The following is a 72089-nucleotide window of genomic DNA, read 5'->3' as shown; positions in this document are numbered from 1 at the left end:
GGTGCGACATTCTGCATGATCTCTCTTGGTGAGCAAAAGTCACTTTCTTCTGATACAAAAGACAAAGGGGGAAGTAAACTTTGTGGATAAAAGAAAACGAAAATTACTCCCCCTAAAGCTGAGCATTTCAAATTTCAGAGTGCAATTCAGTCTTGCAAAGACATAAGCCTACATACTGATGTTCAGTTCAGTTTCCAGGTAAAAAAATCAAGGGTAGTTGAAATTTTCTGTTCTGTTTCCAGCTTAACTCTAGAATAAACAGGATTAGCTGTTGAACTGTGATCACTTGTTTGGGATTGCAATGACCTGCAGGCTGGGAGCTGGAAACAAGTCTTCCCTCACTGCAGATTCAGTAACCTTGAGAGCTTTATGCACTTTACTGCAAATGCACATCAGAATTACTTCTCTTGAGTAAACGAACTCTTCTTTTATAACCCTGCTCTTGAAAATGGATGATTTGGCTGCCAGCGCACTATCATTCATACCTGGTTGTGATTTTATAAAACTGTTACCTTCTTTTGGGAACATTTAGTCTGGCTTTTTAAGGAAACACAACTCGTGATGACATTGTCCATCTGTGAGTCACTTCCTAGCAGCTTTTGATGTTTTTTTAGCCAACTGCATCCAAATTTGCAAATATCCACTACTTTCATAGCATAGAGAGATCTGGAAGGTGCTAATCTCCTAAATATCCTGTTAAAATTGACAGCTAGCTACAAGGCAAAGAGCCTTTAGTGAGAGATAAACAGGGAGTACTCCCTTGCTCTCAGCTGAGTTTATAGCAGCCATATAGCCAACAGCCTTTCAGCCAGCTCCTCGCCTGCACAGCACAGGGCACAGCAATCAGCATGACAGGTTGGCTGCTCTGATGTAGAATGTGGCAGGGAAGGGGCCAGATGACCAGAGGGAGCTGCTGTGGGAGAGGAGAATAATAGCAGGGGGGCTGGGAACGTGCAGGGCAGAGCCACTGTGATAGAGCTGTGGGGAAATGGGAATTATCGAGGGAGTTGGGATGGGGGTGGTAATAGGACAGGAGTAATCTAGAAGCCAGACTTTACACTGTTCATGAGTCAATTTGTTCTACCACATCATTCAGCTGTGATTTGATCCTGATAGTCTGTAGTGCAAATGAAAGAAGCTGTTACAGATCAAAACTTCATTAATGGAATGACTCCAGCTGAGTTGAATGGCTGTTGGATTGGGATCATGTTTGGCAAAAACAAATAATAAGGGATCAAAAAAGAGAAGGAGTAATTGAGAGTAATTAAAAATCCATAACCTGAAGGGTAGATTTGTAGATTGCTGGTCATTTAAAAGTGCAGCCAGTGAGCAAAAGATTCTTGCAGATTGACATGAGATTTTTGATGTAAGGGTTGGGAAAGAGGCTGAATAATATAGTTCAAAAATGCTTCTTTTTTAGGTTGCTGAAAATCACATGGCTACTTAAAGCTATTCGCTCTAATAAAATTATCTCTTTTCATGAACATCATCAATACAGACTTTGATTTTCTCACTGATGTGAACTGGGAAAGTGAGAATGAATTCTATCTTCCCAGTTGATTGCCAATAAGTGTTAATCCTCTATGCTTTGTAATCAGATAGTATTGTTTCTGCATTTCAAATTCATTCTTTCTGAGGCAATTGCTCGAAATGCACACTTTTTGAGTGTGCAAAAAAGTCTGTTTTTTTCCATGTGTAACTGGGAAATTTGAATGTTCCTATTTCCACACTGATCTTTTCTTTGGCAAGTTTATATTTGCACAGAAAGAGACATTTTTCAGTGCAAGCTTTTTTCCAAATCCTTTTGACACATTTGTTAAGAATGGCAATAACTGAAACCTCTACTCCACACAGTTTGCCAGCATTTCAAGCCCACTCACTTTGTTACCCTCCATTTGGTCAGTAAGGGGTACCAGTTCTGGTTGTTTGATACTTCTTTACCCTTTTAAAACAGAATATATTATTTGAAATGAAGAAAGAAAAGAGGAATTGACATAATTCAATACAATTTCATCACCTAATAACTGCAATGGGAATGCATTTTGTTTTCTCATTTCAATTCCAGGTACCTAATCCTGTACATACCAAGGCAATTATTCTGGTTTAAATATTCATTTTTACCAAGAAATACAACACACCCACAGCACACAGACTCTGTATTGTATAAATGCAAGAACAGACATGGATCAATATTTTGGTTTTTAATTTTCCTCATCCTCTAGATTGCCAATGCACCAACACAAGAGACTATAGCCCCTCTATCTGTTTGGCTGAGTGCATTTTATGCAGGGTGACTTCACAGGAATGGACTCAGATAAAGAATGTTAAGTCACATGTTAGTGATGATTTATGTCCTCTAAGAAATGAACAAAGCAGCCCTGTCAGGGCTGTAGATCTGGTAAGTGCTAATCACACTGGGCAACAGATCGCATTGTTGTAAATATAAGATACTTGGACAAAAGCTTTCCAGTCCTTATAAATTTTTAAGCCACATTCAGGGAAGTTGTATTTTTCTTGTGCATTAAGTTCTCCTCAGGGAAGAAATTATAACTCATACTTTTTAACGGTAGCAATAGTGGAACTAGTTTATATGGCACCTTTTTCATAGGAATAATTTTAATAATTGCTTGACACAAAATCATATGCAGATGTGGAACTATTAAATGTGCTAGAGAATCGAACAGCTGGAGGTGGGAAGCTGTGCCTGGACTGGATCAGATGCTGAGGCTGTGTTATGATTTCATGGGAATGAGAGGTCTAATATCTTGCATTTAAGTAGTCACAGAAATTATCCAGTGTTTAGCCCTCAGCATAAACTTTTACACCCTCAGCTCTCCCCAGCTCACCCTAGTGTCCTAAGCAAAGTCAATGCCACCACTGCAGTCTGGCAACTCTACACAGGTTCAGCAGTAGCTCTGTGAAATCCTTGGTGTTGCTTGAATGGTAAACTCTTTATCAGAAAAATGCTGCACTATAACTTGAACATGGTTTACTGTTGTCACCAGCAAATCTAATTTTGCTTGTATGGTGTAACAACTCTGTGAGAAGGCAAAAGCTAAAGAATCAATGTGAGGGTAACAGAATACTGATTGTAGCCATCAAGAATTTTTCTGATTCTGACTTAAAAAAAAATAAGGCAACAACCAAAACCAAACAATGAGACATTTAAAGTGGAAGGGAGTAAATTCTATAATATGTTGCATTCTGGAAAACAAAACAAAACAAAACAAAACAGAACAAAAAAAAAAAAAAAAAAAAAAAAAAAAAAAAAAAAAAAAAAAAAAAACCAAAAACACAACACAAAACCAGAAAACACAAAATTAACTGAATTAACTGCTGCTTTGAACATGGTTGAATAGTTTTTCACTAGCTAAAAATACCCACAAAGAACTGATACCAATCCAGAATGTTTATCTGGATGTACCCTCATTATTTCCACTGTTATAGTCACATCCCTGCATTAAGAGCCTGTGTTACCTCAGAGCATGGAGAAATTGCTCAGGCTTTCTGGAAGGAACTGGGAAGACAGGCAGGAGGATGTACTTGTACTAGGCATGTACTTTGTACTTCCTTTTTTTTTTTTTTCCTGCTTGTTTGCCAATAGAGCTTTCTTACAAGCAAAACCAGTTTTTCATCTGGCATCAAATTTTTAAAAGAACTTGTGTCTCACCAGGGATCCAGAGAGCTCAGTATCAGTCTGTCCACTTTTCAAAGAGCTGTGTGGATCTGCACTGAGAATCCAATCCTCAAAGTGCTTTAAGTGCTTGCAGATATCAAGCAGCTATCTTTAAAGATAGTGGCAGCACACCTTTGAAAATAGGGCTGTGTTATCTAATTATTGTATTTATTATTAATCTACTCTGTTATAGCAATCTGAAGACACATGGGTATCAGTTTTCTCTTAAATGAGCAGGTCTGTATAGTGAGCCCTTGTAGATGGACAGTGCCCCTGTCATGGCAGCTGTAATGTCACCTATAATGTCACCTGTAATGTCACCGTGCAGTGCAGCCCAGCCCAGGAGCTCCATCCCTGGGAGCTGAGGGACACTTCTGCCACTGAGCTATTGCAAGGGTTTGGGATTGGGATCTGAGAGAGCAGTGGGCTGGGAGCTGAGCAAACAGCAAGGAAAGTCTCCTCTCTTAGTCCCTGACTAAATCACAGGCATGAGATGGGACTGGCTTTGCTGATACCAGACTCCTGTGCTGACCTGGGATTTCTGGGAGTGAATTACCTGCATGCTGCCAGACCCCCTGCTTTGGGATTTGCCTCTATGTGAAACACTAATTTGCTGACAAAAATGACAAAACTGACAAAAATAAAAACCAGTGCTAAAAGCCAGTGCCCAAAAATAAACCAAATGCTGACAGCTTCCCTACTGGTTGACATGGCATTTGGGAACCATAATACCTAGACTGATAACAATGCTGTACCACATAGAAGAGCAGAAAATGCTGCCTCAGGTTATAGGAAGGACAATTTCTGACTCATTGAAAGAAAAACAAAAAAAAAGTGGCTCTTAGTGGAGCAGATAAAGTCTCTCAGAAAGTCACAGTGAGTAGTCATTCAGCTGTATTGTGCTTGGGGCTTTTTCATAAAGGTAAAACTATTTCAAGCATGAAAGTTTAAGGTTCTAAAACTTGTAATGTATTTTTCCTCATTTATGTGTTAAACTCAATCCTAGCAGATCACACTTTGGACTCTGTGATAAACTGGAAATTCTAAGCATCTCCAAAAAGAGTAAATGATATATTGTTTCAGGATGATTGATATCAATAGCCCATCCCACCTTTGAATTAAGATTTCTGCACCTCTCTGCTGCTTCATTGCAGCCTCAACACACTATCTTTCCTTCAATGCATTGCATTTCTATTTTCATTGGGGGGAAAAATCTAATGACAAAAGAACCCCAAACCAAATCTGTTTAGATAGAACTTCAAGCTGTTTATTATAATTATAAAAAAGGTACTGCTCTGCAGTGCCCACAGGAAAGAATATTTTATGGCTTTGAATTAAGAAATCTTAAGTACTTTAATTTGTGATAGCAAAATGACTTGAGTGACTTTCTTTGCTTCTACTCCAAACACAGATCTGTATCACACATTCCATTTTCAATTTATTCAGCACTGTAAGTATTTTGATGCATGGATTAAATTGCTTTGAGGTTTGTATGTGTCTAACCAGTTCCTCTTATAATAAATTCACTAGATATTCACTTGCAGGGATAGTAATATGGTTTTTGCTGAGAGAAGAAGTAACTCTGGGAATCAGCCATGACTATGCGTCAGAAAGTGAAATATAAAGCAATGAATTCTATGATTTAGGTATAAATGTATTTGGTAGTGTGAGAGAAACAGGATTGCACTGTGTTAGTGGAAAGTCAGGGGATTCCTCTTATATTGCCATTCACATTGCTGCTGTGAATGGCAATATAAGAGAAAAATGCATATCTGCACACGTTTCTTAGATTGTTGGTGTCAGTGGAGTCACGTTCTCTTTCAGTAGCTATAAATCTTGCCTAATTTGTGTGATTATTTTTTTCCAGCTGCCACCCAGTTTTATTATTGCTTTTTCAGATGCCTGTTTTTATTCCTTTACCTCTCCCTTAGTAAAGCTCTTCAAAACTTACAAACAAATTGAAAAATAAAATTCTTGATAGATAAATTACATGGAGGGCAAAGTGATAAGTTTATAAAGGATGGATGATAGAAGTTGGTTTCATTTATGGTGCAGGGAAAGACAAGGTGGAAGAAAGGATAAAAGTTAATTTGGTCATCATTTGGTTTGATGTGGTCCATCTAATGGTCATTGCATGCTAAAAAGTTCAGCAAAATAGGGATCCTGTAGGCAATGATTGTAGGCAGCAGAAGTTTTAAGAGAAAGCAGGTTAATGCCCTCAGGCTGCAACTTGTCTCTATTTTAGTAGTGTTATCTCCAAATGTTGTTGTCTGTTCCTGTTTGTTGTGGTTTTGCACTTTCTTTTCCACAGAGGAAAGCACATTGCATATTTATTGCTTTACTGTCCCACCTCTCAAACAGAGAAATCAAGCAAGCCTTTTGTTATGGCTGCAGGCTACCATTTGCAAACTGCTGGTTATCACAGTCTATTGTAACCTCAAGATACCTAGAGGAGTTTCAATGGAATTGTTTTTTAAGCCTTTAAATGTAGGTGTTGCTGAGAAATTTCTTAATGGCTCTACTGTAAAGATACAAGTGTGAATACACAGGTAGTTTTTTAATGTAGCACTAGTTAGACCAGAGCACATAAACAGCAATGGAGATTAGAGAGCAGCTCTGGTTCTTTCTAGTTTTTCAGTAAAGGTCATCTATTTCCCAAAGAGCTTACAGTCAGAACAGGGAGTCAGAAAAAAGAGGTTTATTATCTGCATTTGCTAAGGCCCTATGATCTAGGCCACAAGAAAAGTCCCATATTGATCTCATTAACTAAAATATATATATGGAAAAAAAAAACAGTTTCTTTGGAAATACCTTTTGATGTAGTCACATGCTATTCTTACCCTGTCTTCCTTTAGCCTTCTTTTGATGAATATTTCTATTATAACAGACTTTAAGCTGGAAAAATTAATATGTGACCACAGAAAATAAACTAGGTGGATCTTTATGATCCACCTGCTCCTGGCACAGGGTATCAGCAGACAAGAACTGCTACCCATCCATCAGAACTGATAATGATCCCCCCTCCTGCTCATTAACCTGATGGTTTTTGTAATGGGCAGTGTATGTTGGTGTGGTGAGGAGACAAGGTTTATTGTATGGAGATTGATGCAAATATGTGATACAGCCTATAAAAACGTGACATGTTTCTGGCTGCTAGAGGCCTAAAGAAAGGAGGGGCTGAGGTCTGCATGCTTTTGATTGTCTCTAAAGAAATCTGCTTGCAAATGGCACTGGGTGTTTAATTTAAGAAGACAAGTGCACTTGCAGTCAGCTTTCCTGGAAAATACTTGTCAGGGCCTGAAAGTTGCTTCCAAAAGTAGAAGGAAACACTCTCTGGAATCTCGAAGAAATGGTGATGTACTACAGCAAACCTGGAATGAAGGGTTTATTTTAAAAAAAGAACAGCTCGTTGAGCAGTCAAAATATAACATAATGAGATATCTATCAAAAAATTCCCAGCTTCTTTTAGGGACTTCTCAGTTCTCCTTCATCAGTTAACAACCGCAGTTTCCATTCAATTCTTAGAGTAAAATTTATGAACTATGAGAGCAGAACAGAAAAATTATATTTCTGTTTTGGTTGTATGGTGCAGCTGATACAGAGCTTTAGGTAGGCAAAGCTTCTGGTTCCCTCATGCAATTAAAGAAAGTTGTTTCCCAGAGTTTCATTCCCGAATGGATTGGTTTGGAAGAGACCTTAAAGATCACCTTGTTCCACCCCCTCTGCCAAAGGCAGGGACACCTTCACTGGACCAGGGTGCTCCAAGCCCCATCCAGCCTGGCCTCAGACACTTTCAAGGGTATCCACAGCTTCTCTGGACAAGCTGTGCCAAGGCCTCACCATCCTCACAGTAAAGAACTTCTTCTAATCTAATATAGTCAAATCAAATGCAGGGAAATTAATCTCTGCGGCACTCTCATAGAAGTCAGAATCAGATCCACTTTGATTCATTTTCCATTTCCCTTACTGCCTCAGGGCAGCTGCAATACAGTTGGGCTAGATTAGATCTGCCCAGGGTAGGGAATGCTTTTGCTGTACCCAAGCTGCCTGCTGAAAGTTCCAGTCTGGGACTTGCCATGGCTGCTGCTAAAAGATGAATTATTCCAAAGGCTGAGCATCCTGAAGGAGTCATCACCTTCTCTGTCACTTGTTCTGGCTTTGTTAGTAAACACTTCTCACCTGTGACAGTCGCTGATAAATCTTAGACAGGAGTTTCTGATCTATTGTAAACAGCTTTCACTTGCTTCCCTGAGGGAGGTGTTTTTCAGAATTTGGCATGTTTTATTGCTCACATGGCAGCATTAGCAGTATAGTGCTTTTCCAGTGTCCTTACTGCACTTGTGAAGAATGTTAACAAGATGATAGTGGGATGGTTCCCTCCCTTTATTGCTCTTCTACCTGGTATCAAGGATACCAAGGGTACCAAAGCCTTCACATTCAGAATATTTCATTTGTAATATCCACAACTGCGGCATTGCCAACGGGCAAACTTCCATCCTAAGAGACTCCTTTAAAATACCCACTGTACTCAGTGCAATTTAATTTCCTTTCTGTCTAAAATCAGTTTCTGTAGTAAGTTGATTTATGGTGACCTTCTGGTAGGACATTGAGGACAGGTGCCACCACAAGCTCCTTTTATGTGGTTCCTAAACCTCCCACATCCCATAGAGTCCCATTCTGTTCTCTGCCTGGGTTCTTGCTAAGTCTCAGTGAAGGCAACAAGAATAGGCACAAATTTAAAGTTGGGCCTGAGCTTCAGTGCCTTTTTGGACTGACAAAAATGATGACATAAACAGAGAATGAAAATTTAATTATATGTTTAAACAAACTAGCAAAAAATTTGCTGGGTTCCAAAGTTCTCCCATCATATTTTCTCTCAAAAGACATGCAAATCCACAGTGGTGTTTATATTTAAAAAAGATTTATTGCCACTTATGGATGTACAAATGCAATGTAGTAATTTTCTTCATGTTTAAGACCCCAGGAAGTGGGGAAGATGAAAAGGAAATATGAATCGCTTAGCTCTAATCAATGTGTAAGAGGTTTTTTTGGTTTTTTTTTTTAGCTGGAGACAAGGTTTTAAAAATGCAAGATACATATTAATGAATGCTGTGCTCATGAAAGGTGCTAGATTAACCTTCCCAAGGAGGAGAATATTTAATTTATTCTTTGGAAAAGCTCTTTGTTAGCAGCAGTGTTGGTACTGCTGTGTCAGGAGCTCTCTGTCCCAGTTGGGTCCCTACTATGGCGAAACCTGGAGTGTCTGCCTGCCTTGACATATGAGAGACCCCCTGAAATCCATGGGCCTGGTTCTTTATTTAGCAGGTGTCTAACGAGGTTTGCTATACCCTGTTTGTAGAAACATTGGTTTGGAATGAAAGACTGCTAGAGCTGTGCTCTAGAACTGTCCAGTAGGTAATGCTTAGGAAGGTGCCGCCATAAAATGCATGGGACATGACCAGAGGTTACAGCATGCAGCCAGCACCTCTTTTCAGATGAAACAGCTTTTGGATGACCACGTCTTCTAAACCAGCTTAGGCCAGCTTCAAAATAAAACCTGGGAGGCAAGAAAGCCTGAGTCTGAAAATCTTCCCTTCAGCATTGCTGGTGGAGTCCATCAGCTGGGCAGGGACTTTTGGCACTTGTAACTACAATAGGACTGTCAGAGGTTTTCAGTGTTACATAAAAGTCATGGTTTTTGTCTGTTTCTGTGAGAAGAACTTACCCAGGGCTGTGCAAATAAAATAGATGTTGGTACAACACAATGTTCTCTGCAAAAGTGCTGTTGCTCATTAGCTGGTGGAAACTGTTGTACTTATAGATTTCAGTGAACCTGTGCTGATTTACTGCAGCTCACGTTGTGGCTCGCATGACCCAGTGGAGAAACAGACATTGCAAACTGAATATAAAGTTTAAAGTGATATTAGAAATTAGCTCTTAGGACTTGATATGGACTGTAATCCATAGACTGGGTGCAATTTAAATTGTATTTCCTTACTTTATGTCTACTTTTTTAATATCAATTATTTCCCAAAAGCAATCATTCCAAGACAAGCTTAATCTTCATTAAGAAAGGTTTTTCTGCAAAATGTTTTATTTTTTTGTATCATGTGATACCTTTTCTATTTCTATTAGTAGTCATGAAAGTGAGGAATCATAACATTACAAGGTTAAATTTAATACTAGTAAAATTAGAGATCTACAGTAGTAAAAGATAAAAAAAAATGAACAAGCTTCAGTTATACTCTTAAAGTGAAAAAAACCCAAACATGAAGCAAAATATGGAAATGCATCAGCAAAACAGAATTCACAACTCTAAATAAGATATATACGCTACTGCAGAAATGTTTTTAAAAATATTTTTGATAGATAAAATAACAGTTTAAGCACAGTTAATTATAATCCATAGTTCCAGTACATTTTTATTGTTGGGGAATTGCATGATATTCAAAGGTAGCAGAAAAAATTATAAATATTCTTGAATAATATATTTTAAGTGTAACCCTTTAATGTGAAGAAAAAGAAAATTAAACATAGTTTCTTCTAGATATATGTGCTTCATATTTATAAGAAGGAAACCAAAAAAACTACTGACAGACAAAATCAGGCAACTCCAAGCAGGTTATGCATAAATATTAGAACATATTTGGGTCCCTTTGGATAACACATTTATGTGATTGAAGGCAGGCATTCTCCTTTGGATGTAGCTATAAAAGCATTGTAAGTCACCTCCAGCTGCACCTTCTTTGGCCAGCAATTATGGTTCCACACTTGAAATGCCCGACAGGACTGTGAGTGCAGAGAAAGCTCATTGCTTTCTCTTCTAAGGCATCTAAATTAGACCAAAGTCACCTCCAGGGTAGGCAGAGGTAACAGGAGTCTCTAAAATAAACAGAGGCTTTTTTTGGTTGGGTTTGTTTTGTTTTGTTTTGTTTTGTTTTTTGGGTTTTTTTGTGGTTTTTTGGTTTTTGGTTTTGTTTTTTTTTTTTTTTTTTGTTTTTTTTTTTGGTTTTTTTTTTTTTTTTTGTTTTTTGTTTTTTTTTCCAGCACTGAGGTAATAACAAATACCTGGCAGATAATTACTTTGGTCATTCTATGTATGCAAAATAATATTTGATGATGCCTAAAGAACAGGAAAGTAAGTCCAAGGATTTATTTTCTGCAAATCCAAATTTTGATCATTGTTCCATGCTAAACTCAACAACTAGATGGATTAAAGTTTCAGTATTCAAAAGCCTGCTTCAAATTTTATTTTATATATATGTTTTTATCATCTAGTTAGACAGAATGTATATATAATATACATATGTACAAATTTATATATACTATACAATAAATAAATCAGCTGTAATTTGGAATCAAAGCTGCTGGGTGATTCTGGTCCTCTGTCAAAGTTAAGGAAACAGGTGGGTTTTGGCATCATTGCTAAGCAGGTGTCTGTATGCAACAAATCCACCAAAGATGGTTTTCATGTGGCACCATGATGCCGCAGATGTTCATTGCTTCCTTCCATTATGTAACCTTTAGAGTCTAATTTATTTTAAAAAAATGAACTCGTCTTTGTGCCGTGACATATTTATAAATAAATCAGAACAACAACTTAAATTAGACTTTTCAGGAAATCCTATCAGGTGATTTAATTGACAGTGATAAAAAAGAAAACTAAACAAAACAGTCTTAGAAGGTATTTGCTGTTAAAATTCCCTGCACTGTGTTTCTTGATTTTACAAAAACCTAGCATTCTTCACATTTATTTGCTCAGTTTTTTATTGTTCCTATCACATCATTAGGACATTAGGACCACTCCTGCTTTGTTTTCAACTTTTCAGTAAATCCCCAGAAACAGTGGCACAATGAATTCTCTTTGCACCAAAGGTGTAAGAGGACTGAGGTGTGTTTCCTGGTAAGGTCAAATTTAGGAAAATAATAAGTATCTGCATTTACAAACAAAACAAAAAAGAAAAACCCAACCCCCCCCTTCCATGCAGGTTTTATATCTCTAGCTATGATCACGATGTGGGTGATCACTGATAGTGAGGCTGTGATTGCCAAGCCTACAAGAGTGAGTAAAGATGGGAAGATGAGCTGTGTGAGCTCCAGAAGTGGAGGCTGCTCCCTTGCATTCTCCATGCCTTTGGTTTGTGCCTTTCTCCCAGGGCTGGAACTGCCTTCTCCTGCCTGGACAAGAGGGCACAGAATTTTTATTTGCCAGAACTTTAAAACGCTGCAGCAGCAAAGCAGAAACAAGGCAAAGGGTAGTTCTAAGACTGGTTTTCTCTCCTCCTGTGGTAATTCTGAAACAGTACAGGAGTTTGTTGTTGTTGTATTTTCTTTCCTGTTTGTTTGGAGGGTATTTTATTACTGTTTCTAGGAGCAGACATGTATTTCAGCCAGGAAAAGGAGGAGCAGTGCTCCTCTGACCTTCCTGTTGCCTCATGGTGGTTTTGTGGTTAGATGTTTCGTGATGCAGAGGTACATGTTGCAGAAGCTGGCAAAGTTCCTACAGAAACCCATAAACCCTGCAAACACTGACCCTCATGGAGGGAGAGAGAGCACTGCATCAAGTACTGTCAAGGTAAAGCACATAATCATCCTTCCAGCAGCAGGGTGAGATAACACTAACCCTGCCTTCTGTCACAATAAATCACAGCACAGCAGAGAGAAACTGCCACAGGCAGGTGGCCCCTACCCCAATTTAAGTTATTACAAATGCTCAAACCCGACTGTTTCTACAGCTGTAGCCACCAGACCCAGCCGTCCCTGCCTTTGACTGACCTGAGCTAGCTCAAGCCACATGCTATGCTGTAAAACCTCGTGCAGTTCCCACCACCCAAGCACCACTTTACTTCATATATGAGGAGAGAAAAAAAATAAAGGTCAAAACCTGAAGCATCCCTGTCCATTGCTGAATGGGAATGCTGAGAAGTCTGTCAGAGTCCAAAATAACAGAGGGGGTGGTTAATTAATCACCTTATCCTAACTTCCCTTTCTTAGGGTCTACTCTTAAGGACAATGACATCCAGGATCTCATAAAGCACAGCAATGCTGCTGTCTCACTCTCTAGGAGTGCTTTTGACAAAATTCCTATGGCACACTGATCATTCTTGCTATGGAATTGGGAAAACAGTTCATTAGAGATCCAGAGTTATAAATAAGTTGATTTCATCAGGGTACTCTGGCAGCTGAAGTGGCTCATGAATTTGACAATCCAGCACCTGCTGGTGATACATGTTGTTTGGTTGGGAGAACCAAACTCCCACTCCACTATCTTCCTCACAAATGGAATATCTTTCAGATTCATCTGTCAATCTGGGACACTTTTTTTTCTTTATGCTTCTGTTACTGCTGCTTGTCATTATCCATCCATCTTCAAGAGATATATTTACATTTCCTGATGAATCCTGACCTCATGGTGAGCTCTGTGTAACCATCACTGTCTGAAAGGCCTTATCTGAAGTCATCTGTTTAAGATTATGCAATAATTTGAAAGTTATGGTTCTGCCTACTGAAAGAACAGAGGGAGATGGATGTTGCTGGCAAAAAATCCTCTGCAAATCTGGTGATGATGTTGATGATGACACTTATATAAACACCCTCAACCTGTTCAATATTTTCCCATTTCTGGAGCAAATTTTCCTGAGCACAGCACAATATAATCTACACTAATATTTCATACTTAAACTTTAATATTTTGTAAACTTCCTTGAACACTGTTTTCTGAAGACTTTAACTTATTAATCTTTTTTTTTTGCAGCTCAAATCTGCAGTCTGTTTTCTGCAGATCCTCGATGAAAATGGACTCATCCTGGTTCTGAGCACTTCTTGAGTGCACTGAAACCCCACTCAACTAAACCTATACAATAGAAGTAGCATCTAAGGTTTGTCAGCAGTGTGACTGACATAGTTTTAACTCCTGTAGGCAGCTAAAACACAGCTGCTCTCTCATACACCCACCTCTATCCCCACCCTGGCTGGATGGAGAGGAGAATTGGAAAACAAAATAAAACTCATGGGTTGAAATAAGAACCATTTAATAACTGGATGATGATGATGATGATGATGATAATAGATATAAGATAAGGGCGTACAGTCAGACTGTAGTTTGGAATGTGCTTTTTCCAAACCCCCAAAACATCTAAGACAGCTTTCCTTCTTACTAATTAGTGACGAATTTGCTGTTAGATCATAACTTCCTAGCAAAGGCCACATTCATTCCCTCTGAAATACTCCAGTAGCTCTTTATGGGTGGGATGATATTGGGTCCCAAGTCAGGACCTTTATTGCCATTGCTGTGAGAACATGAATTCCATTCCAGGAGAAATGAGTGCACTGTGAGGATTTGAATAGAAAGTAGAAGAATTTGAGAGGTATCTCTCACTTCTATCTGGCATGAATAGACAAGTCTTTGAGGATGACAGTGAGTGTTAAACTGATCCTGTTGGGTGCTGGTGCAAAAACAAGTTTATATGATGATGATACCATTTTGTTTCAGTCAATGCATTTTATGTTTATGAGAACAAAGCTGGAAATTGTTCTTTTAGAAAATCTACTGTAAAGCATAAGCTTGACCATAGTCTGGTTTTAATTTTTATGGTCTCTCAAATTTGAAAGTACAGAATAGATGAAATAGAGCAAACGGGAAATACCCCATCTAAGCAGAAACCCTAAATTAAAAAAAAAATCATAAAAATGCAAATATTCTCACATTCATCCAGTGTATTTGTAGTTTTAGCAGAGCAAAATGCTTTCCTTAGAAATGAGTGTATCTTTACAATATACTGCTGAAAATTTACTTGTTCTGTCCTGAAGCTGAAATGAAAAAATAGTTTTCTATATTCAGTAATATGGAGGTGATTGTTAATGATACATCTGAGGTCTGCACCACACTAAGAAACAGTACTGGTATGTTACATGCATGAGTGGCTTTTTACATATAATGCAATCAGTTATTAAATTGTGTATTTAAGCAGAAAATAGACCAGGTTGGACAAAAGTGTTAAGAGGAAGAGGGAACTGTATGTACTGGAAAAAACATGTGTGTTTGGTCACTCTGCATTGACAGAAGCAGTTTAGACATTGTTGTCAGAAAGCAAGGGAAACACAGCTTTTCATTATTGCCTTTGACTAGAACAGAACCCATTGCATCAAAAAAGATCAAGGATAAAGTTCTCAAAATCTGCCTCTGGGCACTGCAAACAGCATTCCTATTCATTTCAGAAGGAATTGGGTGTCTCTTTCCTTCAGTTCAAATAGCTGTTGCAGAAAATTCAATGTGAATTTTCATTACTCACCAAGTTAGAAAATATTATCAGTTGTAGAATTCTAATTCAATTTATAATATATTTACATCTACCTTTTCCTTGGCTCCAGTGCTGTAGTAATTTCATAGGCACAGTTCTTTGTCTGCACAGAAATTATCACTTTTTTCTTCTGCAGCAGAAAATAGCATGTGCCACTACTTAATAGGTAATTAAAAACCTTGCTAATGATGCTTAACACATTTATTGTGCTGACAAGACAACAAAATTCTCCCAGGGAGATAGTGTGCAGTGTCTTGGCTGTTTGCCTGTTTGGGATCACCCAGAGATGTGCAGCAGACCCTTGGAATTATGTGGTGCATCTGTCAGCCAGAGCTCATCACCACTGCCTCTGCCTGTGCTGGGACTCAACACCTCATCAGATGCCACGTGAGAGGCTATAACATGAGAGATCTGCATTGCTATAACTATAATTACATTTTCTTTGCCTTTCTGGAGGAATCAGAATCTGTTCTGTCACCATATATTCAGAATATCCATGCTTGAAGTTATGAAGTCAACGTTCAGGAGCAATTAGGTGTCATTCTTTTGGGATGTAGAACCCCATAAACTCCCACCTAGTGAAAAAAGTCCAACAATCATTCACCCAGCCTATTTTTTCTAGGGTAGGTTGAGGAAAGTTCATGACAGTTGTTTTTTTTTTTTTTTTCTGTATTTAGTAGTAGAGCCATGTTCTCTAAATTCCTAGGTCTGAAAATAAAAACAGGACGCCTGGTTCAAAGCAGGTAGGAGAATTTCCATCAACTTCAGCAGAGTGCAGGGGAGGCCAAAGTATTGTTCAAGTGTTTATTTACTGTTTCATTCCTGATCAAATGTACTGGCCAAATTTAGAGAGATTAACATACGGCATCACCAACAGCTTTAATGGAGTTACATAGGTTTACATCAGCTAAAAGTGTGGTTTTGAGCTTTCACCTGATTGCAATGTACTGAACAACTAATGCTGCTAGTAAATAAAACTTCAAACCAAGAGAATTGCATACTGTAAGTTTGGAAATTTTATCCAAACAAATGCTGCTCTCTAAATATGTTGTATATTCCACAAAAGGAGAGGTTGTTCACCTTAATTATTTATAATTGACTGATTTATGGATTTTAGTTTGTGGTTCACTTTTGGGTTTTTTTCCACGTTTGTTGTTTTCCCTGATCTCAATCTAACAATCTCTTTAATATTGATCTGGATATGGTAAGCAATGCAAATTTTTAATGTTCTGCATCATGTGGCATACTGCACTTATTGGGATTTACTGTCATGAATAATTTATAGCTGTGTTCTTTAATATGTTATTGATTGCTGCCTCTTTTAATAAAGAATGAAGTTCTCAGTTTTTCTGGATTGACACGTATGGGTAGGTGTGTTCTGTTCAACTGCTCAGAGTACAAGAAGAAGAGTGGTAGTTAAGAACTAACAGAGTTAAGAAAAATTATCTTTGAACTGAGAACAAATCAGAAAAATAAATAGTGTTCCCTTTCACATAGAAATAACAATAATGATTCTTTCTAGTCTTGAATTTAGGACTCTACTGAAAAAAGTTTACAACCACAGGAAAAATAAAAGCATGTGATAGAATGTTTAATCTTTTGCACTGTAGCAATCTCAAAACTGATTTCCTGATGATAATTATTTGTAGATGGAATATCTTATTAATAGAAACTTATTTCAAAATCAGGTGATGGCATAGATTGCCTAGTAGAAGGATGTACGTTGTTCAAATTACTGAAGGAATTTGTTACTCGAGTTTCTGACTCCTCTGCAAATGATAAAAAAAAATATATCCAGACAAGGTCACTGCATGCACATTTTCCATCTGTCAGTTGGGGGAAAAATGGCATCAGTAGGGAATAAAATCTTAGAAACAATTGGTACTTTAGGAGAGCCTATGACCTATCTGAACTAATTAAGCACTCTTTGAAGTACCAGTATTTCAGCCTTCATAATACATCATGCATAGTCATTGCCTTTTTTTCTGGAGCAGCAAACTGCAATGCAGCAGATGGTATTTCCAAGAGTACTGCCCTGTCCTCACTTATGCTAGAGTCAATGAGAGTTTTCACATCAATATTTATGGGTAAGAATCATGATAACACTAACTCATTGACCTCAGCATCAGCAGAGAGAAATCAATGATGATGGCCTTTGAAACAGCTTTTCCTCAGTGACTTCAGCCAGCTTGGCATAAAAGACATAATCAGAGGCAGGCAGGTCACCTGGGTCACCCTTCCAACCACCATGCTGCATTGTCTTTGTAGGAAAGTTTTCAGGTGCTCATTTCCCTGCTGAGAACTAAGTGTGCAGGGCTTATGAGAAGTCTGTGAGTGCAATGTCTGTTTTTCTTCACACAGAGCAGGAAAAGAGAAAGAGTGGTGGTATGAATTTTGTATCTCAAAATAATTAATATTTTTGTAGCTCTGTGTGACTAGGAGGACATTTTCTTTGCACTGTTGCACGTAGAATGAAAATATCAAAACTTTTAACTACATTTGGGATCACAGAATCCAAGTCAAATATTACAACTCATTATATGGTCACAAGCCATTAGTTGCAGCTCCAAATTGGTAAGTAGTAGTTCAGGACTCATATGCATGTGGGAAAAAATGTACTCAGAAAACTCAAAAAATTAATCAGAAAAATGTGTTTCATAGCAATTCCCTTTTTTCATTTTAACACCCTATTGGTTATGATGATGGCTCATTAGCTTCTGTCAAATATTTCATCATTTAATCCTCAGCCTTACTTGAGAATGGCTACATTACATTTCTCTTCTGGCTCTAAGGAGGTTTATATTTGTTAGTCTTGATTTCAAATTTATTTAATGCTAATCCACTTCACCAATTCATAGTACTTCAACTACATGTTTATTCATTTGTCATTCTTCTCCAATGCTAAATCTGTGCTTCAGTAATAAATTGTGCAAAATAGTTCTTCACAGTGGTAATTATTCTGTCACTGCTCAAAATTACTTTCATGTTACATAGTGAAACCCACAACAAGATATGATCTGAACAATTAATGACTTCCTACACAAGTGCAGTCCATTCTCATCCTCTGTTCCAACAGCCTGTTGAAATAATACTGTTGGCAGCTAGCAAAAATTCTGAGTGCTCATTAAAAGAAAATGACATTTTTTTCCCAGTGGACAGTATATGATGGTAAATGTCTAAGAATTACCAATGCCAAAGACTTAACTGCAGCAGTGTGCTACCTACTAAAACAAATGGGAAATATTTTTTCTTGGTTTGACTCTTGTTTTATATTGGAGAAACTCAGAGAGTTTCCGCTTTTCAAGCAGAATTTTTCTGCCTTTGCTGAAGGCTTAAAATGACATCTGTTGTCTTTAGGAAACAGAATCCTGTGGAACACATGGAGCCCCCCTGCCAGGATGTGTAAGTTGTCTTTGTACAAACCTGTGCTGCACGGTTTGCCTATTGATGATTTTAAAATATGGTGGAATATGACACAATGGTGGTGGATGTTCCCTGGAGTCCTGTGTTTGGATCCTATCAGGATTGATCCTCTGTTAGTGTGAGTAGTCTGTCAGAACCCAAACAGTTTTCTGTGACCTTTGAAAAGGCTGGTTAGTTTATTCATATGTGTGTGACAGCAAGAACACCTTTAAAATGGCACAAAGCTGTGCACCATTGTGACTCCAGGCAGGAAAGATACCAGACACAGACAGTTATCTTTGCACAGCTCTCACCAGCCTGGAGTCCTGGAGTGAGGTTTCATCTGTGACTAGATGCCTTTGGAATGGTGAGACTTTGGAATGGGGTAGATGGTATATCTCAGCCCAAGACAGTTGTCTAAAATCATAAAGAAGAATCACACTCTGGAGGTATTAGACTCTCTGTCGACTTTCAAGTGAATCCAGATGAGTAGCTGGAACAAGATATTTCATTCTGGATAGCTGAAATTAGGTGATATATATCTATACCAATTGCCTACAAATTTTTGCTGCCAGCGTGGCTTACAAGGACTAGTTTAGATTGTATGCACTTGTCAGAAAGCAAGGAGTGAAATTTGTTGTGACATTGTTTCACTCTAATGCAGCAGAAGATGGTAAGAATATGCATGCACAGGGTCCTTCTGCATAATTTGTATAATGATGATGATTATGGTGCTGGAAACATTTGGGAGAGCAAGAGCAATTGACAGAGGATGGGAAGAAGCACAAGCAAATAAACTAACACAATGATCTAATCTCAGCAGAAAAAAAAACAAGAGCCAAATTTGACCCAAGGATTGCAATTGCAAATAGGCATTAATAGGATTCCTCAGTGAATGTAGCAGAACATAATTTAATCTGAAGTGTACTTGAGAAATTAGAAATGCCTCCCTTCTGTTGCTTTTTGTCATGGCAGAGGTCTGGATAAGTGTTAGGTTTTACTGTAAATTAACAAGATTAGCATGTCTGCAATTTGCCTACAAATAGTCTTCATCTGTTTAATTTCCCTCAGTGCTGTCACCCTCCATTGTATCCTCTTGAGATGCTTCAAGGGGAAAAGAATTGTCAGGGCAAAAAAAATTATTTAAATTTCATTTTAAAATACCATATTGGTTTCTTAGGCTGTCTTCTAATCAGGCTAACCACCTTGAAGAGTAAATACAGAATTAATCAAGCTTGTGCTTTCATGTTCACAAAATTCCTGAAACTCATAGCATACACTGCAAAGAGGTTAAACTCATAATATTATAGAACTTTGTTAAAATGACCTGTGCCTTGTATTCTGGAGAAAGGTTGAATAAGTGAATAGGGTACATAAGCAATCATTTTGTCAAGTACTTCTCTAAGAGCAGCTAATTAGATCCACTTCTATTCAAAGATAACAGGAATTACATAGAAAAGGCTTGAAAATAAATGAAACTTTCTGTTCAGTTAAAGAATATTGAAATTATCTTTGGTGTAATTTTGAAAAGTCCTTTCATTGCTGTTACTGTGAAATTAAAGTGAAATCTGTTCTAAACCACTCTTTCCACTTAGCTTCCCCAAAATGATTTTCACCTTCAACACTTTCAGATCCATTTTGCAGTTAAAAAAAAAAAAAAAAAAAAAAAAAGAGGAGGTCGAGTGGAAATTGCCAGCCTTTTCAGGGCCTAACCTCAGCTTCTACTTCCTTGGGGGTCAAATAACATTTCTTCCTCTCCACAGACAAAAGTATCATATAGTGAACAAAAAATGCTTTTCATCGTATCATTAATCCCAAAGTGCTCATATGGACTCCCCATGTTTTCTGCCATGCTGGCACAAAGGGAGAGGAGGGGATACACAGCATATGGTTATTACATATGTGGCTCTACTGTATGTGGCTCTACTTTCATTTGCAGATGCTGCTCTTGCACATGAACCCTTTCAACTCTCAAACTGTACAGCACAAGGGCTTACACAATATCAAGTAATTTTTGGCAGCTGCTGCTCAGTCTTACATTGCTGCCAGACCTCTGGTAGAATGAGCTGAATCCCTGTCTGGTATACAACCAGCACAAGGTCCTCATTATACTGGAATTTAATACCCAGGGCCAGAAGGCCCCACACACAATACAAATCCAGATTCACTCCCTTGCCTTTTAAGTGAACAACTGTTTAATACGTGTCGCCTTACAAAACTGCCATAATTAAATGGATAACTATATACACATGCTGGTCCAAAGTAAATAAATAAGAATGAAGAAATTATTGGGATAGATATCAGAAGTTAATATGCTGGAATACATGCATTTTTATGCCACCGATGAACAATGACAACTAGCACAGGAGGCTACACAGGACAGTTATGACATAGAGAATGTCAAAGGCTGCATGGAATCTACAGTACATGCCAATACTAGGAAAAGTGTGTATAAATATGTACTAATTTTAAAGCAAGTGGGAGAGCCCAAGTTAGGAAAATTAAGATAAAGGCAATAATACAGAATCACTGGCTTAAACTGACAGTCAGGATACAAACTGCAGAACAATCAAATGTGGCTGCAGTCCTTTTGGAGTGATGGATGTGATTCTGTTGAAGTGGTGATCCTGTAGGAAAGTCCGATCCTCTTCTGGAGGTCCAGTGGTGATTATGGAGCTCTTCTCCTCTGGGAATCCAGTGGGCAGTGCTGCTTGTTATATTCCAAACCTCAGATTGGTAGAGGCTGGATCCATATAGGAGCCAGATTCAGGTAGGAATGCTTGGTTCCTCCCCTGCATGGAGCATCTCACAATGGGGTGATGTAATTTCATCAGTCATACAGTGAGACTTGAGGGCCTGTTAGCAGAAGATAGATCCCAGAGGGAGTTATCAGGGATGTGTCATGGAAGAGATAAGGAACACTGCCCCACTGTTTTAACAGCTTATGGATATAGTGATAGAATACTTTTGGTTACATCTTACATTGTAACCTAAGACAACACAAATACACAGTTCTGCACACACAACACAAATCCTTTTCTGCTCATTCTCCAGGACATTATTTTAAATATCAGCTATAGATTAGAACAACCAAAAAAACATTTTTCCATGGTCTTTTAAGTTTCAAAGTGCATCCAATCTCCAAGTGGGAAAGAAGGAATATCTTACTGAGATTCTTAGTAAAATGTTCTTGTGAATACAAATTGTCCCAAAAATATCAGCTCAGTGCTATGTTTATACCGCCAACATGCACACCCAAATAATTTGTTACACATAAGTGCTTGTCAAAGCACCCTTCTTCTAAGACTAGTCTTGTACATTCAGAGCCTTAGAAGCTCTGGGCCTCCAACATAGGAAGGACATGGACCTGTTGGAGCAAGTCCAAAGGACAGCCATGAAGATGCTCAAGAGGACTGAAACACCTATCCTGTGAAGAGGCTGAGGGAGATGAGTTGCTCAGCCTGGGGGTGACAGGGCTCTGGGGAAACCTTACAGCAGCTTTTCAGTACCTAAAGGGTCTACAGGAGATCTGGAGATGGACAGTTCACAAAGGCATGGAGTGATAGGAAAAGGGGCAATGACTTGAAACTGAAAGATTGATGCCTCAGCTGGAAACCTTGAGAAGTGTCACTGCAGACCCCCAGCTGGGTAATAATTAGCATTGACTCCATGATTGCAGAAGGCTGATCAATTGCTTTATTATATCATCTATACTATATTATACTGTTCTTATTAAAAAACTCAGTAACCCTTCCAGCCAGTCCGATACAGCTTTGACTTAACTGGTCAATCCATCCAAACACCATCCAGTGTCCAATTAAGAAACCACCCATTGGTAAACAAATCTCCATGGCAGATTCCACATGTGCACAACAGGAGGTGCAACAAGTGGAGATAAGAATTGTTTCTCATTCTTTTCTCTGATCTTCTCACAGCCTTCCCTGGGAAAACGTCTGGGAAAGTCTGTGCCTGCTCTCTGTGGCCAGAGACCTGCTGCCACAGAGAAGCTTTGTGTGGAAGACAAATACTGAGGCAGCACTTCTGGACATGCACAGCAGCATGAGGCTGAGAGTCTGGGGAACTTTTCATCTTGTCAGTCTAAGCAGAATTTTTTTAATCATTTTGCTCATCCTGCCTGCAGAGGCAAAAATCTAGATGCCTAAGTACTATTCAATATTTTATCCTAAATGAATAGATAATCAGAGTAACTCTAATCATATGGCTAAGCAGGGAGGAAAAGGGAATTATTTTGAATGACCAAGTCAAAATCAATGATCAAGGCTGTAAACAGAAATATTTTCCTTTTAATTAATTCACCTTCAGTGTTCTTTTTCATTAAAATTTAAATGAGGCACTGTAATTCAGAAGGAGGTAACTGCAGAATGTGGAGATATACTGGGCTTTAAATCAGTTCATGGATGTTTGGGGTCATTTCATTGTGTCTTGATTTTGAAGCAATTTCACAAAATCAAGTGTTAGTGCTACGAGGCTGTTTGCCACAAGAACCCTTAAGGACCTTGAGGTTAAATAAAAACTGAGGTAGACTGTTCATGTTTCTATTTATAGTAGAATTACTATGACCTTGTGAGCATTTCTATAAAACAGATTAAAATTTTGCCACTGAATTCCCTCTACAGGCTGATATTTACCACAACAAGGCTTCAGCATTTTAATAGCTCCTTAAAATTACACTCTGATGCTGCAAAAGGCTTTACTGTTTAGATCAAAACTGGCTGAAATTCAATTTTGTTTCATGGGAATTGAGGATATTTTAAAGAAGTTTTTATTTCAGGACAAAAGTAGTGCTTTCAATTCCCCATGGAAGCAAATATTTTTTTTTAAAAATGACTGTTTAAGATTAATATTTTTTTGAGAAATTGTATGAAATTAACCAGGCCTCCCTAAAATGAAAATTAATCAATACAACATAATTACCAGTTTTGCAGAACTTCCAGGGTGTCAGAAAACATTGCCATGAATTAGAAATAGTGATTTGAGAAGTGAAGAACTCATAGCCAGGTTTGCCAGAGCTTTGATGGACCTTTGCTTCATGAGGAGGTTGGATATTCTGAGCCCGCTATGCCTCCCTCGGAGCATCTCCTCCCAGTTCCATGTTTATTTGGCATTCAATATGCCCTATAAAATGAAGAAATAGTCTTCTCATTTTGAAAATGGGTACAAAGAGAGACAGAAGACAATGCCAAGATATAAGCTCATCTTTGCATAACTTAACCTTGGAAACTCTGCAACTGAGAGCAACCACGAAGTAAAGCCAAAGTAGTTGAGAAGCAATATGTCGAATGGTCCTGTAATTTGGACTGGAGGATGGTGCCTCCATCCAGTCAGGAGTCACAGTTATGTTCTTCTTACAGCCCAGGAAACTCACTTTGCTTTGTATCTTCTAGTAGAAAATTCCGGAAAGAAGTCCTGACCAAGTGTGCCTGTACATCAAGGTAGGAGGTATTTCAAATGAGATTCCCCTTTCTCACTTCCGAAACTGTTCCACTCTCTATACCAAAATAATTCTCTGCTCACAGGGCCTGGGAGAGCCAATGACTTTGTAACCAAGTGACTCAGATGTACCTTTGGGAGTCTCTCGTGCCCAGAGGAATTATATTAATCCAGAACAAGATGACAAGTGGTAGGTTTGAAAGTCAATATTTTAGTTTTAGCTACTCAGATCTTTCGTGGGTCCAAGATTATGTGTTTATCTGTCCAAAGGCTCAAAAGAAAAGCTGTAGTTGAGCCAGCAGCTTAACTGTCTTGGCAGAAAATTCCTAGATGCTGTCACTGCTGAACAGTCAGTGTTTATCATCAAAAGGCATCATCTCCACTAATTTTCTTTGGTTTAAAACACAAAATTGCAACACACATTTTCAAAGCCTTACAGTTAAATAATAATTTTTATAAAAATAATAACAATAGTATAGCTGAGATCTGTAAAATTTAAAGGTGTGGTTTACTGTGTAATATATTTTTCTAGGAAAGTCACTATGACTTTTTCTAACTTTATATAACTCTATGAACAATTTATACTGCATTAAAAATCTATAATATCGAACACACATTGGTTTCTCTATCGCCCTAGCAGAACCCCAGGGGAGCTATTAAAATATAGGTAGTGAACAAACATTAAGTTAAAGTCAGAAGTCTTGTCAGATCTAAATATGGCTATTAATAGAATATAAACTCAAAATGAATCTCCTATTCCTTTGTGTTTAATAGCACTTTGAAAATGCATATACTTTAATTTTACCAAAACAGAATAGAAATAAAAAGTAATTAAATTACTGCACAGCATCATAAAAGTATTTAAGCAATAATGTAAATTTGGAAAACCTTTACCTTATTCTAAATCATTATGGCTATTGTTATAAGAATCTATACTGTCTTATGTGATCACAGCAGTGATTGCCAGCTTAGGAATGAGCATACCTGAAATAAACTACAATATTTTATTGCAAGCCATGGAAGAAATTAAATTAGAACAAAAGAACAAAAAAAGCTGTGAGGAGAGTGAGACATAAAGTCAAGGCCTGTGATTTTACACCTTATTGTGTTAAATTTTGGCACAATTTCCAACTGAGGCATTCTACTCAATATCAGCTATCAGTGTGTGTGTGTGTTATGTGTGTGTGTGTGTGTGTGTGTGTGTGTGTGTGTGTGTATGCCATCTCATAGATTTTACTGTAAGAAAGGTTTGGCACAGGACTCATTAGATAGGGAGATATCCATTAATACACACCAACTTAATGAATCTCAATCAGAAATAATTTGTGCCATTTCCTCGAAACAACAGTTCATACAACAGAATCACCAGTGAAGTGGATTCATGACTAAAGTGTATCATGGAGGTGTGGATGGGCGCATGCAAATTTCTTTCCTAAATTTTAGGAGTTGGGTAGGAAATATCTATATTCTACTTCTTTTCATCAAAAGATCTATCAGATTCTCTATTTGTGCATTCATGAAAACTTTTCATGAAGGTTCATTCCTATAAGAGAGTTTTGACATAAAATAAGTCAGCACTGTGAACTGGAGAATAAATTCTGAGTCTCTAAATTCAATTCTTAACCAGGTCTAAACATGACTGTTGCTAACCCAGTTGACAATGAACTCAGTTTTCTTCCTTGACTCACTCTAAATCCTAATTGAATGCAAATAATGACAGAAGAATAGTAAGAATAATTTGCAAGATGGGGCAGTGCTAGATGAAAGCAATAGAAAGTGTTCAGCAGCTGATCATTCTTTTTCTTTCTCAAAATTTAGCATTTTTAGTCATAGAAAATTAAGCTGAATTTCAGAACTAGGGAAAAATCCCCAAACACGTCTAAATAACAGTCTTTTGACTCCAACAGCAACAGTTTCTTCTGAAAAAAACACTTTGAAAATTATGAGCTCTCTTTGAGCTAACATATGCCAAAAGAAGGGTTGAATTGCAGCTGTTCCCAGTGCACAGCATATACTTTCAACCTGTTCTTGGTTTCCTTTTCTATTAAAAATGTAAGAGCCTCTTTTTTTCTGTGCTGAGAAACTGAAAAAAAAATGCAGTACCTTCTAAAAATTCTGCAAGGTTTAAAAGATCTCTTTAGTAAAGCATTTGATTTTTAAAGTTAAGGCTAGGCTGCTTCCACAAGGTTTTTTGCAGCTCCCACATGGAATATAATCTTGTTTCAGGTTTAAAAAAAAATATAAATCTCTTGCTAGTGACAACTCTGGCTTTCAGTAGGATTCCTTGATGGCTCCTTCAGGATGACAAGTTGTGTGTCTCTGGCCCCAGCTGAGTGAAGATGCTGGGGATGTGCTGGGGCTGAACAGGGTCAGTAGCATCACTCCAGCCACTGTCAGCACAGCACAGGCAGGGCTCTCCTTCACTCTCAGAGCTGATGTCATTTCTTTGGGACGCAAATGTAATTGCAGTGGAGAAGTACCCTCTCTAGGCTGACAAATGCCACTGCACAACAGGATTAATATTTCACAGACTAAGTGGAGTGAGGCAGCAGAAGTTAAAGCAACACTTCTGGAGATGGCACTGGTGGCAGAGAGGTGGCTTTTTTTTGTCTGTGTTATAAAATATTTCTTATCAAATTAATATGCAAAATTATTAATAGCTATGAGCTATATTAATAATGAGGTCATACACATAAGCTAATAGTAGTGTTGATGAAACTTTATGACCTGAGCAAATGTGATCAGGAGATATTCTCCTGGGTGGGTTTGTTTTTTGTTTTTTAATAATAAATGAATAAATATTAGCCTGGCAGTTGCATAATGAAAGCGAAAAAAAGAAATTGCAAACTTCTTTCCTTCGATGTAGGGCCTGAATAAGTGTGCAGAAAAGCAGGCATGAGGGAGCTGAGGATCAGCACTCTGCCATCCCTGTTTCCTGTGAGTGCTGCTCTGCTGGGTCCCGATGCTGGGAGCTATGAGAGGCTCAGTGATTCATCCGTAGGTGGCTGCCTGTCACAGGTGGGTGAAGTGCTTCCTATATATAGCTTGTGTATGGGTTCACAGCACACTGGAGGATGGCCTGGAATGAAAGGTGCTCTCAAAAAACCCTGGGTAAGTCATTATTTTGTTATTACAGGAAGGCGCTAGCAGCTGTCAGTCTCAATAATTGGATCAACATTCATATTACAGCAGGTTTGACTCAGCTGTTTATAGTTCTGTAGCAGATAAATTATATTCTATGGAACTGATTTTAGTTCAGGTGAGATTTTTGGGAGATGGGACAAACAAAGGCCAAACTGTTCTTTGCAGCTGTTAGAGATCCCAGAGCTGGAGCCCAAAGGATTTTCCCTCCATTGTGTTGTGAGGTGGCCAGACAGGGACTGGCAGTTCCTGCACATGGCTGTGGCATGGACATTAGCACTGCAGTGTACATGAAATCCCAGATTCTGGTCCCTGTCTTGCACAGTGCAGCTCGTCAGTGCTGAATCCAAATAGGTATAGGGATGCTCTCACTGCTGACTTGAGCTGTCTGAGCCTTGCAGTGAAATCTAATTCTAAAGGCATTTAACAGAAGTAGGCTGGCCTACCTAGATAACTAGGAATTGCTACTACTCTTCTCTGGTGAGAGAAGTTAATCAGAGTCTCAGGAAGTCATCACCTGCAGGGCTGCACAGCTGGAATGTCCTCCTGGAAGAAAAGGCCTTGTCTCCTTTCTAAAATACGGTACAAACCTCATGTCAGGAGGACAATCCTCTTATGTGGTAACCTTAAGTTTAGAGCTCTCATCCAAAACCATGCAGTTTCTTCCTCTATTTGAACATACTCAGCTTTCATTCTTCTGAAATCCCTTAAAATCAGAGCAAATTGGGTCATTAATTCCTGTTAATCCTCACCTAAACTCATATATGACAAAAATTATGTACTGAAGTAATAACATTTTACTTTTCCTCGCTGAATCATAATTATATCAATGGCCCTGTGCATTGGAAGCAGTGTTTCCCAAGATGATCTACAATTTATGTTTTGGAAAAATCTTAAGGAATGCTATGAACTTCAGAAGCAGAGGTTTAGGTTCAAGCCCAGGAAACTTCCCCTTGATGTTTGTTTACTTTTTCCATCACTGCCTCTCTCTTTCCCTGGCATGAATAATTTATCGATGCTTTTTTGGTTGGGTTGTTTTGTTTTGGGGTGATTGGGTTTTTTTTTCATTTCTTCTCTTAGCACCTTGAGAAAATTGAGATGTTAATTTCTTAAAGTGGCAGCTAAGACAGGCACAATTAAGCAGTTTACTTTCTAGGGATTGTTCAGTGAATTCTTCAAGAAATTTCTGTGCAGCTGATGCAGTTGAGGGCCAGGCTATCGATTCCTGGCTGACAGCAGACAGATGGCCTGTCAGCAGAGCTGCTCATACTTTTACTGGTGTACCTCATTAATGAAGCCAAGTACAAGCTTAGGTTTTCAGCTCCCTGGTATTTGAAAGTGGTCTGGCACACTGCAAAAGTAGTTTATTGTATCCCATGTGTCATTCAAGGGAATCAGCAATGTATGTTACTGGTGCCCTGTGTTCTCTCTGACAAATTTGATTTTTCCACAGGTAAGTGCTAAAATATTGCTTTGCATCTACACTAGCAGTAGCTTATCTTTGCATTCCCTGATATGCTGGGTGTCAAAGGATACAGAAAAATCTGGGACAGCCAGAAATGCCAATTGTAGGTCTCTTAGCTTTGTATCACCATTTTTATTTTTGCTTCACCTATAAAAGACTAATTGTGTGTTGTGTGTAAAAATTCAGATTTCAAAACACCTGGCTACAATTTCATGTATTTTACATTTCAAATGAAACAGTGACAGTTAAAGGATCAATTCCCAGTCACTTTGCTCTCACAAACAGTCCCACTGAAACTAAGCCACCCCTGTAAAATGTGGACTCTTGCTCCTTGCTTGTTTTCTGGAACTGAATTTCCCCTGGACAGTGACCTGTGAGATCGTATTCACCAGTACAAAAAGATTCATTGCTTCATAGTCACTATTTGTGTTCATGGCAAAACAACAATAAGCTAGTCCAAAACCTTATACAATGAAAGATGATTTTACAATAAAGAAAAATAGATTAATAACTACTGTGAGGCTTAATCACAAGAGGTATATATGCAAGGATACTGACAGCACTGTGGGCAACATTCTTAAATGCTGTGTTACTGTCTGTTGTTCTTCAGATATTTTTTCTCCATAATCTAGGTACTCTCAGAAGAAATTTCCTCATATCCCTGTAGTCATCTTTGTCAATTTAATAAGTGCTTGATAGTTTTGTTCAGTAAAATTTTAGAAAGGTTTCTTGTGTGCTGCCATCTTTTTTAAGTGAAGGTCTCTACAGGGGGAATGGTGATGTCTAAAGGTTAAAGTGGTTGCATTCAAGGGTTTTACTCAAGAAGCTGTGTTTTTTAATCAATGACTCATTTAAGAAAACTCAAAGAGTATGGAAAAGTGTTGTTCCTAGGGTGCTTTATTGTACTTTTTTTGGCTTTTTTCATGTTCACCATTTGTTATTCTTCTATTCTTTCTCTCTCAATTACTATTGACATTCAGGATGACTGTCAGCTGATGGCTTTTTATAAGCTGTTCTGCAAGCTGAACACAAATAACATGACAGCTTGCAGGCTACTTGTTGTCATGGTGTTCTTACTTTGCTCTGGGCAATGCCATATAAAGAATATTACATCTCAACTCCTATTTGCATCAATCAAATATTTTAACATTAACATAATAATATCAGAATGGCAGGATGTTTATGACATTGCCAGCACCAAGAAAAACAGAATAAAATTATGTTCTTTTTCCACCTACACATTTTCACCCACTCCCAGGTTCTGTACTACTGTGGTTACAGGATTGTTGATTTCTGTGGAGGTAAGCTGATTTCAGGTTCTAAGCCAAATTATGAAATCTAATTTAAAAGGTCTTTCTGACTGCATTTGCAAGCTTCATTAAGTGAGATGTAACCCAGGGAATGTCACCCTACATGCTGCTCTTTGAACTGTCTTCCACCAATTTACTCTGAGGTTGTCTTAGTTTTAGAAGTTCTCTGCAACATCCACAGCTTAAAAGGCTACAAGGAATTACAGCACCAGCCAAGAAAAATAAAAAAATAATTTGTGAAAAATAATTTGTGTAAGAATATTACCAAAATTTTGGATTACAGAAATTTCCTGCACCAGGAAATATCTCTATATGTGAATAACCTTCCTGTATTTATGTTTGACTTTGGTTTACTATATTTGGTTTGGTATATTATGTTTTGCATTATTATATATGTTTGACTCTGGTTTATTGTTTGGTTCATTAAGCTGTCTAGCCTGAAGGATAAAATGCTTTTTAAGCAAGAATATGTATTTTAAGTTCTTGTCTACAGTAACTGTTCTCACCATACAGCTAGTCCCAAGTTTCCAATGAATCATTTCAAATAAAACACCTCTCAGGGCTGTGCTGCTGGTTGTTAGATACAAGTAGCAGCCTGAGTGGACATCATTGATATGCTCCTGCATGACCTCCTGCAGCTTTGCAAACCAACTCCTGTCACTAAGTGCAAATTTTTTTGTCTGCAAAGCAGGGTCATCTGCAGTTTTTCTCTCTTCCTCCGTAGTATGAATGAAGATCATGAAGAACAGCAGGCAGAGCCTTGCTGGAAGGCCTGAGGTTGTCAGGAAATACCTGCTTCAATACAGTAGGCTTCATCCTAAAAAGCTAGAATAATGCAGTGCAGGAAGGGCTGTGAGAAGGGCTGTCAGGGACTGTTTGGACACTTGGAGCAGCTGCTGTGGTGGTCCCTCCACTGCAGCAGTGGAAAGGCTGCACTGTCTGTCGGAGATGTTTCTGGCATGGCACCTCCTCCTCTTTGCTGCTTCCATCCCAACATCAGCACCCCCTGCCCACGGCCACACGGGCAGAGAAGCACCTTAATGCTCCTTCCTGTTTCCCCGTGCCTGGGAGAGGGCCCTGGCAAACATCTGTGCAGCTGATGAGCTCTTTTCCCTCCAAAGCTCTCTCAGGCCCTTTTGAGCACATGTGCTAAGGAGCCTGACCATGGGTGCTGTGAGTGCAACTCTCGTGGTGGTTGCAGCTGTCAGCAACTCCCTAGAAAGGCATGGCATTAATACTATTATTATTTTCTCCTACAGAGTACATTTCCAGAAAGACCTAGATTCCCAGAAAATAAAACCAGAGAATAAATGACTCATTTTTTGTCTCTTTATCCATGTTAGGCTAAAGCAGCCTTTTACTTTTCCAGCAGCCAGCCCTTAAAGGTACAGAAATTCACCCTTGTCTCCCAGCACTGCAAAAATAGAGTGTGCTGCCTTTCCTGCACTGACAAATATTAAGAACAGACAGAACACTAGATGTTCCACATTTAACATGAACAAGGGTATACGCCTGTGCTTTACACCTGAAAAATACAAGTATTTTGATGAAAAGAACTATTTAAATGAAAGAAAACAAACAGAGAAGCAAAAGTAACCACCCAAATGCAAGTTTTATTTCACTGGGATTTTATTTCCTTTTAAAAAATGCAGAAGCAATATATTAATATATTCTTTGTGCTTCTCCTATGCTTTATGCCAAACGGCACAATGCTTTCATTTGGGTGTAGTTATTTTTTGCACATTCTTTCTTAATTTTCCAGGCCTCTTATCTTATGTATTTCAGCATTTTTCTTTCTTGTTGAAAGAAATTAAAGGTTTAAGGTTGAAATTTGCTTCAATTAAGTTGCCAAAAAAAATTCCATTCCCAAATACTTACTGATTACTTATCACTTTGCTATGAAAATGGAGAGCAATTTTTTCTTCCAAAGATCTGAATTCCTAGAAACATAAAAGAAAGTGGAAATTAATAAATAGTGCATATACCACATGCTCAAGACCACCTAATGGACAGATCAATTGCCAGGTGCATACCACATGCTCAAGACCACCTAATGGACAGATCAATTGCCAGGTGCATTCCATAGACACATAACATATTAAAAAACTAAAGTTCATCAGACAAAGTAGATCAAGCTTTATCCTTTTCTTCATTTACATTCACTTTGTGGCTTGTTTTACTCCCAAGAATTGTGACATTTTATCCTTCTGTCCCCCCCTGCCCTTCAGAGCAAATATTAGTGTACACATGACCCCATCCTGCTGGTATTTTGTACAAGCCCTTTATCAAGAGTTTTTTTTCCCTCTGAATCTATCTGGACACTTTGGACAACTTCAAAAGGAAAGAAAAATGAAAAATAAAGTTAACTTTTATGTCGACTATGGTTTTACCTTTCCTGGCAAATGGGAAGGAGCTTCACCACAGAAATATTTTTGGTACAAAAGAATATGCAGTGCCATTCAAAAATACCCTAGAGACTAGAAATGCACCTTTAAGCACCTTGTGTTACATGAGCCAGCTTTTTAAGGAATATTGCTTGGAAATGCAAGAGAATGAAATACTATTCAATTAACCATGTTTGGTTTTTGGTTGTTTTTTTTTTTTTTTTTTTTTTTTTAACATGATATAATGTAAGGTCAAATGCTTATAGATTTTTTTTTTGATGCTGAATTATGCCATCTATATTGTTATAACTCTACAGACAACCAAAAGATAAATGGTTAGACTACTGGCTGTCTTCAGGCTTTTTAACAGAAGATATAGAAAATAACTTGTTTTCAGAGACACCTAAGGACATGCTATTGCAGGTTACCCTGGAGGCAGCTGAGCCCCTCTCAGCCACTCACTCCCCCACAGTGGGATGGGGAAGCAAATCAGAACTGTAAAAGTGAGAAAACTGGTGGGTTAGATAAAGACAGTTTAATAGGTAAAGCAAAAGCTGTGTGTGTCAGCAAGGCAAAAGAGGAGCTAATTCACTACTTCCCATGGGCAAACAGTGTTCCGGCATTTTTGGGACAGCAGGGCTCCATCACACAGAACAGTGACTTGGGAAGACAAGCACCATCACTCTGAGTGTCCCTCCTTCCTCCTTCTCCACAGACTTAAATGCTAATCATGATCCACTGGGTCTGGGATATTCCTTGGGTCAGCTGGGGTCAGCTGTCCTGGCTGTGTCCCCTCCCAGCTCCTCAGGTACCCCCAGCCTCTCTCTGGTGGGGTGGGTGAGGAGCAGGAAAGGCCTTGGCTCTGGGTAAGCTCTGCTCAGTGACAGCCAAAACCAAGGTTGTTTTAGTCACACTGAAACTCCAGCACTGAAACTACACTGAAACGTCATACAAGCTACTGTGAAGTGAATGAACTCAATGCCAGCCAAAGACAGTACATGTGGACAAAGCTGAATGCAAAAACAGCTGAGAAAGAGCGTTGTTTTCATCAAAATCCTTTACTTACCAGTGTCCTAAAATCAAGTGCCCTACCTTGGGAATGTCAGCAGAGGCAGTTCATATTCACAATTCATTCATTTAGCAAAAAATCATAAAATACTTTAATATTGGGGCCTGTGAAATCTGGGAGTTTTGAACATTTCAGCTGGAAAATGTTAAGCAAGACCTATTGCATACAGTGCTAGGGCAAGTAATCTGTCAGGGAGAGGATAGGGAAAAGAGCAGTGAAGAAAGGAAGTAATCACTGACTTTTTCAGCAGGCTGCTCTAATGGAAGAGCAATTGTGTTATGATGTTGGGACAGACCCTCGAGCAGCAGCACAGGTGACTTTAAACTGACCTGATTGACCTGACCTGACTGAACATTGATTTCCTGCAGTTCTTTACCCAGAGGGCAGGTATCACCACACTGACAGAAAATTACAGGGAATTAAGAACTTTGTCTGGAAATAAAGGATGAGACAGGCAGCTGATTTGGCTCTGTTTGAAATGACCTCTTTGGGCAGTGCCCATTATTACAGAAGAGTGACTGCACCAAAACATAACACAGGGATGGCTACATTTCACATTGTCAGAATTCATAACATTTCCACAGAGGTATGAGCACAAACTGAAGTCTGAACAACGACAGAACCAGATGAGAATCTCAACAAAACACATCACTTAATAAGTGCTTGGTCAGCTCAATATATAAACCAGCAAGGCTCAGTTGACTGAACTGGGCCTTATTACCATGACAGCAACATCTTTTGAACTCCACCGTTCTGGAAATCAATCTGGTTTACAAAACAAAACAGTAAAGTTAAAATAGATGATCTTTCTAGAAGCTGCTTTATAAAAGTTTACCTTAAAACTAAAGATAGCTATTTTGACTGAGAAACGTTTTTATTTGTGTTCAGAATTTCCAGAATCTGGCAGCTCTAAACATCCAATACCAGCTATTTGAAGATCCAAGATTTCAAGGTGTTTCTTGTGTTAGATTTATTGTGTGAGCACAGATCATTTTTCAGAATACAGCTGGGTGTAGGTCCCAGCTTTGGAAGACAGCAGGACCAAGTGTAAAGACCAGAGCAATTTCTTTTTCTCCTGTTGTGTAACAGGAGGGTCTTTGGACCCTCAGATTAGTTTATGAATGAGAGCCTTCCTATAGAGTGGCAGGTAGAGCTGATGGAAGGCAGTATGTGATAGAGTCAACTAAAAATTCAAATGGAAATAATAATTAATTGTATACACTTATATAAGTGTATAATTGTATACACTTATATAAGTTCTCTTTATTTCAATTCATTTATTTTGATTTTGCTAGCTCCAAGTCCCAGACATTAGTTTCCTCTGTGCTTATATTAAATAGATTAAAGAATGATCTGTTTGTGGAAATATTAATCATTTAATAAGATAGATTCATTATTTACTAAAAAGATGCTTTTTTCAAACCAACTCACATTTTACTTAGTTCTGTGATGCATTTCATCTCTTCTAAAGCCTTTCAATCTTACATTTAAATAACTATTGATGATGACTAATCTTTTCTACTTTACACAAAGCTCAATCTTGAGATTTTTCCGAGTCCAAATGATCACCAGGGCTACTCTGTTCTGCAGTTTCAAATATTTTTTAACTGATGTCGTGGTTTGACATGGAAGTGAATTTTTTCCAGGAAGTTGGGTCAAACCAATCAGTGGTCAGGTTTGGATATTGGCACCTGGAGTGACCACTGAAAGTATGGACACGCCTCTGAGAACACAGGGGGTTAAAAGCAAGAACTCCCAGGAGAACTCTCTCTTTGGTTCCGGTCGTCAGAGAGTGCAGACTCCCGCCCTGCCCAGCCTTAGGCTGGGTGGGGGAGGGGAAGCCACGCAGCCTTGCCCAGGTAGGCCGAGGGGGCTGAGGGTCTGGAACCCAGCCAGCTCCTGTGGACGGAAGGGTGGAGAGAAGTGGAGATGCCTTTGCCACCCCCCCCCCCCCCCCCCAAGAGGGAAAGAGACAAAGAGCCTGGCGGCACTTGGAAATCTGCCGGCAGAGGAGAAGGAGAAGGGGGGGGGAAATGCCCAGCGTGGAGGCGGAACGCCGGACTGAGATATCGGCCGTCCAGGGAGTCTGAACTTTTAACCCTTTCCAGGAAATGAGGGCTTTTTAAAAGTATTATTTCTCCTTGATTTGTAGTGGAAGAGAGATAGTCCGGGACCTGAGATGTTAGAGGAAGAATTATTTAGGTGGGAGGAGATGATGAAGTAGCTTTTGGCTGGACTCTTCTTGTTAGCCATGGACTGAACCAAAATCTCCTGCAATAGAGACTGCATTTTAGGGGGATGCGGTGGTGACCCAGGGAGACCTGTTTCAGCTTCGAACAGCACAAGAATGGCGAGAAACGAAGAAAGCTGAAGAGGGAATGGTGATACCCTCTGTCTTCGGGAAGAAGATGAGTCCTGTTTTTGGACCCCTCGGCCCCAGGGGAAAATGGGGGGGACTGTAGTCCCAGGATGAGAAACTGAACTGTTGTATCTTTGGGTCCGTGGCAAAGCATCCTTAAAGGAGCCCTACGAGCAGTCTGTCCATGCACAGTGGTGAGAGCACTGTGACATGGAATGGAGAGTGTCACACTGGCAGATTTTCTCCGGGCGGTTGCCATGTGTGACAGGGAAACACAGGGTGGCAGCTGTGTTTCCTGGGGGGCCTGTGGTGCAAGAGAGACTTCTCTCTCCCTTGATAGTTTAAGCATAGATTACCTGAAGGGTGGTAATTTGATCAAGAATCCCGGGTGATGTTTCATGGCTGGGTGTTTTTGGAATTGGGAGGAGGAGGGGTGGTTTTAAAAGGTCTTCATCCTGGATTTAGTTTATGTGTTTTCTGTATTAGTAGTAGTTTAATAAAGTTTTTTTCCTTTGTTATTAAGCTTGGGCCTGCTCTGCTCTGTCCCTGATAACATCTCACAGCATTTATTTAGGGAAGGTGCATTTTCATGGGGATGCTGGCATTGCGCCAGTGTCAAACCGTGACACTGACTTTTTTTATTTCCTAAAGAACTAAACACATGTCCAAAGGAAACCTTCCTAATATAAACTCAGAGCAGGTCCATCAGTTTTGTGCTTACATAAGTCGGTTCATTTTCTATTCCTCTATACCTTGCCAAAACCATTTTAAAAATGCATAATTCCATTCAGCTAATTAAATTTCCGCTGTATTTGTTTCCTCTATCTCTTCCTGAAATAAAAATTCATCACATATTTAACCTCTTACTTAACAGTCTTACAAATTCCCATGCATCATGCCAGTGAGTGATAAATACTTAAGCAGGTAGGATACCAGATGTTCATTAACACATTCATGTATTGATTGGTTGCATTTCTTTCAGTAATAGTTGAACCTGAACCTGCAAATGTTTTAGACAAAAATAGTCCTTCTTTTCTCTGTTACACTTTTTAATAAAGGATTTGCACAGCACCGTACAGAAAGGCGGGTTGATACACTGAATTAAGCTGATAGTAATCAGCTAATGCCCATCAACATTTTTATGATCCTAAACATCAAGATTGTCTCATTTATCAGCTCAGTCTGGATGTATCTCTGAGTGCTGGAGGCACATTTAATGTCAAAATCTGAGATGAGTATGCAGAGAAAGCATTTCCACAGGAATGCAATTATAAAAATATTCTGACACTTATTCCTGGTTTTGAGAGTTTATGACAAAAAATAATCAACCCAGAGATTAAGGATTAAACAGCTCAGAGCTGGTATGGAATAAATAGAAACATTTTGCACAGCACTGTCCTCAGCAAAGAGTGAGCACAGTGCTGACATCAAGGAACAGAAAAGCTGACCCTTTTTCTATTTTTCTGGTATCTACATAAACTACAGGCTCTCTGGTTTATAGATGCCTTTGCACCTTCCCAAAATTAGCAGAAATCCAGTGTCCCACATTGGTAGTGGGACACTACCTTTCAGTAGTTGCAAAAGTGCAAGATTATACTCCTAGCAGCTGTAAAATTTCAGAAAGCTGTAGTGTCAGCGTGGTCTCCTAAGCCATCTGTGTCTCTAATCTATTTTTCCATATGAAATAATCAATATTCTGATCTACACAGCCACTGTTGGGTTTTGTTTGCACTGCAAATACAATCAGTTACATATTACTCAAGATCTAATTATGCTGGACTGCAAATGATGTTGAAGTAGGTAATTTCTTTGGAATGATGAAGTAAATTTATCAAACCCTTTTTTTGGGTTTGATTCACCCAAACAGAAATTTCCCTAAGAGGATTCCTTTGGTTCATGTTGGTTTGCTTTCAAATTTTTTGTTGTTTCTCAACAAATTGCTGACACAGCTTAAGCATTGCTCAGTACCAAACATTTGTTAGGAAATGATTAAATGGCTTTTTTCAGTTTTAATAAAAATTTATCTGTAACATCACTCTGGTACAACTTTCCAGAAATATATAGTCATAATTACTTGCAGTGCTCTTCATTCATATTATTATGGTCTGATTATTTAAAAGGATGTAAATGTCCCGCTTTACATAATAATATATAAATATATAATATATAAATATTTTTAGACTTTCAATATTTTGGAACAAAGATTAATAAAATAGTAAAAAAAATCTGAATATTATCTTTCTCTATAGCAAGTAAAATCTGCTTAAATATTGTTTAAAAATTAAAGAATTTTCACTTATGAGAACATTCTATAGGAGGCAAATGTGAGAAATTTGATTTGGCCAGAAAGATTCAAATCTCCCCAAACATATAGTTTTTCAGTTTTTAGCAAACTGAAAATTAAATTCTTTTGGGACAAGGTTCTGGTCAAAATTAATAGAGAAAAGCCCATCCTTCATATTATTCTGTGTAAAGTGCTATGAATCTGTTTTAAACAGCATCTTAGTGACATGATATACATTCTTCAAGGAATCCTGTATCAAGACATGAAAGAAAAAATTTGAAAGGATTACAGATACATTTTAAAGTATTGAGAAAACATAATAATGTCTGTGCTGCACATGCAAGCAGACAGTGGAGCTCTGGATTGGTTCCACAACAGAATTGGTTCACAAATGATCAATATGTTCTTCTAATATTAACAGATCTGAGAAGCCCAGTTGTTCATGTTCAGGCCCTCCTGGTTTTCGGTCAGTATTGACCCTGCCAAACCTCCAAGGTCTGGCATGTTCATAAGGAATAGGAATAGTTCCATTCTAGTCAGCTCAAAAGGTGTCCTTCCTCATGTCTGCATTGTGCCATGAGATTTACCAGGAGGGTCAGTTCTCAGAACACTAAACACTTCTCCTCCACAAGTAAATAATAAAAGTGGAAGAAATTAACTATTTTAGAAGCAAACTGGATCCCACTAACTTGTTCAAGTTTCCCATTAGCAGAGCTCTGCCAACCTAAATCCATCCTGTACTCTAGACACCAAGGTTCATTATTGATGATTTATATGGCAGAATAGAAAGCGCTTTAAAATGAAGTGCTGCTTCATATAACAATTAGACAGCAATGGCAAGCACTTTAGAGGACAGAAATGGAATTTGAAAGGATGTAGTAGAATCAGTAAAATAATAAGTAATTCAGTGTGTGCCACAGGGTGACACCTACCTACAAGACAGAAAAGGTGATCTGAGAATTAATGGACCAAAAATGGAACAGTGTCCACAGGGCCATAACCTACCAGGAGATGTGTGTAGGAATGTTGTATGTACAATACCTGAAGTTTGCAACATCAGTGGGGCTCAGCTGGAGTGCTACATCAGATTTGGGCACAACATTAGGTCTGGAAAGTTTGGCAACTGAAGAAAGTTCAAAAAAGCAAAACCCAAGACATTTCCAATAAAACCTATGAGGAAAGCTGGAAAGTAATGCTTTTATTTAGCTGAAAGAAGACCAAGGTGGGAAATGAGCATTTATTTCAAATGACAGTTGATGTCACCAAGAGGTTGGCGAAGAGAGGAAAGCACCAATGTGTTCTCCAGGACAATAAGTAATGGATTTAAGTTAAAGGAGGTTTATCCTATACATTATAAACATGCTGAATGGCAAGAGAATCAAGAGCTAAAACACAGCTGTAAAGAGAAGATGGGGATTCTGCATCACCAGGCTATTTTAAAAACAGGTTGGACAAATGGCTGTCTAATATTATTCAGGTAAAGATGAATCTGCCAGGGATTAATAAAGGAAACCAGTGGTTTCCTGAAATCACTTCAATCCTATTCCTGAGGTTCTGTGTCTGTCTTCAGATTTTTTTAACAGCTCTAAAACACAAACTACACTGCATGTATTGGGCTGAACTCAGAGCAAATCACACTGATTTGTGATCAAACATAGCCTGATGGAACACTACCACCAGCCATCACTGAGTCAGTAATAGAGACAAAGCCTTCAATATAATGTCTGAGTTTTATTCAGAGGGTAAAAGCCTCCATCAAGAGACAGTTATCCTTATTTTTATTTAAGAAATGCACAAGGTTTATGGTAATTGGTAATTGTTGAGATTTGGTTCAGTAGCTTTAAATATAACAAATTTGTGGTCCTCTTTTGCCTTTCACTGCATTTAAGAGATAGTAAATGACTGCTAAAATAATGAGTTTGCCTCATAACAGTTAGGCATTAAAATAATAAGTTAGAGGCCATAAAAACAAATGTCCCTTAGGGATTTTATCCATCTGGACTATATAGAATATACAACTCCTGCAGTTACATTGCAAACAATGTTAACATTATTCTAAAGGTTTCACATGGAATCTTAAAGACCACAACACATATCTCTTCTGTCCCAAAGATTCATAGGCTTCAGACTTACGTCTAAAACTCACAGATGGCCTTACATGGTAATGGACCAACACAAATCATTGACTCAGGGAAATACCAAAGCAACAGTTAAATCCATCTTTATTCAATAAAATGTTAATATGTGATTAACTTTAATAATGTCCACATTTGAAACAGAATCTATTCTGCTCCCATGGACATTCACATATGTTCAGTTATGCATTTAAATTTTTATCATTAATGTGAAAGAGGCCCCTAGAAGGGATCAAAGTTTAAATATCCTAAAATGTAAGATTGCTGGGGAGCTGGAACAGAAAGCTAGATGCAAGTGTCAAGGTCAAGCTCTGACATGAAACACTGTTAACAGCTACAAGCAGTTGTTATGTCCATGCCTAATTTGAATGGAAATTCATTACAGAGCATTTCAAGGAAAAAAACCCTGGCTGATCAATATGAAAATGGCAATTTTAGATGAGTGTATCTTTTTTTTTCGGTTGCTTAGCACAAAATATTCAGTTTACTTTGAAATTACTTTGTTCTACTTTAATGAAGCTGATCTAATTCCTAAGGCCTGGACCAAAATGGTAATTGAAAGGCATCATTTAACACTTACAGGAGAGAATTAAAAATCTATACAGCATCTGTAAATGATGAAGCTTTCTCAATGAATAAGAAGTGTTTGCAATGAGCAGCTATTATAGGATAAAGAATTCATTATGAAGAAAAAGACAACATTTCATGATTACCTTCTCAAACAACTTGGTACTCTGCAATAATCAGCAGAGATCTGGAATTACAAGCTTTTCCCAGAGCAAGGGAGGTTGGCAGCATCATGCACAGTATTCCCAGGGCAGCTGGGAATCATGGAATACCTCCAGAGCTGCTGGGAGGAATGACACTGACTCCAGCTCTGTGGCCACTAACACATATGCTCAGCTTGAACCAGGGTTAAGCTAAAACAGGAGCAACACTTATAGCAAATGACACCAAAATCTGTCATCGAAGGGTGCTATAGATTGGAGATAAGCAAGCATGTTAATTTAAAATAAAACATATTCCTGTCTTTAGTTGGCTAAGTTGTAACTAAATTTAAATTTGATTGCATTTTTTTGTACCTTTTATTCCTTTGGCTCTGATTAGGGTCAGAAGTCAGAAATGACAAAATACCTGAGAAAACCATAATTGAATATAGAAATAAATTTCTAAATCAGAGGTGAAGAGAAGAAAATCCTTTTCCTTGGCATTCTGCCTCACTGTGTAGATAATAAATCTACAATTAGTTCAAAGCAATTCAGATGAATATGATTGTCCGAATTAAGTGATTACTAATTTACTAATTATAGAACCTGAGTTAAATGAATAATCTGAGAATATAAAACATTGTTTTTTTAAAACAAGGTGTTTAAACTTATTTGCTACTGATTCTACTTGCTGAAAAATCTACCACTATCCTGTTTATGAATCATTCATAAAATGTTCCTAAGTTCAACAAATGCATTTCCTATCAATAAGTGTTTGCCAGATAGTCTGGGTATATAATTTTCCTCGTCTTTCCTTTTCTTTGATCACTGACTATAGGACCAGTCATTTTTCACAATTTTTGACATATTTGGTCGGCTAAATCACAGAGATTTATTTCTCCTCCTTGACAGTGTGACTGAGGCTTGGGAAAAAAAAAGAAATATATGAGAATTGCAAATTAGAAAAAGCCTCTAGGATCATAGGATCTGCCATCCTGGTATAAACTATCTTGCATGTAGTCCAATACTTTGCATCTGACAGTTTTCAGGACTGGGTCCTTCAAAAGAAGGCAGAAAAAAAAAATCTGTAACAGCAAAGGGAAACTAATCAAGACAACTCACACAGTTTGCCTGAACTGTGACAATTTAAAGTTGGTTAACATCTGCAAGTAGAAGTTAAAATGCTTTCAAATGCTGTCATCATTATTAATTCTATCTATGAATATCCCTGATACTTTTATACATGCCAATTTTCTTTCCATTTGAATTTTTGCTTCAAAATAGCAAATGACAAATATAGCTTTGATGGCACAAATGCTTAGTCAAACAGCCACTTACAAAACTTTCAGAATCAATACATTCGGCAACATGGAAAAGCTGTCAAAATGTGTGTCTAAAGTACTAGGAAAACAAACTTCTTATTTCTAGTCATGAAATAGAAATCTTGAAGTCTTATTAGTAACATTAATAAAAAGTCTGTGGGATAACAGAATAATCCCTGAAAATCCAAAGGTGTTTTACATTTTTTATGATCATGTGTGAGCTTATAAAGTTTATATTGGATTCCTTCTGGGAAGATCAAACACACAGACAAAGTTTGATTACTTGTAACTTAACCTTCACCATGTGCTCTTCTACCAAGGAAGTCATGAAACAATCTGGGGCTCAGATTACCATTAATTTGAGTAATAGTATTTTCACTAAAATGAACTTTGATTCTTATTTTCTCCTAATTTTAGTAATGAAAAAAATGAGGCGTTTAGTCAAAACACAGGTATTTAGACAACATTTTGGGACAATGCAGAGATGGGCTGGTTTTAGAGTCCACCTGAAAACAACTGCTAAAGACTGGGATGAACCACTCCTCTTTTAGACATCTTAATCTACCTTCCCCTTCTCTGCTCATGAGCCAAATTCTGTGAATTGCTAAGCAGTCTCAACTTCCTGTACAGACAATAGGACTTCAGAGAACAAAACTCTGCCCAGGAACAGCTCAATTCCTCTCAGTCTAAAGCTTTAAGGAAGAGAATTCTCTTTTAGCAATAATCTGGCAACAGTTTAATGAAAAGTGGAAACACTGGGAGATAGGTGTGCCTATATTTCTATTAGAATCACTGATCAAAGATTTAGAAAAGGCAGCATTTAATTCTTTTGAAATCTCACTCCCAGGAGCACAGTTCAGAACAATTCCATTCCATCTTATCAGAGGGTTTTACAATAAGACCCTTATTAGATTGCAATTGATTCACAGTAATCTATTCATTTTTAGTCAAATTAAAACAACCTTGATTGTAGTGCCACAGTTCATGCTGATACAATTAATGTGGCGTGAGGCATTTCTATTATGAAAATCCTTTATTCCCTGCCTTGGTTTATAGCTCAAGCATAAAGAACTCGAATGACACTGAAACTAGTCAGGCAAAGTCTCAGCCCAGGCAAGAATGTATTCTTTGAAATATATAATAGTATGAAAAGAACTGTACAGCTTTCCCCTTGCAGTAATATAATGAGGTGATAGAAACTGGAAATGTGCCACTAGAGCTGACCACTTGCCTCATCAGATTAGCATTCTTTAATTGCAGATGATTAATAAATGTGAGAACCAGGAAAACAGGTTCATCTGTTGTGTCTTCACTATCTTCATTGTATGTGACACAAGGATGCAAACTGAAGACATAAGTCCAAATAGTTCCCATCCCTTTAAATGTATCCCTAATTTCAAGGAGTGAACAGAGGAAATAGTCCCAGGGAGAGGCAGGAACTGCAGACATACAGACTGTCCTCTCACCACAGGCAGGGACAGGCTGCCCCAGAGGGATCATCAGTGGTAAAGCACAAAAAGAAGCTGTGTATGATATAAAGCCAGGTTAACACAACCAAGCTGGGAAAGAGTCAGGAAACTGCAGATGTCCAGATGAAAGACAGACTGAAGCACATCTTCTACTCTCTGCATCTGGTATTTATCCTGGATTCATGCTTTGGGCTGTATTTTTAACTCAATGAAAGTAGCACAAAACTCAGTGCTTGGCAGAGAGAACACACTCCTATATTTTCTTTCTGGGTTTGATGATGCATGCGCTAATCTATATAGCACTGATTTACAAATGCAAGAGATATAGTGAGACCAAATCTCAGGCTAAGGTAAACTTTTCTCCATTTGTTTCCTAGTTCTAAAACAGGCTGCCAGTCTTTCCTTGAGAAATGCATTCACAGTTCCCTGAGCACTGAAAGCTGTTGCAAGCCAATGGTGCTGCTCAAAGCCCCCCATATACTCACAAAACCATCCCTTCAGCCAGAAGTGCTCAGGTAGCTGATCCCAGTTACAACTCACCTGGAAAAATAAATACACATTAGTTTCCAGACTCTGGGGTTTTTAAATTATTACATGGATCACACTTGTGTAAACAAAAAGTGTCGGCTGGAATGAGCAAGTGGGAATGGGATTTCCTCTTCTGGCAGCATTGAAAGACTTGACTAACTTAAACTGCTCTTCTGTGTTACAGAGAGTTTCCAGAACCTGCTACTTATGCGGCTTCAATTTACCCTTTCCCAACAGAGCACAGCTGTGTAAAATGAGACCAAGGCACTCTGGACTCCAAAAGCCACCTCCACTTGTAATATGTGCAGCTACTCATTGTCCTGTCAACACAAGAAAGCCTGATTTGCTTAAAAATCCTTCCAAATGGAAAATGGATACCAATGTAATAAGCAAACAGGGTTGGGGGGGGGAAGCAAAATTCAATGTGGTCATTTATCCTGAGCTCCCCTTCCCTACATCTTTAAATACCAGTTCTTACCTCTATTCTGCCTCCTGTTTGTTTGTTCTGGGGAGAACAGAAATTTAAAAAAAAAATAAAATAAAATAAAAAGGTGGGTTATTGCAAACTCAGGTCTAATTCCTATTTAGCATCAGGTTCCGTATGTTATCCCAGCTGAGGGATCACTGGTAAGGTGCTGAAGCCAGAGGACAATTTTAACCAGAGCTGCCACCAAGAAAACACGTGTGGGAATGTCATTCCCTAAGGCATCACCTTTCTGTGAAGTTTTTTTTACAGATATTTGCTGCACTAATTCTATTCAAACTGATAACTTGAATTTTATACAATACTCTAAAACTTACTCTTCCTTGGGAAATTATCTTCTGAAATACCAGAATTACCATTAGAAATATAAAAAAAATTCCTGGTATAATTGTATAAAAATACTAATATAATAGTAAAAGTCAGGATTGTGTCAGGATTCTTCTGGTGTTGAGAGACTTTTGTTGTTCTGCTGTCTTTCATTTTTACTGCAAAATCATTTCCTGAGTACAAAGCCAAACACAGAAAGCCAAAAGCATTTAAACAGAGCAGACTGATTTAAGCATTAAACATTAGAATAATTCGAGGAGCAAACTTCAATGTCATGGAGTATGTAAAAAAGGAACAGCTATTGATTTAATCCAGAAATAGCATCCACGATCAAAAGGAAAGCAGATAATTTGAGTGTGTTCCCCAGTCAAGCAATAGCAGAAGAAAACCCAATATTGCAACAAGTTTTATATTTACTTTTATTCCCACTGGGTGGATCTTTCACACAAAGGTTGCCATCACCTGTGCAGGTATAGATTTTTCTAGTAAAAGGGTTCTCTGTAGAACTTTAAATGAGCACACCTGGAAACAATTTAGGGTCCAATCTAGAAATAATTAATGGTGATGGAATGCTTGCTATCCATTCTAACAGGAGCTGGATTGCTCTCTTAAGACAAGATCTTAATGCACACCTGAGGGAAATCTTGTATCAGATCTGTTGACGTGTATTCAAACCTATGTCCTGATTAAAAAAAAAAATTAAAAATTATAATGGAGTAGAAATTAAAGCTCTTTTCAAGTTCTGGACCAGTTCCACATTTCTTCCAATTTAACCTCTAGCAGAGTACCCAAACATGAGATACATTCACTTATATTATGGCAAATGTTTACATAATTTCAACCACATTGATTTATAGAAATATACTGAAGTGTACACACTGTTCAGTCTTGAAAGGAAAAAAAAAAGCAATGTGAAGAGCCATTAGTGTTGTCATATAACCTTGAAACAATTTCACTTTGTGAGTATATCATATTTATTTACAGTCATAACTGCTCAGATAAAGTATTTGAAGAGGATGTTTGGGTTTTATCCATCATCTTATCTCTCATCAATTGGGAACAATTATCAGTGAAGCTCTATACAGGTTCAAGTATTTACTAGAGATAGAACACTACTTCTTTTCCATTATTAAAGTACAATCTAGTGGGTTTTTCCAATACAGAATTAATTCAACTGAGAGCTTCTATTCAATGTTTCATGGACATAATCCTGGTTGCTACCAGTTACTTAAACACGTCTCTCACAGTGGCAGAACCACAACTGTCAACAGAAACTGACAGAAATTTAGAAGATTTCCAATTACCTGCAGAAATTAGTACTAAGTGTGCAGTGTGGAGTTCTGGGAGCAACTCCTTTCAGCTGATTTTTGTTTAACCTTGTGTGTGATGATTCCGAGGAACTCTCCATATCCAAGGGCAGGTTTTCACTCACCACTCTCTCCCCCTCATTACCATTCAGATGTGGGCACAGATTAGCAGATAAATGACTGATGAGAACACATGTTGCCATATGCTAAAGGAGGATAGAGCTGTCCCCAGTTCCAGCAGCAGTGCTACACTCTGACACCAGCACTGTCATTCTGCTGCACAGGAGCAGATGTTCAGAGCCTCAGAGGTTGGCTTCCCATGGAGGGAGAAAGCAATGACATAGAAGCTGAGTGAACTCTCAATTCTTGCTAAATTTACACATGCACAGAGATTCTGAACTTACTGCATTTTACTGCAGTATTATATTACATTTTATTGCAGTGAAATGCCTGCAGTATTTTTTGTTAGTTTTGCAGACAGAAAATAAGCTTCTAATTGAGAAAAGCTGTCAAATTAAAAAAATAAAAAAACAACAAAACAAAAAACGGACCCAAACTTATCAATAAGTGTTGATATTTTCTATTAAAAAAAATTTGTAAACACACCTCCCAGTGAATTCTCAGGTGCCTGGTATTAATCTGTGGCAGTCCTCTGTAAAAAAACCAGCCTGAAATGAATCATGCAGCTGGAGACAACCTAGAGAAAAATTAAGAAAAAAGGGGTGAAAATTTTCCTTCTGCTATAAAAGGCAGATGTATCCTCCTAGTTTATCATATTCTGGGCTCTTTTCATCATCTTCACACATCTTCACACATAATAAATAATCTGACTGGTTTATGTTTAATCTGTTTAAGACAATTTAAATTAATTAAGAATAAACATAACGCCTGAAGCTAAAACACAAAGACCACATCTAAGTAAGAATATCTCAAGGTAAATATTTTCTCTGTCAATATGAAGGCTATATTTACACAAACTATTGGACAGGTGTAATTTAAAGTGTGTACTTTACGAGTCTTCAGGCCTGAGCACTAACCTGTTCTCCAGAAGAAAAATATGGATCTTTGCCTCCTCTATTCAAGGAGAATGCTCTTAACATCTGAAAATCAGTCATAGAATATGCCAGACTGTAGATGAATGAGTCTCAGTCTGAACAGACAAGTACACTATTTTTGGCATTTGTTTTTACATTCCTTTCTGCTGTAATTGATCTCTATTATTTTATTTATTTTTCATAGCTCATAATGTACAAGCAAGTCCAATATTCCTACAGCAGTACCTTGGGTCTATTGAGCTTTAAGTCTTATTTCTCATCCCTAAAATGAAATTCTACCCACAGGAGTGTTTTACAGCTGATTACTGGTTGTTTGTGGCATACTCTCTCTCGATGTTGTACAAAATGCCAACATTTGATATTCCATGTAGCCACTGATCCTTTTGTTCACATTTGGAATGTAATGAAGAGCTTGTGCAATGTATATTCCAGTTTATTCCATCTCATCATGTACACCTATAGGCTTTTATTCATGTGCCTCACCCTTTTATGTTGTTTACTTATATTTTTCTGTAAACAACAAAGAATATATGAACTATTTTACTGTCCATGTGTCACAAAACAATGTGCTTTTACATTAATGGTCTACCAAAGCTAATTCAAGGCATTAAGTCATTTTATACAAACTATATGAGAAACCCACAACTTACGCCATAAATTATTTTATATATTAAATCTCAGATTCCTTCCAGAAGTGCACAACCCTCCCAGATGTTTATAATTTACTTATGTTTTATTTAAGGAACAGTAATGAGGTTTGATCTAAAGGGCAATAAAAAGCATTGCAGACTGAAATCCACTACAGTTAATTTCTCATGTGCAATTTAAACTATATTTTATATAAAACCAGAATGCTGGTAGTCCATATAATTTTTATCAAATATTTTCCTATAAATGTTTTTTAAGTTAGAATTTTTTAAGGCTTTGTTTTGAAAGCCATAACAATATTTTGATTATCATTTTACTCAAAGATAAAACCAGCATGAAAATGTTGAAATTTCTCTTGGGACAGAAATTTCACTTTCTCAGCTGCTCTAGATTTCATACATATAATATCCATACACTTCCAATTTGTATAAATAAGGCACACAGAATATTTTAAATTTCTTACCCTTTTCCTCTTCAGCCTCTTTTTTTCTTTTTTTCTGGTAAACAAACAATTTTTAAAAAGGCTATATATCCCATGTATAACTCCAAAAGCATGAAAGCCAAATTGATCTAGAAAATACTGAAAAGTTACCATTAAAGAATATAGAAAAGTGAGTCTTCTGAGCTGAAGATATGAGGCAAGTAGGACCTAAATCCAGGAGCAAGTGCACACCAGCTGTTTGTGCATTTTAATTTATGTTGAAGGCTAAAAGAAATGACAGAAGAATTGACCTCTCTTCTGCAAACTGTGTGCTCAGGATTTCACCCTGTCTTCACAGAAATTCCTTCCCCTACTCAGGGAATCCCAGAAGTGAAGCATCAGTCCCCGGTGTGACAATGCAGCACTGGACACCATGTGATGATGACAAGGAATTCAGACCATGGTTTATGGAGGATCCTCTGAGACATCCTCTATAAAAACTCCAGCTGGTAAGGATGGGCAGTCAAACACAACCACTCACTAAATTCCTTTGCTACCATTTCTAAAAGAAATGTAAAAGATTCTGCCATGGACACCACCCCAAAGCCAACACGGTGGGGAAAGACCTTTCTGCCAGAATCTGACTGATCCGTCTGGCCTGAAAACCAGCTCACCACTCAGCTGCAAAAGGCTTCAGCAGCCTTCTCTTTAAAGAGATTCTTCTATCCCTTCATTGACTTCTGTTATTATTAGTGACTTCTTAGACTGAGAACTGGATTGTGAATATTATACAGGACTTACTAGTGCTCTGCTCTTACACATCAGTGATATTCCTCTGACTCATGCTAGTCTGGTTGCTGCCTTAGTGGTTAGATATATTGTGCTTTTATAAAAACAGTAAAGTACAAATCTCATGTTGCCTTTTCCACAGTAGGAATTTTACCATAGGAGCTCAGGCTATTTTGGGAATACCAGAATAAGCAAGGTCCGTAATATCCTCTTCAATGATGACAATCTTTGTGCTACAAAGAATGAAATTTCCTCTGTTAATTATACTTTTCTGCTGTTCTGCATCCTCAGATCCAGCCCTGCATCCTCAAAGGTATTTCATTATCTCTTCAGCCAAGAAAGGCTCAGTATCCATTACCCAGCTTCCCACTGACAAAAGATCTTCCACTCATTACAAAGAGACTTTCCATGGGTAAAGGTTACTGCAAAATTTGAGTTGTTGCTACAGACATTCACAATGACTCTTCATTTCTGTGATAATCCTCTTAGCACTCCACACAGCTTCCTAACACACTCCAGTGAAGCTCTTCAAAAATGCAGCTGGTGATGGTTACACATCTCACAATTAAGGGCTTGGCTCTGCCCATGGATTCCTTCCATGTCAGTAAGATTACAGAGGGAGTTAATCCTGAGTTTCAAATAATGGAGTTCTCTGCAGGTTCACTGTGGGTATTTCCAAACCAGAAGCCTTGAAATAGTAAGTTATAGTTGCTTCACTCCAACTAACAGAAAGATGCACTCTGACACTTGGTTTGCTCTCTGGAGAGAGATCTCAAGCTCCAGTCAGATGGCTCTGAGGCTCCTGCTAGGCCTGATCCATGCTCGCCAATTTATAAGAACTGGAGACCATATTATTACACATTTCACAGTGTCTGGTGTTAAAATTCGATGTGAAAAATGTAAGTGAATCAGCTAGTGACAGCATCCTTTTCTATTTTATTGCATTGTGGTTCTAATATCATTAGAAGATATTGCACTCAATTACTCAAAAGTGAGAAAATTCCAGTATGAACTGTTTCATGCACAAACAGAAAGCATTTGGAGTACCTAAGGGGTATTAATGTGTAGGAAATCTGAGTTGAATACACTTTGTAAGCTGCTTTTTTTCTTCCCTGCTTCTAGGGACAAACATGATTATTTTACTGAGAATAGAGGAGAAAATGGAAACTAAGCAAACAACTGCAGTTCCAGAAATTATGCTTCATAAATTATGCCGATAAGGAAAATGTAGCTGGGTGATTTTACAATGCTTGAGTTTCAAACTGAATTAAGCAAAAGTGCTTTATGTGCATTGCCAAGCACTTTCACAAGGCTGTTTCCTGTCTTTCATAATGCAGTTATCTTTTAATGAACTAGGTGTTTGGGTTTTTCACTAATGTGATGCATTTCATCTGAAAGATCTTACACTATACGGGAATAAAATATTCATAATTGAGCATCATGGTCCTTTTAGTGACTTATTCTCACAGTGAGATTTTAAAAAGAGCATTACTTTACAATCATTTAGATTTATTTTCTTTCCCATTTTCCTTCTCTGTAACATTTCCCAAGGTGTCCAAGGTTATTATAAATCACAAATGCACACACAAAAGATTTTGCCTGAACTCAGCATGGCTTAGATCCTTTTCATTGCAGAGCACAATGAGAAAAGCTGACCAGAAGAGATTTCACTGTGAATTCATTCAGATCTGCGTGGAAATGTAGAAAATTCCTATCTCCCTTATTTCTGACTAATTACCATACACATCCTATTTCTTAATTTAAATCTGAATTGTTTGCTACTTTCCACGACAAGGGTACTACATACCCTGGGAACATGTATCATGCTGTAAATGTCTTTGAGGTCATCACTTTACCTTTTGATGACCAAAAATTGATCCATTCTTAAAGACAGATGTTCATTCTTAGAAATGGGCCTAAGATTGTGTGCCTAAACCAAAGCAAAGTCTTCAGAGGATTATTTTATAAATCATCCAGGGTTATTTTATAAACCCTCCTTCAGAGGGTTATTATATAAACCATCCATGGTTTATAAAATGTTGCATTCTGCTGCATTCACACACCCAAAACTATGGTCATTGTTTAACCAACAAATTGCTCTTTTTGGCTTGTACACACAGAATACTTTTTCTTCCTTACTTGTATGAAAAATGCCTCTCTTAATCTCTACTTCTTTGCCTGGTTTCTCCATATATGAGTAACCTGCAGGACACCACTTATTTAACAAATGATATTTCATCTTTTGCTCCTTTATCAGCAGAATTTCTCTGCCTTGCATAAGAATTATATGCCAAAATTGCCATTCTTAGTCACACAATTACTCTTTTACAGAAAGTCATTTGACATAATTCAGTGCTGCTATACTAGTTTCAGATTTTTCAAATTGGAGACTAGAAGTAGGAAAGAATCAACAGTATTACAAAATTCCTTACTACAATACCAGTAATATACTCTGCCTCTTAAAAAGTTCATGTCAGTCTTTCTGTAGCTTAAAATTTATAACACTGATTTACAGCCTAGTATGTTTTTAACACCAAAGGAAAAGTTATAAAATAAAAAAAAATGAGTTGCTGATGATTGAACATAAATAAATTGAATATATTTTAGACTTCAAATAATGTTAATAAATTAGAAAATAAATTGCCTGCACTTGATATTTCAGGCATAACCCCTGCTTACTGAACTTAAGAAACTAGGGATTTGTCTTCAGATTTCATAATATTTTGTTAAGACTTCAAAAAACTGTATCTGGTCATGGTTACAGTTTGAAATTTATTAATTGAATATATTTATCTTGAAGTCTTCTAATACTTTCATTGGTCCAGAAGGAAAACTCTAAATGCAACACAGGAAGTCCAATGCTTTTCTTCTTGGTGCTTCTCCCAACACTGAGCCTCATTAACTTTCTATAGCATGAGAGTTTTAGAATCCTGCCTTTAAGTCTGATTCAAAGGCTTCTGAAAGTCCACCTAAGGGAGGATATTTATTGATTCAGTCAAAGGGTATCAAATGCTAAGAAACTAAGCACACTTTTTGTGTACATTTCACAAACATAATATCTTTTGGATGTCTGTAAGGAAAAATTCCATTTAAATGTAACATTATAATAAAGAACAGAAGTTATAATAAGAAGAAAAATGAGTTAATATTGTACTGAATTAAGGCTCTCAAGAAACACATCTCACTTTCATTACAGTTTACCATTACTATTAATTTTATTTAAGGCTCAACTTGAAGAATTCAATTCCCATTCTAATTCTATTCTAATTTTTTTTTTTTTACTTATGTTCAACAAAAACATGCAGAATATCCTCATTCATTGTGATAAAGAAAGGGTCTTCCTTTTAAATACATTGAATTTGCTCAGTTTTCCAGTTAAAACTACAGAGTATCTACAACAGAGATGGTGGTGAAACACAGCTGATAAAAACTACAGATATTGTGGCTGCTGCTCATGGAGAGGCTTGAAGCCAAATGGACAAGGGATCAGCACCAATGCCAAGAATTATTGTGAGGCAAAGATAGGAATTTGACTCATGGGAGGGAGAGATAAATCCCTCCTAAGAGAGGGATGAATGCTGGATTGAACATCACATCCCTTGCTGCTGTAGCAATGCCCAGTGGGATACCTCAGGAAATGTCAGTGGGGTAGATCCTTGCCCGAGATTCTGTGAGTGGGGACAAGTTCAGGCTTCTTTTTTGGGTCAGGAAAGGAATGTGGAGTATTATTTTAAAGGGACATTTTGCCTTCCTTCCCAGCACCAAGAGGCCTGGTACAGGTGCTCCACATAAATGACTCAGAAGGCAGGGACAGCTGCTCTCACTGCGGCTTCAGCGCTGTCAGCTGATGAGAGATCAAGTGAGATGGATTGCACCTCTACCATTTTAACCTGCCCTTAATTCAGAAAACAATTTTCAGCTGAGAGGAGGAGTGAACCACAGAGAGATATGCACAGAGATACAGAAGTATTTGCAGTAATACAGAAGTATTTACATCAGAGACAGCTCTATCACAAATGATTGTTCAGATTTACTCAAATAAACACAAATAATACCTCTGTATCATTTCTCAGCAGGTGGAACATTTATTTACTCATTCTAATTAAACTTGTTTTAAAAACTCATTCAGTTCTGATCAGAACAATACAAGAAACAGCCATAATAGATTCTCTAAGGAAAGATTCTAAAATATATTTTGAATATAGGAAATGGCCAAATAGCATAAGGAAATAGAGATATTCAACAATGGAGTCAGTCTTCCTTTTCTGTAAAGGTGACACTAGCTCATTCTGACTATCTGAAGAAAGAAACACAAAATTTTCTTTACTTTGAAGCAATATCTTTGCTAAGCTATATTGAATCAGGTGTCCATGGCTCCAGATAGACTAATGGCAGAATATGGCTCATTTTGCTTAACCCTTTAGATATGTTTAATATATGCATGTAAATGACTTTAACTTGATGTGGAAATAAATAATTCAAGTTGGTTTTAACGTGATCTAAATTACTAACTGCAGTATACATTGTTCTCCATAGACTGAGTACAGCAGAGTAAATTTTAAATGTGATGCTCAGGGATTTTCATCAGCAGTGAAACCCCTTGTGCGCTGAAATGAGAGTGTTCCCTAGAGAGTGCAGAGGCAGGCAGGGAGAATATGTAATGAACTGAGCTCAACAAAATGAAGGTCAGAGCCAACATTCATGCAGAAAAGAGGTCACCCTAGGAAGCTGTGTTATTAAATACAACCTTGAATGTCTACACCTTGACAAGCAGTGGGAGGAAATCACTACTTATTCCAGATATAATCAAATTATAACATGTAGGTGAATTTTCAGTGGATTTGCAAGCCAAGATACATCTTGAGGAACAGGAATTTAGTGATTTGCAAGATAGAACATGACTTTATTGGCCATATTCTTGGCCAAGAACCCACTCATCCTTGTTCAAAACTGACACAAGGAATTTTTAAGAAATACAGTCATGTAAATGATTTTGTCTCAACAGTCAAAAGGAACTCAGCAGAGCTACTGCTACAGAATTTGCAGAAGGGAGAATTACAGCTTCATGTTGTAATAGAGCAAGAAACAGAGAATGCAAAATTTAAGCGAAATTATTTTGGGGAATGAATTAAAAGACAACAGGAGAGAAAAACTTCTCTAGAAAAATCATGTGGAAGACAGAAATAAAATGGACAATAAAAGATCAATCAGCACCACACAGGTTACCCCTAGGAGAGACATAACACAGTAAATACAAAAATGCAGTAAGAATACTGAACATCTGAGGAGTGACTGACAGAGGGCTGTGTGTTTACAGTCTTGTAAGAGCATGTTTTATCCAGTTCAGCTTACAAGTCCAGCAGGATGATGAAAGTTTGCTAATTGCCTGAGCACTTGTGAAGCAGCAAAGAGACCACACTGACTGCCACAGGTATTTGATGTTTGACAGCACAGCTATTCTGCTTCTGGATGTCCAGGCCCAAAGGATGGTGGGGAATGGAGTTACATCCATCTGGGGCTGATCACAGTGATGTGCTGCAGGCCAGCTCTGCTTATGTCTGCAACAATGATCTGGAAGAGGGGATCAAGTGTAACCTCAATAAGTTTGCATTCAATACTAAGTTGATCTGCTGGAGAGCAGGAAGGCTCTGCAGAGGGATCTGGACAGGCTGGGTCCATGGGCTGAGGCCATTTGTGTGAGGGTCAGCCATGTCCTGCCTTGGGTCACAACAACCCCCTGCAGCTCCAGGCTGGGGCAGAGGGGCTGGAAAGTGCCTGGTGGGAAAGGTCCTGGGGGAAAGGTCAACAGCAGCTCAACAGGAGCCAGGTGGGCAAGAGGCCAATGGCACCTGGCCTGTCCCAGCCATGGTGTGGCCAGCAGGACCAGGACAGTGACTGTCCCCTGAGTGGGCACTGGTGAGGCCACTCCTCAAATCCTGTGTCCAGCTCTGGGCCCCTCATGACAAGAAAGACACTGACGGGCTGGAGTGTGTCCTGAGAAGGGAACAGAGGTGGGGAAGGGTTTGGAGCACCAGGAGCAGTTGAGGGAGCCGGCCATGTTGTGGCCTGGAGAAAAGGAGGCTCAGGGAGTTCTCCACAACTCTCCGACAGGAGGGTGCAGCCAGCTGGGCAGTCAGTCTCTTCTGCCAAGTCACAAGAAACAGAATGAGAGGCAATGGCCTCAAGCTGCACCAGAGTGGGTATTAGGTATATTTCTTAATGGAAATTGCTGTCAAGCATGGGAACAGGCTGCCCAGGGAAGTAAAGCACCATTCATAAAGGTACTTAAAAGACATGTAGATGGGGCTCTTGGGGACACAGCTTAGCAGAGTCACATTTTCAATTGTATTTGGCAATCTTAAAGATCTTTCCCAACCTAGAGGATTCTATGGTTTGGAGATTCTAATTTGGGATGTTCACAGGAGAAGGATCTATCTTAGGATTATTCCCTTTCCTAGAACTCCTTGAAAGAATAGTCATTGATGACTATTTGAATTTTGCTTTTTTCAACCTGTCTATCTTCTTAAAGAGACTTGTCTCCTTAGATGTGTGTTTTCACTTCTACAGTCTGTGGACTGAGTAGCCTGATGAAAAGAACTATGGTCCTTCAATCAGTTTTTAATAGTGTTGTCCTCCCTTTTTGTTCTGCAAACAATTTACATAGTACAGCACTTGCACCTACTAATTGGAGAGATTTATCACAGTTTTCACTAACTGTAAAGATCATAGCATCTTTATTGTAGTAAAGATGGACTGGCTTTTTTTTAGTATTGAAAGAACCAACTTGGTTAAGCTTCAATATTTAATTGTTGTGTGGCTGTGATATTTTCTGGATTTTTTTTTTCTTTTCTAGTTTTTTTCTTTTCTAGTTTTTTTTTTTTTTTTTTTTTTTTTCCCCAAAGTGTATGAATTAAAAAAAAACCAAAAAAAAAAAACCAAACTAAAACAAAAAAAAACCCCAAAAAACAAAACCCAGAAACAAGTGTTGAAAGTAAATATGTGGTTTTGGAATTCAGTAATTCAGTTAAATGGGATAACTCAATTATCCTCAGCTTAGCCTATATTCACCCACATATGCATCAAAAAGTAACTTGACTAACACCAGGAGAGCTACACTGCCTTTAGTGTGGAGAAACCAAACAGAACATGGTTCACTACTCACTCAGCATCTCTGACTGATGGGGAGATGTCACGCCTAACAACTACAACACATGGCTTTGGACTGGCGTGCAACCAAAATCCATTGCAAAAGGAGAGCAATGCCAAGACAGAAAATAGTTCCTCCTCGATGACAAGCGTAACAGACTTCACCACTATGTTAATAGACAGATGAATGTGTTTAGCATATTTCAAACTATTAAAAAAAAAAAAAGAATTAAAGTCCTTGCTACCATGTCTGCAAGTTTCCCAAAAATATGAAATACATGATATTTTTATCCAACCCTGAGCATATTCTCTGTGCACTCTGAGCAGATGTGCTCTGCCCATCCTTTCAGCTCACCAGCAGCAACAGGCTCTGAACCCCAGTTAATCTCTTCCCAGCTGAGCTCACTATCCTGGGCTGAGTGTCTCATTAACCCTGACAACATGGATCCTAGCTGGGTCATAGGTCCCACAGCACCTTGGAGCTGCCTGCAAAAGGCTGGTGGAACTGCACTGCATGTGCTTAAAACACAGCAGCATGGAGATTTTAACAGGATTTGGGGCACTGCATGTAGGACTGCCTACCTTTAAATTGTTTCAGTACAGCCAGATTCTGCATTTTAAAAGATGTTCAATAATCCTATAATGATGCTTAAAACAAGTCTCTTGAAATGCATGACCTAATACATTTTTAAACACTGTTTCCCAACTCTACTCATGTCCTAACTAAATAGGTTTTTGGGGCTTGTATTCTATTCAGGGAAGTGGGAAAAAATAACTGATTGGGCCAGGAAAAAAAATTCTAATGGCAAGTTAATGCCAAATGAATGGAATTATGAACTAAATGGAGGGAAGGGGAAGAAGTGAAAACCTTTCTGAGTAGATGTGGGGAGAAAATCATGTTGAATGTACCAGAGGAAGAACCAAACAGCCTCTTCCTTTTGCTGATGGTCACAGAGGAAGAGCAAAGTAGGATAGTGTATCACCTTCTGTAAGTCTGCTTAGATGGGATAAAAGGTTTCTTGACCTTTGAAAAAAGTAGTTGTTAATCTCATATGTACAACCTGCATCTTGCTTCAGAAATCAGGCTTGTTCTGAATCAAATGGACACACATCATGACATGATGACAGCTGTAAAGTGTTCAAGATCTCTGCATAGGCCAGATGTAAAGCCCTGGCAGGGGACAAAAGAAAAATCTCAGCTAAGAATGATTTGATGAAAAAATATAATTGTGTAAAGGAGTTCTGAAAAGGGCTCTAAGAGTTATTTATGTGAGTTTCAACAGAATAGTTATTTAATTCATAAATTGTGCCCCATTTTTCCCACTTCCCTCTTTCTTTGCATCTTTACCATTTCTGTTCCTTTGCCAAACAGGTTTAATCACTTAAAAATGTATTATTATACTTCTATATAGTTCACAGCATTTACAGACATATCGACAAGCACTGCCTACTGTGCTTCCTTTCAGAGGAGAACAGCTTAATAAAATGGCCACTAGCAGAAAATAGACATGTCTGCTTCTAAAATTCAGAAACTTACAGGAAACCTGGCAACAAGACTGTATGAAGAAAATTCCAAAACTTCTCTATTTATGATATCTCCTTAGGTTTTAGTGTGGACTGCTATTAAAGGAGGGAACATTTTTTTCACAAGGGCACAACAAGAAAATATTAGGCTTCAAAAAAAGAAGCAGAAAATTTTGTAATATCAGAATTGTTTGAGATCTCAGCAAACCTAAGTGGTCCTGAGATCATCCAGCTCTCTGCAATCATTTCTCCATAATGATCAGAATCCTTTTTTTGAAGCTTCTTTGCCTCCTGCAGCTGACAGATATTTGACACTGTTAATGATCACAGTGGGTATTGAAAGCCATCAGCCACTACTAACCTTCAGTGTTCTAGAGAAGCAGGGTGGTCTGTCTCTTCTCCTTGACATAACAAGAAACATTTTTCCACTGCAGGAATTAACAGTAATTGGCTCTTATTCTGATTGTGCCATACACACTCAATGATAATTTGCAGGTGCAAAGGCAGGCAAGTTTCTCAACATACATTAATCTCTAGGTTCTGAAAATATACTTTTTTTTATAAAACTTTTTATTGAAGTTTTTGTTACCAAAAGGAATTTCTTCAGTCCCACATAAAATCCCAACCTCTTTCCCTTTTTCATGTTAAAAATCAGGAACTGAAGCCTGTAAACAAGACTGTTCAAATAAAGGAAATATATAATTAGATCTTAATTTTAGAGGAAGGAACTGATAACTGTGTGATTACCCTTCAGCTATGGGAACATCTTGCTCCAGTAATGGTCTTATTGAATTACATAAGGCCACTTCTGAAACAAGATAATATTCTATCCAAATATTAGTTGAGAGTCTTAAACACTAAATTATTTCAACAGTCCTACACAACATGCACTTGATCGGAAGTATCCAGACCATCAGATTTTCCTGTTAAATATTGTCAAGTCAATGCTAGCAATACTGCCAGATTAAAACTAAGACACTCTTAGAATGCAAATTCTTTTATGCATGTTTATTTTATGTATGAAAACTTGAAACTGCTGCTTTTAAAAAATCTAATTCTATTCTCATTCTATCTTTTCTAGATATTTCTCCATTCAACTTATTTTTGTTTCCACTTCTCAGTTGGCAATGGAAAAAATCCTCAGTGACTTTCAACACATATGTAACTGCTTATATATTAGGATGTCAGGGTATTAATAACCACAAAATGTTGCAATGACTAGACTAAAAGTAACAATATAACATGTTAAATTCCAAAGCCAATGGGGTTTTAGTGTTTTTTTGAGGGAAGCTTCTTGTGTCACCCCAACCCAGGGGATGCCCCCCAGGGTCTCCACAGTTGTATTTCCTTCTGTTTCACTAGATAAAAACTGTCTATTAAATAAATTTGACAACTGAAATATCATAGTCTGTCAAAGTAATTTTGAAGTACATATATGTATATATAAGGGCCTGGAATTGAAACACTCAGAACAATGAAATTGTAGTAAAAGTTGCACAGCTGAGCTGATTTTTGTTATTTAAGATATGGCCTTAATGTCCCTTATGTGATATTTGGGTGTATGCAACTGTTCAAGTATTTTGTTCTGTTCTATCTATTTTTCAGCCCTTCAAGGCAAAGTTCAGCAATTATAAATCCTGCTTGAAAGCAGTTTCAAGAGAAAGACAACAAATTTGCTATCTCTGACTTGAAAATTGCAAATTAGTTACCTTCTCTCACCTGCCTGCAAAAAAAGCATCCTTTGGTCCACTCTTGCATTGACTGACTCACCTGGAAGAGCCCACTGGTCAGATTAGACACAAGTTAATTTCTGCCTGCATTGCCTCCTGGCAGATCAGAAGCCATCACATGTCTCCCAGAGCACTGCCTCCGTTATGTGCAGTGACATTAGCAGGGATGTGTCATGTTCAGTGAGCACCATCCCTTTAATTGCCCGTCATTACAAAACACTCCTGCTTTAAATAACAGCACACTGCAGCCACTTTCTTTCCCTGACTGATTTTTTACAGTTCCACGTTGAATCTTTGACAAAAGGAAGGAGAACAGATCAGTGCCTACAAAGGAATGCTGTCAAATGACTGCTGAGGAGAGCAGAAATGGTCACATCTTCCACAGTCATCTGGCCTCTAGCAACATCATCATCCTTGGAGGACACTTCAGAAGGACACTTGAAAAATTCTCTTTTAGTAAAGCTCCTGGTAAGAAAGGTTTGTTTGTGATGGACCTTGGTGCTCTTCTGCACATCACTGAGCTGGCTGTACTTCTGCAAATCTCAATGAGAGTGAGGTGACCTAAGCAGAGAAATGATCTTTTGGGTTACATTACAAAGGATTTTGGAGCAGGCTTAGAGCCAGATGGTTTTGTAACTTCTGGGGCTCCTCAGGCAGTGTATAGAGGAAGGAACTCTTGTGAGGTTATGCCTGATTCCTCTCTCTTTGAGTGAACACATGGCAGTGTCTGTCTCTGCCTTTGTGCTGCTGGACACATGTGCTGACCCTTTCTCATGGCCATGGGATCTCAGTCAGCTCTTGGGAAAACTGAGCACAGTCAAGTCTGTCTTATACACATGGGTGCTTGGGCATGATTTGCTATGTTTCCATCTGTGGAAACAAATGAGGAGTCAGCCTGGAATATGAATAGGTTAGTCCTAACATGGGTGGCAAAATGAAACTGAAGGTATAAATTAGATTCAGAGCATTTTTCAGCAAAATCGGATATCCCCCATAATTAGAGAGTACAGTCATTAAGGATATTTTCCTGGCCTGTCACTGTCTCCAGGCTACCTGTGTCAAAGTCTCATCTTTGTTTTCATTTTTCATGTACATCATGAGAAATAAGACTGTCTTCCCTTCCTCACACCTCAAAATTCCAAATGTGTAAAATTTCATGGTGTAAAAGAGGTGAACACAGTGATCCTCTGCAGAGATCAAAAGCCAGAGGAACAGCTGTGCTCCTTCCTGCAGAGACCTACTGTAGGATCAACAGGAGAAAAGCACAGGGGGCAAAACACTAGTATTACAATATCTTTGCATTAGACAACTTTTGCTCTCACCACCAAATTTGCAATCATTACAAATAATTTCCCAGTTGCAAGAAAAGTGACCAGGCACTTATGCACTGCTGCAACAGCAGAGTCCTCATCCACCATTTCAGCCTTGAAGACCATGGTTCAAATTGAGCATATGATACCATATCAAAGAATTTGATACCATCAGCCTTATCTGTAAGGCCTGTTTATTTCACATGTTGAAAGCAACAAACACCTTGCTGCAGTTGGCAACCATAGATTAAAAAAAAAAAAAAAAGAGCGAGAGGACACAGCATTGCACTACAGTGGCATTAAAAACATCCAAGTACAAAATCTTCCACTGATGGGGCTGGCAGGGGAAGTGCAGGGGGGAGGCTGTTTGAAAAACAGCAGCTGTACAGCCAATATGTCTCAGTCTTGTCTGTAGCCTCTCCAAAACTTTAGCCAAAATGTATTCAAAGTTAACTATGATACAAGTGCTTTCCCTTTTTAATTTAAACTTTTGGGCCTAATTCTATTTTTCTAGTGTATTTTGAGCCTCCTTATTTTAGTTCATCACTAGTGGCTAAATACCTGCTAGGGGCACTTTATGAATGAAATTTTTTAGCAAAAAATCCAACTAGTCATAACAAATCCAAGGCACTGACTCAATTCTAGAAATTTCTGATAATCTAGGAAATTTTAACTGAAGACAACAGGAATTGTAGAATCTTGCTTTGGACACATGTTCCACAAAATTAATGTAAGGGAAAAAAATAATCTATTTTTCTCACTCTGGAGAATGAGATAAGTTTTTCTAAGAGGTAAAGCCTTACTCAGCTTGCTACTCCAGTCAGTCCTGTTGACTTTGACAATATGAAGTTAAGTTAGAACAAGAGTTCTGGAAAATCCCAGCAGGAAAAATCTCTTGCTCTTATATAAACTGAGTTCTCTGACTGAAAACTAAACAAGCCTTTTTTGTTGTTTTGTTTCTGTTTTATGTGACTTAGGATTTGTGGATGGCCATTTAGCAGGTAGTGATATCTGTCACAAACAGACTGGCTCATTGGGGATTTAACATAAGCCAGGTTCATTTTATCCCAATACTCAGCTTTGGTACTTCTGATAAGCTTCCATGACAATAGAACAATTACAAGACTTGAAAATAAATTATTTAGTCAATGCACCTTATTTTAAAAGGATTCATGGCAACTCAATGAAAGTAATTTGTTTTTCTCTCTCCTTCAGTAATTATTCTGACATATTCCTTGCAGCTAGGCTACAAAATTTCATAAGTTAAGGAGAATAGATGGATTTCTTGGTCAGTTACTTTGCTTGGGAGTTAATAATTTAACAAAGCCCAAATCACACATTTTTCACAACTATTTGTAGCTAGAAAAGATCTGGATATCTGATTTCACAACAGATTCAGGGGAAGATGGAAAAGAAACAACCAGTCTGTATAACCCTTTATATCATTGTACACATGTGTAACAGCTTAAGAAAGGCTGTAATTAGATTAGGGACATTTTTAATGGCCCAGGCTTGCATGAAAAACAGTATGGTGGGACATTTTTGCTACCTAAACATTGACACTTTGCCCCAGCAGCTCAGGATTTACACACTTTTTTTGATTTTGTGTTTTTCTCAGCAGATGCAGGTATGAAGATTAAACTCTGAGGGCCTCTAATTTTATTACCTGGGAAAGAGTTAAATACTGACATGGTGTTAACCTCTACCAAGAGCCAGATACCCAGGAAACATCACATTGTAATTGTTACTCTCCTCATAAATAGAAAACTTGCTATTTTTTCAGCAGCCAAGGAACTGCTCAGTTACTGTGTTCTCTGGTTTCCATGCACTCAAATCAGATCACAAAAGATGTTCCAGGCAGTACAAAGCTGTTGGCTATTACTAAAAACTATGCATTAGACTTTTAAGAGATACAAAGGGCTAAAAAGGAAAATGGTAAGTCAACATATGAAAAACTGCATACTAATGCTTTCTGAATTCTTTATTTTAGAAGTTATATTTATGGACTAAATGAGATTATAATATAATGACAATCTTGCAGTTCTTTGAGCTTCATATTCCCTCTTAATGCAACTTAATTTATTTTACAGATAATAAAATGGACACCAAAATTACTAAAATTTGGAGAATCAGAAGTCTTTGATTATGTTTCTGGTTTTTTCCTGATTTGCTGTTTTAAGATAGAAAAATCACTTCAGTTATAGATAAACCCAAAAATATAAAGATGTATCAATTCAACTGCAAAAAAGTTTGGGAGTCCTGCTTTACATTAATCTAAACCCTTACAGTAGGGAGTTGATAATATCGTGGTGGGTGGAGGTTGATAATGGATCAATAAGGGAATGTAACCCTTGGGATTGTGTAACTCTGGCAAACAGATATTTCTGTTATATGCAGGCATAAAGGTAAAGGTTTGGTGAATACATTTCAGCCCTCCTGAGGAGCTCCAAACTGTTCTCTTTCACTGCCTGCTAGCTGTTATTCACTGTGATTTGTGATCTAAGCCAAGCAACTCCTCTTTTTTTCTGCTGTCCAAACAGATGCCTGAAACATCCTCAGCAGGAATACTGAGAACACCTAATAACAAACACTGTACAGCAGCAGATGTGAGTGTTAGAGCATGACTACCTTTGTTCCAATTCATATTCAGGTACTCATATGGCACCCAGATATTCTCTAAAATTGGTGCATCATGTGAGCATTCATGTTTGGCAAACAAGGCATTTCATGAGGGTTGAATGTAACAAATTTCAGGGGACTCACACCAGTGTTGTTAACTTTGTTTATTAGTATTTATTCATCTGTTTTCAGGTGTTGGGAAAATCTTGAATGAGAAGTTGTAAATATCCACAAAGTACAACAATTTTTTTCTGGGTATCCTTTCTTTCAAATCACATATCTCCAAAAACACTAGAGAAGTGCTTTCTGTGTATTTGACATTTATATTTAATTTACACCTATCACAAAATACACATGCTCCCTTAATCACTCCCTGTGTGATCTGTAAATTGAAAAACTACAATGACTTCCTGCCTTTGGGGCAAGGAGTAGATAGATTTTTATAAGCACACACTGTAAAACCGATTCCCAGAATAGATACACATGAGAGTGGGCTTCTGAATCCATTTTCTTCAGTTTTAGCTGAACTTTAATCCACAACAAGGATCTTTATATATAATGTGCTACAGCTCCTAACCAAAGCCAAGAAACACTGCCAGCAAAACTACCCAGATTCTGATTTTATGCTCCTTTTCTTGTCATTCTAATGATTATGTCATGCATTTATTTTTCTGACAGGAGAAAAAAGAAGATAATAATCCACTGGTATTATCAGATTTACTCCACCAAATTTAGGCATTTCTAGATAATAGAGCAAGCTAGTACAAAATCATAACTTAAAGCTGTTTTTTTTTTTTTTTTTTCACAACTCACCTAATGTGGCAGTATCATTTTCTGTTTCAGTCTGAGCTCATTCTAAGTCTGAGCATCTATTCCCCTGTGACGTACAAGTCTAAATACTAACAACACATCCAGGCATTTACTGGGAATTACAGTGCCAGGCCTTGGCACAAACATCCAGCTTCCATGACCTTCAGTGACCTTCTGAAAGAACTCTATACATCCATAACCTATAAATGTGCATCATGCTCAGCTGCATGTGATCCTAAGTCAATGGGATAGAAAATATTTTGACAGAGCGGTTTTACATCCACATCCTCTATCCTGTCAGAAAGAGTAAATTTCTCTCTCAACAGATCTGTGAAGTCAAAATGCATCATTCATGTGCTTCTTTAACCTCCTGTAATACAGATTATAACATACAGTTTATGATGTGTTAAGAATAAAAACTTTTTTGTAACATTTCTTTTTGTTGTTAATTTACTTATGTATTTTTTTGAGGTTTCTACTTTTCCACTGCAATACAAACATAGCACTCATTAGAAGAGACCAGAGGCAAGCCAGTTCTCTCTAAGTAGCACACTCTTGGGAGGTCACAAAACACAGCAGAAATCCAGAGAATTTTCCTCTGGGACACCCCTTCCACCTCCTGCAAGAGATGTTTGTATGCTGCCAACTTCCAGACTGTGAATTGCAGTGTGAGCACTTTCTACACTCCTGTCCTTCATCACCCAGCACCTTTGGATAACTCACCAGTTGTGACTGAAGTTTTGAAAATATGTCAAGAACAGAACTACAGTGACCTCCAGGCTTTCAGTTAGTCCTCAAATAATTTATAATTTCCCATTAAAATTTATATACTTTCTTGAACTGATACCTTTATGTAGAACTGGGAAGAGCGGTGAGTAATATTAATGGTTTTCAGAAAATGCCTCATATGAAGAGTTCATTTTACACAGTTACACCATTTCACATAGATAATTCAAGAATACTGGAGCCAGGCAAATAGAGTCATCCATTTTGTTGTTATAAATTAATTGTGCAGTAGATTTTGATAAATCATCTCTTTTACTATAGCATGGAATTACTGAACACTGAAAATTTTCAAGTTACTAAATAACACACTTAAATATATCTCATATGTTAATGCTCATTTTGACCCTAGAATAATATTTTTTCATCTGTCTAAATCTATCTATATAGAATAATTTACTGTTAAAGCAAACCAATTAAATGACAGCATAATACCTTTTCTGCAGCTGACCAAAAATATCATAAGAATTTAGAAAAAAAATTAAAATAACTAGCAGTTCACAGCTAGTCAAATACAAATTTAAAAAAAATTAATTTCCATTTTAAAAATAAAAAAATGCTGAATATTTGTGTTACTCTGTAATGGTGGTAACTATCAAACTCAGTTGGAGAGCAGCAAAGGGATTCCTGTGAAAATGAATAATTGCATTCTTGAATGCCATTATTTCCACTTAAATACTGCATTTCCAAAGAGCTCAAGTAGCTCAAGGTAAAAACGCTACAGCAGAAGCAAGCTGGAGGAGGTGGAGCCACCCCAGACACTGCAGGGTGATCGGTCAATACTGCTCTCACAACGATCATGAAAATATGATTTTTTTAAATCATCAAAGCAATTAAAAAGGAAAAAGTTGAAATGAATGGAAACTGAAGGTCATCCCACTGCTGCTGAAAACCTTATCCATATTCTTCTGAGGGCTTTACAAAGGTAACTGACATCAGGGAAAGGTTTTCACAGACCCCAGAGGACAAGTAAGTGCCCAGCTCCCATTAAAAAGTTTTTGACTGAAATAAATCCACTAGAAACAAATATAGACCATTAATTTATGGTGTAATGGGAAACAAATTGTTTTTCTCAAAGTATTTGAGATATTTAGGTTTAGATAATCTCAAATTTAGATAACCCTATCACTCAGACAGCAAAAAAAAATCTTTTTTTTTGCATTGAACAAGTGAGTGATAGTAATGAGAAAGGTATTAAAATGACAGTATGGAGACATTCATTGAGATAAACCTACCCATAAGGAAGGAACCCAAAACATCATGATGATGATTTTTCAGCTAGTTCATGACATACAAGTATTTGACATCCTTCATGAAGAAATTTCCTAGAGCAGCACTGAGCACTTAGCGGCACTGAGTACTTTGTCTTAATCCAACAAAGCACAGGAAAGACAAGGAACAGTGATTTTAAGAACATTCTTAAGGACAAGAAGTTACTGTTTGATTTGCTAGACACTGGACAATTGTGTCTGTGCCTGTGAAGATTCCACTAAAGGTGAACTTCAAATATTAATATAATTTTAATCTAATTTTTCTGCCTGACAGCAAAGTGTCTGGAATATATAAAGGCAGATCCAAAATATCACAGACATGTTTAACAACTTTTCATTCAAGGTCAACATATTGGTTTGCCCTAGTCTATCTAAATGGCAACAACAGCATCTAAATTGAATTACCTTAATCCCCCTTCCCCCTCCTACTACAAATCTTGAGAATGGCTGCAGTCCTGAGTATGTGAAGAGTTGAATATTAAAAAAAAACCATAAACATGGAAACCTTTTGAGCTCTCTACAATACAAAAAATACATTATACTGCAGTTTCATGCAAGCATCTTGTTTACAGGAATGTGTTTTATTGTAAGTAGAAAGGTGTTTCCCAGTGTGGCCCAGCTTGGTAACTCCCTGAAGTTTGGGCTCTGTAAATATGATGATCAGATTACATATATATATATGTGTGTGTGTGTGTCTATACATATATGTATATGCAGTCTGGGAGAAAGTTCACTAAGCTCTGGAATTCTTAAGGCAGGGAGGGCACAGAGGAACAAAAAGAGACAAAAAAATATGGATTAAAATCTGAAATGTCTTTTTGTTTCACGACTTTTTAACTTCAGAGATGCAGTAAAATCTGTTTTCAGCTAACTGATAGTTCTAAGGTGATTTAATATCTTCAGACAAAAGTAGCCATATAAAAAGGAAGACACAATAGATTGGTATTTTTTTATTTCCTGGCATACACACAACTTTTTTCTCATTTATGTGACAGCAAGACGAAGAAATCTCAGCTTGGTTTATAGGTGGGGAAGATAGAAATCATTTCCTAAGTGCCATTTATACAGGAAGGACATGTTAAATGGAAAGGATTGCAGCAGTGGAGCGAGGGAGAAAGCAGAAGTGTTTGAAGAGCAGTGAGTAACTTCTCAGGAGAATAGCACATTGCATTTCCTCTGGGCCCAGAGCTGGCTCCGGGCCCCTCAGGATGATGGGGAACAGCTGGAGTTGGATGCTCCAAATATGAAGTGCCATTGCTGCCAGCCAGGGAGGGGAGTGGAAGAGAGCAAGGCTGGAGGGGCAGGAGCTGGAGCGGGGAGTGCCTGGCTCGCTGCGCCACCACTGGGCAGCGCCTCGGCTGGGGTCATCGCCCCTTCCAGAGCTCTGCAGCCACAGTGAAGCCTTCTTGGGCCGCTTAAAAACAGAGGCTAAATTAAATTAAAAAGCAGATATATTTATTAAAGGGCCCTCAGGTACATTTTGGGCAGACAAAGCCTACCCAGGGGCTAAACCTAAAAATGGACAACAGGTCACAGGTTTTCATACTTTTATAAGTTTGGTGGATTTGCATATTGAGGGTTAATTTTCCAGTTTCCGCTTCAGGTAATGAAGTAATTTACTCCGAGTCTGCCCCCCCCAACTCACTTTTGGTTACACTTTTCAAGGTCTGGGACAGTGAGGCCTTGAATCCCAGGCCTAGAGAGGACTTGTGTCTGACCAAAATGGGAAAGCAGCAGCTAACACAGTGTGGAGTTTAGAGTTATACTCTAAAGAATTACAAGATTACAAATATATGAAAAACATAAAAGTCCTAAGGCATCAAGAGCACACCCTGCCACTTGTTCAGTTCACACACAGCTCCTGCTGCCCTGCCCAGCCTTAGGCCTGCCTCACTGCATCTTGTTGCATTTAACTTTCAGTCAACATGGACTGCCCAGAGCTCTCCTGCTGAGGTCAACGTCAACTTTTTTTGTCACCTTAATAGTGCAGGATGTTTTGGTGGAGAATAAGGAATCACATACTCACTCTTGTGACATTTAGAGAGGGTTTAATCATTCACCTGAGGCTGGACACAATTTTTAACACTATGCCTTGAATGCAAATCACAGGCAGTGGAGCCACAAGGGCAGCAGAAAAAAGACAAGTGGAATTGCTGGTGACCTGACAGTGCTGTTCACTCCCACCAGTGAAAATCACAGCTGAATTTGCACTATAAGACCACAGAGCAAATGAGCACATGGTTATTCCTGGCCAAAATGTTTACTTCCTCAGTATCTCAATTTTCCCTTAGAAGACTACCGGTTGATTGTAACTGAATTTGAATAGTTATTTCAGAAAATTTAGCACAAGTTTCATGGATATCAGTGACCAGGTACAGGATAGGTGTCATAGAAGAAAAGGATCAGATCAGACCCGGTAGGATTACCTCCTAGAGAATCCAACTAAAAAGCTCACATATCAAGAAAAACATTGGACTTCAAAAGTTTCATTGCCCAAAGCACCAAATCTTCCACAATCAATATTTTTCTGTTGTACCATGAAGCAGCAATTAAACAAATAATGATTATCAGCAGCAACTTCACAGTAATAATTTACAATTGGTCAGAAGCCATTAACTTGTGTCTCTATGGACTGAATTATTCTACAGAATAAAAATGCTCCACATTTTATCCTTCATATGGATAATTAACAAGCAAGCAGCTCACAGTGCTCAACATTAGTAAGGAATGGTTGGGACCAACTATCTGTAAAATTGTAAAATTGAAAGAGAGTTTAAAAGAGTTTAAATTTCTCTTAATCCTGTCAGAAGTAGGGAAAGTAGCTTCAGAAAACTTGTCCTACTACTTTACCCTGATTACACACATCAATTGGAAAATATAGAACTGATTACTTGATGAAGTCAAGAAATTTCCTAGTTCTTCCACACTGCTTTTCTAGCTTTTATGAGAGAAAGTACTCCAGGAGTAGGATTAATGCTTTCCAAGTTCTTTTTCTAGAGGAACAGCCTTGACTCTTTGTGTATCCCAAGAGCACAAGGGAAACTTGGGCTCAGATGGTTCCATTGGACCTATAACAAAGAAAGGAAAGAGCTTCTCCCTTGTATTCTGCCCACACCTCCTCCCTTAGGTGCACTTCAGTTCACAGTGAAATCTGTCTTGACTGTTCCTTCCAACTGACATGACAAAGATCCTTGGCTTAAAGTGATCCTTCAAATCTTGTATGTACAGAGAGACTGGCATTAGAGGATGATCTCTTACTGCAGGAAATTGCCTAACGAGCTGCATCAGTCTTTAGCATTATATCACATAGTGTGCTCTCTTCAGAAAGCTGCTTGAACAGATGCAGCTGTCTACTGCAAGCCACGTTGAACTATGGTGAAAAAAAAAATGGGTGAGTATGCAATAAAGTATTTCAAGCAGATGGAGAAAAATTATCTGACTGCATATGAATTGGACAGTTGCTTTCATTACATTTCCCTTTCTGCCATCCTGGCCTTCTTATTAATTTGTTCATCTCCTATGCCATGACCTTTTGTCTATAAGTTTTTTTTGAATTTGGAAATATCATTAAGTATAAATGTGTACAATTTCACTGCATGAAAATACAGCATAAACTTGTAGGCCTGCAAAAACTTCCCTGAAATAAATTTCATAATAAAGCCAGCATGGAAGTCCAGGTAAGAGAAAAAGTGCCTAGAACTGATGTATAATATGAATATTTTCCAGTATTCCCTCACCCTAAATCTAGTTCAATATTCAGAAGGCTAAAAAGATCTTCATTATGTAAATTGCATCCTACATAACAGGAAACCAAGTGAGATTTAACTCAGTTAATTTATAACAAAATTACTATTTTGATCGGGCAGATAACATATTTCTTTATTCCTTATGATTTAGAGGAATTAAAATAGTGGAATTATTCATATACATGCATAACGTAGATGTTCAATAGATTTATCTTTTACCTAATTGTTATGCTTCAGATTGTTCCCCATCCCTAAAGATTATTCTTGATTTTATAGCCCCAGGCATACATATTGGACTCTTTAAGTGGGAACAATTTTAAAATTCACAGAAACTTTCTCAACAACTGTTTTGCAGATGATACTTTCTGTCATATCAGACACATTCATTGACTTTTCAATGAATAGAATCAGAATATTACAATACTGGCCTATGTTTCATCTGAGGTCATCTGTAACAGGTTTACTGGAAGCAGAATTTGGAAATAGTTAAAAAAAAAAAAAAGTAGAAATCTCTGTGGAATCAATCTGTTCAGCTACAAATACCAGATCCTGAGCTGGTGAAAGGTTTTGCAGATTGAAGCCAACTTCCTTAAAATGCTTTACAGGAAATAGATATTTCTTATAAAATGGAATTAGGATTCACAGCCTTTGGTTTCTATTTCCAATTATGATTAATTCACACCCTTTCCCTTGTTTCAAGCACTGTTCCTTTCTCAGATGTAAGTTTTCTCTTACAATTTTTGTTCCCCTCTGTAGGAGGAAGATTGAACTCAAGCACAGAAGGTTCATCAGCAGTCCACTAACCCCTCTCTTCTGTAAACCCTAAAATATCAAACTCCAGGAATTGATTTTCTTTCATTCTCTGCTTCAGGCGTAACTGTTAATGAAGTTGCCAGGTCTGTTGAGATCCTAGAGATTTATTTGTTATACTGAGTATAATGTCAAAACAGAAAGTTATTGGTTGCTTTACTCTGACAGTTTTATTCATGAAGCAGAATACTGGAACTTACAGAAGCTTGGCCCACTCAATACCTCATTCCTGAAACTTAGTTAACTGCTTAATGCAAACTTAGTTTAAAGGAGAATAATTGCCTTTAACATGCAAATACTTTATAAATAAATTGCCTTAAAACATCTAAGTGAATTACTCTGTTATGTAATCACTCTTAGTGTAGTTGTGACTTCCTTCTATTAACCCTTAATCAATCCAAAGCACAGCAGTCAGAATTAGAAATAAGCCTTTAAATATCCTATCCTGTTCAGTTTGTCTCCCTATCCTCTCTCATACTCACATTTGAGCTTTGCTATATCAAGACAACTTTAAAAACCCAACCCAAACAAACAAAAAAAAAAAATTAAAAAAAAAAAAAAACCCTTGGAATTTAAACAAGAAATTAGTATGACTACCTTTTACCTGTATGACATGTCATAGTTTAGAAAAGAATTGCTTCACTCTGAATTAAGCAGGAGAAAAATTATTGAGGTAGATGAGAAAGTTTTTGGAAACTGAAAGCTCACCAGAATGTTTCCAAATCAAAGGCAATACAGTTTAAAATTTTGAGGAAAAAACAAATTAAAGTCCTGAAATAAATGCAAAACTTTCTTTCTAAGTGGTAGTTTATCTATCTTGGAAGATCCTGTAGAAAAAGCCACTTGTTTACTCCTGCAGAGTCTGATTTATGCACATTATTGGGGTAGGAATTAGGTAAAGAAAAGCAAATTTTATTTCCTGAAGCTTCTAATGAAAAACATTTATTTCTTCAAAATCTGAATTTATCAATCAAAACCACAACATCCTGAACACCAGAAACGTTTGAGATTTATCAGACCTGAGCTTCTAGCCTGAATTGAAGCAAGGATGCTTACATCCTCCAGGAGAACTAGGCTTTTCTATGGTGAGTCCATGCTGCTACAAACCCAGTCCAGTTGCTACAACCACCTGCCCAGAACAGACTTTGCATCTTTGGTCTCACAGGGAGCACTAGTGACACATACTAGGTACCAGACAAGCTCTCAAATCAATTTGATTTTTTGTTTTCCTCCTCAGTCCCCCAAGATGTTCAAGTGCCCCTGTTTGAAAATATTTGCCTGTGAGCCTTAAAATACAAAAATTAGAG

This window comes from Vidua chalybeata, chromosome 14 (genome assembly GCF_026979565.1).
Source record: "Vidua chalybeata isolate OUT-0048 chromosome 14, bVidCha1 merged haplotype, whole genome shotgun sequence".
Lineage (NCBI taxonomy): Eukaryota > Metazoa > Chordata > Aves > Passeriformes > Viduidae > Vidua > Vidua chalybeata.
Note: the sequence above shows the minus strand (reverse complement) of the source record.